The 54,828-nt window shown below is 47.3% G+C and overlaps 1 protein-coding gene across 2 annotated transcripts; it reads left to right on the top strand.

Moving 5' to 3' along the window:
* The first annotated feature begins 22,867 nt into the window (after nt 1-22,867).
* On the top strand, nt 22,868-54,324 carry COLGALT1 (collagen beta(1-O)galactosyltransferase 1). Of its 2 annotated transcripts, none has more exons than XM_084836410.1 (12): nt 22,868-23,112; nt 28,748-28,858; nt 30,916-31,033; nt 34,317-34,451; nt 36,261-36,465; nt 38,142-38,261; nt 41,829-41,905; nt 43,927-44,033; nt 45,171-45,303; nt 47,889-48,016; nt 49,344-49,550; nt 50,993-54,324. In XM_084836410.1, the coding sequence occupies exons 1-12, from the start codon at nt 22,892-22,894 to the stop codon at nt 51,258-51,260; spliced, it is 1,830 nt and encodes a 609-aa protein (XP_084692536.1). In that variant the 5' UTR covers nt 22,868-22,891; the 3' UTR covers nt 51,261-54,324. The 2 variants fall into 2 exon arrangements, with proteins under 2 accessions (XP_084692536.1, XP_084692538.1); XM_084836412.1 differs by lacking the exon at nt 50,993-54,324 and adding an exon at nt 49,923-50,027.
* The last annotated feature ends 504 nt before the right edge of the window (nt 54,325-54,828 follow it).

Below are 54,828 nucleotides of genomic sequence, written 5' to 3'. Positions count from 1 at the left end.
TTGACAGCTTTCAGGGACTTTTACAAAATGGAGTTAATTAGGATGGGAAGAGTGCAGGAAGACGGCCGGAGATGCCTTTTGTCTACTCAGCGGGTTGCCGGGGTTCTGTTTTAATTGGTCTTTGACGTGGAACGTCTTTGCGCTTCAACAGGGACTGTTGAGCAAGAGGGTGTTAATAAGCTCTATCTAGCTCACTGAGCCTTGTCTTCATGGAGGCAGGGTTTCCAGGCCAAAACCAAGGTCAAGTTATTTATTGCTCATGCAATGCCTTTATCTTATGATGGAGGGCTTGTGTCTTGACGGTGTTCTTGGTAGGGATGGTTGGGCACCTGCTGAGGGCCTACAACCCAGCAGGGGCCCACTGACAAGAGCCCCTGGACTTGCTGCTCCTTTTCATCATTTCATTCATTACATTTCTATACCGCCCAACAGCCAAAGCTCTCTGGGAGGTTTACAAAGATTAAACCCCTTTAAAATACAGTATAATACATACTGCCATTGCAATCTGCTTGTTCACCTGCCTCTCGCGCTGGCCCAGACCATGGCGGTGAGAAGGAGAAGCAGTAGATGCCATGGCCTCCTTGCTCCCTGGCTCTCTGCCTGTCAAGCAAGCAAGTGGTAGCAATGATGAGGAAGAAGAGGAGGAGCAAGAGCTGCTGGTGACCATGGTGGTGAGAAGGTGGACTCACTGAGGGAAGGGGCCCACTGAGGCTGTCTTGCCCAAGGGACATCAAAATTCTGGAGCTGGTCCTGGTGGCAGGCCAGAGAGATGCATTGCCCCCTCCTCCTGTGAGTCCCTGCGGGGGGAGGCTGGGCAAACTGAAGTCAGGGGAAGGTTGTGGTGGGGCAGATGGTTTCCCCTCAGTGCAGCATTGAGAGCCAGAGTGGTGGTGTGGTTTAATGTTGGATTCTGACTGGGGAGACCCAGGTTCAAATCCCCACTCAGCCATGAGGCTCACTTGAGGTGATTTTGGGCCTCCAGTCTCAACCTAACCTACTTGGCGGGGGGTGTGTGGGAGTAAAATGGGGGACGAGGGAAAGAAAAATGAATAACTCATCAGCTCCTTGGATGAAGGGTGGGATAAAAATGTAATAAATAGCTGTCATCATTTATATGGAAGCATGTAAAGAGGTGCACTCAAAAGGACACCATTATGGTGGGGGCAACCTTCTGTCTTCCTCAAAATAAAGAGGTAAACCTCACGAAGTGCTGAAGAAAATTGTAAAATCCATATAGTGTAATACTTAGTTTTGTTTACAAATGCTCCAGTTGTTATTATGCCCAACACATTTTGAGCATGGAAACTCTTGGTCAGTGGTAATGGTCACTTCTTTTCTCCTACAGTCAGGGCCAGAAATATTGGAACAAGGATAACTGTTTGGGCAGTTGGCCTCTGTACACCACCACATTGAAGTTGAAAGGAAACACACCCAGATGGGAGCGAAGTCAGGAGTTTCAGCTGTAATTCAAGGGGTTTGATAAAAGTGGGGCACTATCCATTCAGGAAGGACAGCCAGTGGCATGCACACACCCCCATCGTTGGTGGCTCATAAGTAATGGAACAAACCAACATCATCTCAAACTTAAGGATCGCCTTTAATACCTGGATGAAAATCCTTTGCAGTCAATGACTGCCTGTGAAGTCTGGAACCCATGGACATGACCAAATGCTGAGTTTCCTCCCTCGAGATGCTTTGCCAGGCCTTGACTGCAGCTGCCTTCAGCTGCTGCTTGTTTGGGGTCTTTCTGCCTTCAGTCTTGTCTTCAGTAAGTGAAAAGCATGCTCTGTTGGGTTGAGATCAGGTGACGGACTTGGCCATTGAAAAACATCCCACTTCTTTGCCTTGCGAAACTCTTGGGTAGCTTTTGCTGTATGTTTTGGGTCATTATCCATCTGCAATATGAAGCGGCGTCCTATCAGTTTGGCAGCATTCAGCTGAATCTGAGCAGAATGTATAGCCCTATACACTTCAGAATTCATTCTGCTGCTTTTATCAGCAGTCAGGTCATCAATAAACACCAGTGACCCGGTTCCATTGGCAGCCATACATGCCCATGCCATAACACTGCCTCCACCATGTTCAACAGATGATGTGGTATGCTTTGGATCATGAGCTGTTCCTTTCCTTCTCCATACTTTTCTCTTCCCATCATTCTGGTACAAGTTAATCTTGGTCTCATCAGTCCAAAGAATCTTATTCCAGAACTGGACAGGCTTTTTTAAGTGTTTGCTGGCAAAGGCTAATCTGTCCTGTCTGTTCTTGAGTGTTGCCAGTGGTTTGCACCTTGTTATGAAGCCTCTGTATTTACATTCATAATGCCATCTCTTGACTGTAGATGTTGACAATGACATGCCTACCTCCGCAAGAACATTCTTGACCTGGCTAGATGTGGTGAAAGGGTTCCTCTTCACCATGAGCAAAATTCTGCGGTCATCCACTTTAGTTGTCTTCCATGGTCTGCCAGGCCTTTTGCTGTTGCTGAGCTTGCCAGTTAATTCCTTCTTTTTCAGGATGTTCCAAACTGTTGTGTTGGCCACTCCCACTGTTTTTGCTATCTCTCTGATGGGTTTATTTTGTTTCCTCAGCCTAATGATGGCCTCCTTCACTGGCATGGACATCTCTTTGGACCTCATGTTGGGAGTTCCAGTGAACAGCTACTAAATGCAGATGTAACACTCAGAACCACCTCCAGGCCTTTCATCTGCTTGATTGGTCATGGGGTACCCAGGAAACAGGCCACACCTGGCCATGCAGCTGCTTGTCAGCCATTCGTTCCATTACTTATGAGCCACCAATGATGGGTGTGTGTGCATGCCACTGGCTGTCCTTCCTGAATGGTTAGTGCCCCACTTTTGTCAAACCCCTTGAATTATAGCTGAAAGTCCTGACTTCGCTCCCATCTGTGTGTGTTTCCTTTCAACTTCAATGTGGTGGTGTACAGAGGCCAACTGCCCAGACAGTTATCCTTGTTCCAATATTTCTGGCCCTGACTGTATGTGAGATATTGATTGTATGCAGCGGCTCTGGGAGTGTTTTCAGCAGAAGAGTAGGATAAAAGAGGCTTTACATTAGGAAATTCTTTTGTCCTTTGGGAGAACAAATGTCCTCAGTCTGGGTGTGCCATCCTGACCAGAATGATGCATGCCCAGAACATTAAATCATGCAGAGATGCAACAAGCAACCTCCTTTGTGGGTGGATAATTCTTTTTGCTACATCTCTGCATTATTTATTATTGTGCTATTGTTATAATTACTGTTACTTGTTTTTTCTTTGTAATTGAGAATTTTATATCATTATGGGGAGTGTTGAGGGGAGAACAGAAAGGGAAATTTTTCTGCATGTTCAGGTGAAAAGGATGAAGCAAAATTATATGAACACTGGGCAGAAGCAATCCTCCATTTGTGTTCTAGTTGTGCTTCAGATGTTGGTAATGGATGAAGCCTTGGTTGCTATCCTGAAACAGCCTCAATTCCTCCTGTGAGAAATCTTAGGAGGCAGTGTTGTTCAGTTTTTCCAACTTGTTGACACAAGCCTGCCTCAAAATTAGCTGCTGAAGTTGGCTGGGTGCTTTCAACTGAATTCTCAATTACTGCTTCTCATTCCTGCAGACTTCCATCCATAAATTGCTTTGTAATTCAAAGCTCATTAGGCCTCCCAGACAAATTCTCAGAATAGGAGGCTAATGAAGAATGTGGACTTCTTTTGGATCTGCAGGAAGAACTGAAGAAACACCCCCATTTTCAATTGGTCAGTTTTATTTTCTTTCTCCCTTAGATTCTTCTTTCTGCCTGGCTTGTTCCAGATTTACAGGTTTTGGTGGTGTGGAGTATTCCAGGGATTCAGAATTGCGTAGTTGCTTTTTCCTTTGTGTATAACAGAGTTGGGCAACTTGTGGTTCTCCAGATGTTTTGGCCTCCAACTCCCATCAGCCCTAGCCAGCATAGCCAATGGTGAGGAATGATGGGAGTTGTAGACCAAAACATCTGGAGGGCCACAAGTTGCCCATCTATAAGAAGGGTTGTGAATAGTCTGTACAGCACTATTATGGAAGGTTTAGAGGACCCACCACTCATGAAGCTAGACAAGAACTTCATTTTCTGTCTCTTCAGCAAGAACAGAACAGCAGCAGGAAAATTCTGATTCGCCCAGATACAACTAAGTCCAGGGTGACCTAGTGATTAAACTGTGGCCTGGTTTGGAGGTCGCAAACAACCCACAGTTTGTGAACTATGGGTGCTTGATAATGGAGTGGGAGCGAGTGAGTACGTTGCTTCCTTCCTGCTGGCTCCTACTGAGTCAAACAACCCAGGGATCCTCTATACCTGTGTTGTTTATCGGGACGTCTGAACCTGGAATTGTAGGTTGTGGGGGGAGAAAAAAATTAGATTTGTAACCCAAGAACAAACCATGGGTTACAAGTCTGGGTTGCTCTTTCCCCAACAACCTCCAATTCCAGATTAGGACGTCACAATACACAACCGAGGGATACACTCCCTGCCTTTGGGCCATACTGTACAGAGCTAATGGGAATTGGAGTGCAACAACAACTGGAAGCCCACAGGCTGCTCACCCCCGAGAGGAAACTGATTCTGGGCCAAAGCAGCTGTGATGTTAAAACACACAATAGAGTTAGACCCATTTATTTAAAGTTTAAACCCAATTCTGTCCAAATCACATGTATAGTGTATGTGTGCGCATGCGCGCAAACATGGAGGTTGATAAGCTGCAAGTAGGAAGTAGGTTTTTAGCACCACAGACGTGTGTCCATTTTGCTCTAAACATCAGACCTCCTCCCCCAAACACACTTTAGACATAATTGGTGTCATGCCCCACTGGGGGGATCCTTCTTCTCTAGATCTCCCTGGGACAGATAAAGCCATGGAGGCACCTCTGTCAGGAGACATAGGGGAGCCTGGGCCCTTAAGGGAGAAGACCACTGGTCTGTCCCTGCCAGAAGAAGGGAGTTGGGTTTCAGAGGCTGAGCATCCACCCAGTCCCTGAGAGTGCCATTGCCGTAAGAGGCAGACAAGTAAGGATCCTTTAAGGTGAAATACCTGACTCCAAGGAAGAACTCCTCAGGAGAAGAATTGTAATATACAGCAGCTGAGCTGGGGGTGGGGCTCAAGAGGCCCTGGGAGTATAAGCCTGCACTTTCCATCTGGACTTTGCTGAAACACCAGTCCTCAGCTCCAGCTTCTTGTAGCCTGACCCTCACTCACGTTTGGACCTCCATAGTATTGACCTTGGACTTCTGCCTGATGCTGCCTCTGGATTCTAATTCTACTTGCCTGCTGTCCTGTGTGCTTGACCTTGGCTATGTCCCTGATGGATCTCTGAAAAATCCTTGTTTGCTGGTAAAAACTCTGCTTCACTCTGGCCCGCTTAATTGACTCCTCCAGTGCAATTAAGTGTGTGTGTGTGTGTGTGTTTGCATAGTAAGGAGCTGAACAGGGCAATTGTGGTCAACCTAGGTTTAAACAAATGGGCTTGTCAGTCTAGTTTTTCCCAGAATCTGAGTTCCCGCAGAACTTGTTTTGCAAGGGCTTTATATAATATTAATAGCTCTTTTCATATTTTCAAATGAAGAAAAACTCAGCGTTGTATCCAATGCTAGTCCTATTTATAGAAGACCTGCTGAAGTGAATGGGGCTTAAGTTAGACTGACATGGTATACAATTCACAGCTATGTAAGTGTTTCTCCCAACAGAAATCTGTAAAGTTTCTTGTGAGCCTGAAGTACGTTCCTTTGCCAGAGAATGCTGTGTGTCTGAATTATTTGCTCTGACCTAGTTCTCTGCATTTAATCAGCCTCTGTAGAGGGCAGGTAAGCCTGCCACATCTCTGCATTGATTCTGATTGGATTGGAACATTCAACCACTCTCATTGTGGAGGTGTGGCAGGATTACCTGCTCGCAGAGGAAGCATGACAGAACTGTGACTCATGCAGAAACACAGAACTGCACTCGGCTAGTTCTTACACAGTCTAAAAGTAATCTCCATCTTGAGTGTAAGAACGTGGGTGCCTCTAATTTTAATTCAGAAAAAAGTGAGCTCCTGAAGCTTGGGTATCACTCAGCTGTTGTCACTGAAAAGAGCCCTTATGGGAGTACCATGCGAAGGCTTACACACAGCGTGCACTTGGATGGACCACATACAAAGAACTGATGCTCTGTCCTATTTGGACCGAAAGGAGACACATAAATTTAGAAATAAAGTAAAAATAAGGTTTTGTAACAGCCAGAAATATACTGGTTCCTGAAGAATAATTATAAGTAGTTAACAATAAATGGTGTGTGTGTGTGTGCGTGCACGCGCGCGGGGGGCTACCTGCTACTGCTAGCCTTTCTGAATGGTGCCCCTGCCAATAGCTGTTGACACTCATGTATTTCCAAGGATTTGTCTTGGACTGGTTGGGGACACCTTTACCTTTTTATTTGTCCTTTCAGCTATGCTGTTGGTCGTTTACATGGCAATCTCCTAGGCTACCACTCCTATTACAGAAGGCCAGCATTGCGAAGTCAGCTGTGAGGTCAGGCTTAGCATCTGAATGGGAGATGAACCTTTTAAGGGCGGCGGGGGGGGGGTGTGTGTGATCAAGTCCAAGATGTCTGAATGGCTGCAAGTTCTCCACTGCTGCCCTAGGGTTGTTTTGCGGGAGGCAAATGTCATCATCACTTCCATTTTCTGGTGATTGTGAGTGAACCTGGACCTGGGGGCAGGGATGAAGACAGTGATAGAAAGATGAGCTGGAAGTGATGTGGTGATCAGCGCAAGGGTGCCGGAAAGCTTGTTAAAATGTAGGTGTTGCGAGTCTGAATCGCAGAGATAGTATCTATCCGTAGTTTACAGCAGGTCTTAAAACGCCGATGTTTTAATATAGGGCTTTTCCTCAGACTAGATGTTCCGGAGGGGGCAGGGAAAGGGGTTACTGCTCCCAGACCATCTCTGCATTCTTTTGATACCAAGCAGTGGAGGCTGGTGGCTCCAATTTCGGTGGTGGTGTAACTCTATTCTGGCTTTCAGTCAGAGCCAGCCAGAACTCTAAAAGAGCTATCCAAGATGCTGAACCTATTTGGAGGAGAAAGTGTAGCACCATGGGTAGCTCCTTTAAAGTTCTGGCAGTTTCTGGCTGAAACCCGGAATGGCTACGTAACCCCACTGAAATCGGAGCCACCAGCTGCCCCTCATTCCGCGAGACTAGCTCCATAGCCAGATCAATACTTTGCAAGAGCTCCAGGGCGTTCTGTACTCCCAGGTACAAGATCTGCTGTGTCTCTCCCCTCCCCGCTGCCCCGCAAGAGCCTGATGGGTGCTCCCTTGCTCTAATCTTCCAAGCAAGCAGCAGGGCTCTTGCAGCTGTACAAGTCCACTTCCCTTCATGCCCTATTTTCTGTGATTCTCAGTCTACCCTCCTAGCTGTCAAGTGTGGATTATGGATTAGGGTTGGGGGCTGCTGGGTGAGTCAGAGAACTCTATGGGCCCAGGCTGAGACAGCCTAGCTGGCTCCTTGCGAGAATCATAGAATAGTAGGGTTGGAAGGGGCCTACAAGGCCATCGAGTCCAACCCCCTGCTCAGTGCAGGAATCCAAGTCAGAGCATCCCTGACAGATGGCTGTCCAGCCTCGTCTTGAACGCCTCCAGTGTGGGAGAGCCCACCACCTCCCTAGAAGGCAACATGAATATCTCACCAGCAGAGCGGCATTGTTTTCCTGAACGTCCCACTTGAGAAAGCCTGCTGAAAGCCTGCTTCCCACATTTTAAGCGCTAGCTGGTCCGAATGCAGATTTTGTTTCACCTGCTTTGTGTGTGTGTGTGTGGAATACTAATCTGTGTTCATTTTGAAGCTGTGCTTGGACTCCAAACGGGTGCTGTGTTTCCACCATTGGCCAGGAGGCGACCCTCTTGGGTTATCAGCACTTCGTTACCCACCACGTGGAGTCTGTTGTGACTTGGCACCAGCGGCCTTTGCTGCATTTCATTCATTTTCTGCCTCAGTACTAGTCTTCTCACATTCTCTTTAGAATGTAGATGCGGGTTCATCCTCCCCTTTAAAGAACACCGAATCCATGCAACTGTGCTTTCACACCTCCCCTGACTTTTGATACAGTGTGGTTGGGTTGCCATCTTCTCTCCCCCTGGCCTTGATCCTATGCCTTTAACAGCAATCTTGACGTGCGGAAATGTAGCAGACAAGACTTCCTCTGCCACTTTATCTCCATGCCATGAAAAGTTTCAGGAGCTTAATTTTGACATGGCGAGCTGGGGCTGCTATTAAAGCCACAGGAGCATGTGCGGGGGCGGCGGGGGGGGGGGGAGGGAGGGAGGGACAGAGGCAATTTTTGCAGCATGCCCTTAAATGGTGGTGAGACCTTTAGATCAGCCTTCCCCAACCTGGTGCCCTCCAGATGTGTTGGACTGGGGCATGCTGGGAGTTGTAGTCCAACACATCTAGAGGGCACCAGGTTGGGAAAGGCTGCTTTGGATGGATCATTGTGAAGGGAATCAGTTTTGTGTACAGTCTGGAAAAACGACAACATAAAAGTTAATTATTTTTTAGCAAGGTGTCTGTGATGAACGGTTGGATGCACTAGGGCAAAATAAGAAAGAAAGGCATTCCAGTCATGAAAGACCAGGGGCAGGACGACAGTCATGGAGACATCTGCTCATGCTAAGTGTGGAAAGCTTTGTACCTCTCGACGGGATGCTAACTGTCATATAAAACAACACAAAAACTAAACAGGAAGCAGTATTTACTCGGAGGGCGAACAGGAACAGGAAATGGAGTGACACACAGCCTGCCTGCACTATTTTCAATGTCCGCTTGCATTAAAATGAGTGGGTGCATGTAACCCTGGACTCTCCGGGCAGGATCCTGCCTTAATGCCACTGCATGCATTACACAGAAGCACACCTGGGCTTGCCACTGGGGTGCACCCAACAGGAAGCTGCAGCCAATTGTTGCTCCTTGATGTGTGATATTGGATGATAAGCATGTTTGCTGCACACTTCTCCTCTTTAGGTGAGCAACAGGTGCCACCCTCTGGAGCCCTCTGGTTTAAAGGGGTTGAGCCATCTGAGGTTGAGGCTTCCCCCAAAGACGGGGCTGTGTTTCCCCACTAGTACTAAAGCAGCGTTGGGGCTTACAAAGGTTTTGACAGTTACAAATTGTTGAACTGTTCTGGAACCAGCACCTTGGCATTGTATAAATACAGCAAGATTGGATGAATTTTGTTTTTGTCCTGCCCGAGAGGAATTCTATGACCTGTACTTCCACCTTCCCCTCACCTGCCCAACAGGGCTCTGATGCCTCTAATGGCTTCATAACATGCAGAAAACCAGCAGGTGTATTCCCCCTTGCTCTGGCATTTGAGCGACTGAGGAAACTTCACATGCTGAATTTCTGCCTGTCACCCAGCTTTTAAAAACAGGTGTGCCCTCCCGCAAGTAGAACCATATAGACTGCATTAGAAATGACTTTATATAACTGCTGTATTTATTTCTGTAGAAGAGTTATTGTATTATGCTCATTTATGCCTATTATCTGGTTTATAAATTGGAAAGGCCTTATTTATTGTTTACTAGATTTCTTAGGGTGAGATCCTATGTATGTTTAGACAGAAAAAAGCCCTATAACTGTCAGCATGGCTGGCTGGGGCATGCTGGGAGCTGTAGGACTTCTTTCTATCTAAACATACATAGGAATTGCACCTTTAGGGAGTAATCCTATTGGGATAGGGGGCTGCCTCTGAACTTAGAGGCGACTGCCTATCCAAAGCACGGTGGGCGGAGCGTGGAGGGGATCTTCTCCTCCACGCTCTGGCTGCCCTGCATTTGCAACTAGACGGCTGATTTCAGCTGTCTAGCCACGGGACTTCAGACCAGGGTGGGGGGGAGGCCGGAGGATGCATAGGAAGCATCGTACCGGCACTTCTGTGCTCCCTACCCCTCTCCGCCCCCAGGAATGCCCCCTTTTGCCCTGCTCCACGCTGCTCATCCGAGCATGGAACCTGGGGACAATCCACGCCAGGTACAAGGGGGCGGGGGGGGGGCGGTTTTCTGGGAACCAACCTCAGAGTGCGGGCTCCAAGGTCGGATCCCAGAAACCGAACAATCCTATGGCTGTCTAGCAGACATAGGATTGCGCCCTTAGTCACCTTTCTCTTGATAATAAAAAAAAAGACTGAAGGCAATTTACAAGAGTAAAACATACAAAATTTGAAACCGCTAAAAAACAATTTCCACTAAAATGCCACGACCACATAAACAATATTGTTTTAATGCAGCTGTTTTCAGTGATATTATATTCTGCCCAAAATGTTGGAATCTTACAGTTGGCATTTAAAAGCCCCCACTTAGAATGATCCTCCTTGTTTATTTTTGCCATTAAAATTTACACATAAGACATATAAAAAGTATAAAAAGTGCATAGGAATTTGCCTACCACCCTCTCCTCCCAGCCCCCCTTTTCCTGCTAAAAGACAGTACAGGATGTTCTGCCTAGAAATACTATTTACTCTCTGCAGCTGGTAGGCCTGCTCGATGGATAAAATGAAAAACAGAGTATACATATTGTGGTTTCCACTCTAAAGTCACTTCCAGACGTGGATACTTGGTTAAAGAGGATTTCTGCATTAAAACAACTTCCTTCTGCCAGACTCACTCTTGTCTTCATTTTTCTTTCCTCCTTGGTGCTAAAATTTCCACTGGTTGATGGTCATCAAAGTCAGTTTCTATAGCCATTAAATGTCACACTGCAAAACTAAAAAGGGGCCTTTTGAGACTTTGGGAGAGATATTTTATGTTAGTGGCCAAGAAGTACAATAATGTCTTTTTAAGGCCTTGGCAAACCTTCCCCTGCAGTTTAGATGAGTTCCCAAGTGAGCCAAGCAGCATTGTCCTATTTTAAAACGCTTGTAAAACATATTCCCTTTGGGAACTTGGCCTTTTAAAATATATTTTAATCTATTACAGCAGTGGCCAAAATATTGATAGGTTTCCAAAACATTGTAGACTGGCATTATAGCAGTAGGCTAGATAGTAATAGAAAATGGGAAGAGACAAGTTTTCACTGTGTGTAAGGAAAAATTGAGATGAGCTTCCCAGCTCATAAAACATCTTTGCCCCTGAGAATCCCCATATCACTTTTTAATAGGACAGGGAAATCATACATACACATTAGTCTATTGTGAACAGAGATAACTCTTGAGGGCTGGGCATATTGCCCATATTCTCAAACACATTGTACAGTTGGCATCTCGATTTTGATTTGATTTACAAAAAAAGTTTCTAGTCCTTACGGCTACTGAGATAATGAGCAGAGAGTGACTGATAAAAGCCAAGAAGCCTAAGTTTGAAAGGAGCTTGTTTTACCTCTTCTAGAATGCAGGTTTGGTCCACTCATCCCATGAGGGCAGCCTCTCCCTTGCAAGCGAGGTTGCAACAGCCATAATGTTCCTCTTACCTTGATTTGCACCTCGGAAGAAAACCGGGCTCATTAAACTGCTACAGAAATCTGCATACTAACCCTATAAGGCATTTGATTTTTGGTTCTGATTATTGTGTGCCTGTTGCTATTGGGTGGTTTTTATTTGTGCTCTGTTGCTTGAATATTGCAGGGGGTGGGGGGTTGCAGCTATTTTGCAATTGTTTAGTTGCTGGTTTTTTTTTTAATTATGTTTTATTTATTTGCCTGTTAGCCACTCTTAAGTTCTGTTCAAAAGAAAAGTGGGGTACAATTTTAAAAAGGAATGATACTAGAAGGAACAAAGTAATTAAGACTGAGCTGCTGATATTATCCCAGATGTAGAAACAGGAGTTAAAAAAGCAAATGTGACTGCAACCCCAAAGAGGCTGGATTTTGGCCTCAAGCACATATGGAAAGTAATAATCTACTATGAATCATCTGGTACCAGTAGCCTGGACATGTTTAGAAATGCTGAAAAATTAGAAAGCCGTCTGCATGAGCTCCACTTCCTGAAAACCACAAAATTATACCCTTTTAAAGTGGTTTATGTATGCAGCACTTTGAATCCTCAACACTGTTGTTGTGCAGCAAAGTGGTGAACCAGGTGTCTCTCTTACAAGATTTGGGGGGACGTGTGACATGATCTTGTAAAAGCTTGTTTGTACAAGACACGCTGACGTCGTGGCATCATGTGTCAATTTGGAAGGATTACGTGTTGAATGGTAAAGTGTCAGTTTGGAATAATCTTCTACGTTGAGTTCAGCTAAGGCCTAGTTCTCACAAACTGCAACGGAGGTAGGAAACCTGCGTCTGGATCTGAAACACTTCTTAGCTGGGGGCTCACGTACTGGAATGCTCCCCATAAAGGCGGGGGGACGACGACATGACATTTGTGTACCTAGAGAACGAATATGTCAGAGAACTATGCCTGTTTCACTGATGCCTACCTAGTTTTCTGTGCACAGGGATTTATATTTTTTACGTTTTGTACAGAGGAGCATTCAGTCATGTGAGCCCCTACTTGGATATGAAGCTTCCTTATAGTCAGATCATCTGTCTGTCTGTCTGTCTCGGTGTTGCCTTTTTGGTTGCACCTCCCTAAAGACATGGTCAGTACTGAGCATCTTCAACTAGAGATTCTGGAGAAGGAACCCGGGCGGCCTTCTGTGTGCAAAAGATGCACTACCACCGAGCAATGGGCTTTCCTCCGCTGTACCAAGGGGTAGAAGCCCCCGATCCATTAGCATCCATTCCAGCTGGCTGCATCAGAGGAAGTGAGGCAGCCCCTCCCACTGGCCTAGCTGGAACCACCTGCCCTTTGGCCCCTTTCCTCCTGGAACTGACTACATCAGCAGCCATTCCACCTGGCTGCTACAGCGGCAGGAGTGGGATGACAATTGCGAACACAGGAGCCATGGATACCATCTGTCCAGATACAGCAGCAGTCTTTGTATCTGGACTGAGAGAGAAAAATACCTGCCCCCCAGGACCTCTCTGTGCCACCACTGCCATTGAGAAAGCACAGAGCCAGGAGCCCTGGTGTTTGGACATGAGGTGGCCATGTGTCCTACTTTACAGAGGGACGATCTCTATTTGAAGATATGTCAGAGGACAGTCCTCTATTTGAAGGTGTTCTCTATTTCAGGGGTGGGCAGTTAGTAGATCTCCAGATGTTTTGGACTTCAGCTCCCAGCATTCCTGACCATTGCTCATGCTGGCCAGGGCTTCTGGGAGTTGAAGTCCCAAACATCTGGAAATGTACCTTAGGCCCACCCCTGATCTATTTGATAGGCTGTCCAGTTCAAGTCTGGTTTAAAGTCCATCTTAGGAAGGGAAAGCAGGGGCCTTGAAGATGACCATCAAAATTGAGTACCTGGACAGCAGACTGAGCAGGGAGGCACACAGGTCTTCCCCTCTATGGTGAGATGCATTTCTATTTAAGAGAGCAATCCTATGGTCTCTACACAGTGTCTGGGGGTCCATAGGATAGTGTGGATTCCTGGATCCAAGGTTGGAGAAAGCGGTCCAACTTCAGACCCAGGAGTCTGAGCTCCCCGCCCCCTTTCCCTCCCAGCTGGTGAAGAGAGAACCCTGCTGGCTGCCTGTCCAAGATCGTAAAGGCAACCTCAGGGAGGAGGGAAAGGGGGCAGTTCTGTGGGCAGGGAAGGGACTAGGAATCCTCCGGTCTCCCCAGCCACCTTCCTTCTTCTCCGCAGAGCCCCAGCTAGGCAGGCGAAAAAGTCTGTCTAGCTGAAATGCAGAACGGGAGGAACGCAGAGGCAATGATCGCCCCCGCAGTCCTCCGGTTCTGCATAGGATGCCCATCAGCCTCTAAGTTCGGGGGCTGATGGGAATCCCGGTAGGATTGCGCCCTAAATTACTGTAATTATTTCTAAATCTAAATTAGCATATGCAAATATTATGCAAATTGCTGTCCTCTTTTTGTGGGGTGCTACATTTCCTAATTTTGGTGATGTGTAAGTGGACACCCTAGCCCAGGATTGTTTGAAAGCACCTGCTATTCCAAAACTGGATAGCCTAAGGAAGAGGCTCGTTTCTCTTGCCTCAAGATCAGCAGGAGGATACCATGCAGAACGTACCTTCTCCACTGTGCCTAGTCACACTCTGTGCCAGCCTTGCCCAACCTCCAGATGTCTTTGACTACCATTCTCATCATCCCTAGCCCACATGGCCAATGATCGGGAATGCTGAGAGTTACAGCCCCAAACATCTGGAGGGCCCCAGGTAGGGGAAGGCTGCTCTGTGTCACAGAATATGGGATCCATCGGTGTGGTGACAGTATGGATTTTATTACAGTGAACCAGTTTGAGAATCGGCGTGGTTGAAAATTAGGTATAGGAATATTGCTAAATAAGTACTGTCCAGCATCCAGATAAAGATTTACCATCTCGTCTGCTGCTGTTTGCAAGAACTAACCTCAATATTGTCTAGCCATCACCATCACCACCACCATCAAAATAAATAAACTGCATTCAGGCCAAGTATGAGCGCAGCCAGGACTAAACTGGTAAAGAAAACGGAGAGAGCTACTGAGCCAAAGCATTCCTGGATGCAATGCCTTTTGATGTTTCCTAATCTCAGATGCATAAGGTCACCCTGCCCGACAATGCACAGAGGGAAACAGGGACGCTGTGTTATACTTATCCTTATTCTCCCACAGGAAGCAGGGCCTAATCCCCACCTGCCGCTTCTCACAACCCAAACATTGCCAATGGCTCTTCTCTGCTTGCCGTACTCATTTGCCTCGCAACAACTTTGCGCGGATTTAAAAATAGCAGCTGTGTGTCCTTTTGGCTGAACATAGATGAGGAAAAGAGAGTTGTTCTCTCATATGGTATCAATAGTTCAAACATCCGACTCGCCAATGGCAGTGTGCAAACTGTTGGGCTGTGTGCTGCATCATGCCTTAGGCCAAAGTGGATTGTTACACATCTACCGTTACTCCCAACAGCCCCTTTTAAACAAAACAACACTGGAAAGGCCATTTCCAGAGGGATCCTTTGGAGTTCTCCCTTCCCCCAGCTTCTCCGAACTTCACTGTGTTGCAGTAAGCAGCTTTCTTTATTTAAAAAGCATGGTGTGTGCGTGCGTGCGTGCGCGCACGCATAAAATGTTGTGTTAGATGCATCTGTGTGGAACATCTAGTATGGCTCTTACTGTTCACACGTATATTTCTCTACAGGAATGCTAGAACCCAGATACATTTGACACACTTTCCAGTGTTTCACGAAGGAACTGAAATTAAGAGGGGATGATTTGGGGGGTGGGGTAGAGAACCCCAGGCAAATATAGGATCAGGGTGTATGACAGCATAGGAAAAAAGAAGTAAAATGGGTCACAATCGTTACCATTTTATTAGAGTTAATGGGCTGTACCAGGGGTGGCTTTGCCTTAGTGGAAAGTGCTTTCATTTGCTTAAGGCAGGGCACCCACATTTCTGCAATCCCCTGTGACCCACATGTCCCCTGTCCCCCCCAAAACTGCTTCTGGGGGTTGGGGGACCCTCTGGATCAGAATGGGATATGGGATGGAGGGCTGAAGTAGGTAAGTGGAGGGCTGGTGAAAACTGGGTGCGCCGACATCGAGCTGACCATCGAAGCCCTGGCCACTAAGGCAAAGCCACCACTGGATACAGGTGCATCACGCCAATTGATGTTAGCTACATGTATCTACAACAAATCTGCATATGCTAATGTATATGTATATATGCAAATTTAGATATTATATTTTAAATATAAATACAGTTAATCTCAGCATAGTGTGGAAGACGATAACCTAGGTGCCTGCCTGTTCACGTGCTGTCGATGGGCAACGCGCCTTACGGTTCTTTATCTTTCAACCGGAATTGGACTGGGCAGCCCTTCAAATAGAGGACGGCCCTCTGTAACAGGAGGTACATGGCCACCCTATGTCTGGGATGGGTTCTATACTAGAACATCTAGAACAGCTTTCTCCAACCTGGCCGTGTTGGACTACAGCTCCCATAATTCGCAGCCAATGTATGGGAGATGCAGTCCAACACACTGGGAGGGCACCAGGTTGAGGAAAGCTGTCCTAGAAATCTCCCTATCCCGTCAAAGATTCTAGTGTCATTTTAAAGAAAACAAAAAATCTTTGCTCGAAAGTTTTCAAGAAATGGAACCATGCATTCAGACCCTTGTGATAAGATTGAATTTTCAGTGTGTGGTGTATTTTTTCCTGCCCTTGCTCTTGTGCCTTGGTGTAAACACTACCTGACATACATGCAGCCGAAGCCTTGTTTTCCTCCCATAGCCGTATCTCTGTGCCAAGGAGGAGCCCCCACAACTTTCACCTGTATCTCCGCCCACCCCCGCCTCCAGCTCCAGCCACGCGGAGATATGCAGAACTCATTTTGCCAGGAGGTGTGCATGTGCATTTGGATGTTCATGCCGGGGAGGAGTGGAGCCCGGGCTGCCAGGGATGCAGTGGCTGCCCTTTATTATTAGAAGGGACGCGGAGGCCAACTGCCACCCCCCTTACACTTCACTGTGCCCTCTTACCGTAGCTGCAGGGCCGGCCTCCCATGATGCAAGGTGAAGCGTCCACATCAGGTGGCGGAGTGGGAGGAGTGGTGAACGGTGCCACATCCCACCCGTCCCCACCAGAGGCGAGAGCCACTTGCTGTCCCGCCATGACATTCGCTGCCGTGAGAGGGCGGCTGTTGGGGCAGCTACCTGCCTTTACTTTTGCCGCCACTGCAACAGCTCTGTGGAGAGCCCTATGGACTGAAGAAGCTTCATGGCTGAAATGCTTAAAATAATTGTTTTGTTTTAGCTGAGAAATGTTTTGACTTGGGCTGTGATCCTAAGTAGGCTTATGGGGGAGGAAGTCTCATTGAACTCAGTGGAACAGACTTCTGAGTAAACGTGCTTATTCTTTGTTGTTGTCCTTCTGTACTGTCTTTCTGGGACCAGTCAAGGAGGGTTACAAAAAGTTCCAAACCTAGAACCCACAGTCAAACATAGTAAAACATTTTTTTTTAATAATGATTTTAAAAAGCCAAGTTAAAAAGATGTGTCCTAACCCGCTTCCTGAATGTAGAGGGAGTGGAAACCGTTGCAATGCCACAGGGAGTGTATTCCACAATTTGGGAGCAACACAGGGAAAAAGCCCTTTCCCACCTGCCCGACAAGCGGGCCTCTGCAAACAAGGGTGTCTTCAGAAGAGGCTTGCTTAGGTCTGCTCTGTATGGCTGCAACTCGGTGTACACTTATCTGGGAGTAAGCCTTATTGGGGCTCAATGGAACTTCTGAGTAGCCCAATCCTAAGCAGACTTACTTGGGAGTAATGCCCACTGAACTATTGTTAATTTGTTATTTAATTCAATTGATTGCCAGTTGAATCAAACAAAGTCATACAGCAAAAGCATAAACAGCAGTAATTAAACTACCAATAAGGAAGGAGCAACAACACATTGGCTGCAATCCTGTTCATACTTCCCTGGGAGTAAGTCCTATTAAACTCAGTGGGGCTTACTTCTGAGTAGACATGTATGGGTTAAAAGTTACTTAAAGTTGAGTAGCACTTTTTAAATAACATGCAAGGGATTGGGCTACAAGATTGCAATTTCTCTCTGTCTACTCCTTTCACGCTAATAAGACAGCTGGAAACAAACAGCAGGGTACAGCTGTCGGCACTTGTGAGCTTTTAAACACATCTGGTTGGCCACTGCGAAAGATTTGTGCTGGATGAGATATAGGCCTTCAGCTTGTTCTAGCAAGGAAACTGTTATGATCTTAGGTCCTGCCCAGGAACTGAAAAGAGATATATCTATGGATGTACTCTGTGCCGGAGCATGGGGTGTTTGGATCACAGCCTTTTTCTGATACAACTCCAGATGTTCTAGTGGGATTGCCTGCGACTCTGTTTCTCACATAGCTTTATGGGCAGATGCCTTGGCTACATACCTGGCCAGATGGGGCGAAGTTATCATGGGACACTTGTCGAGGGGCTGAAGCTGCGCTTTCTGCCACCAAGTAATTCCAAGAAATGAACCGAGATGTTGCAAGTGTCCAGCTGGCAAGCCCAAACAAGCCAAATGTTGGAGGAAGCCCAAATATTATAAGAACACAAGAGTATAATGAAGCAGTTCTCCAGCTTGCTACATCTTAAAAAACAAAACAAAAATCCAGGTCTCAGTTCTGGAGAGCGCCAGCTACAAATGATTCACCCTGCACCCCTCATCCTGCCCTTTTGCAAGGCTGCTGACATCTGCTTACGTATGTTATAGCATGGGGAATACCATTCTGAATTCCAAACATGGAGGCCAAACACTTGCTGGATTGGAGTGTGTTAGCATGTATGTAGAATGTAATGGATGCTGGGAGATGGGGCTGTGGCCCAGGGTGGTTAAGTGGCAGATCTATACCAACCCATCACAAAAAAATAGTAATTATTATTAATCATTACTCAAGGGACTATCACTAAATGGTACAGCCCATGCTTTGCATGCAGGAAGTCCCAGGTTCAGTTCCTGGTGTCTCCAGTCAAAAGGATCAGGTAGCAGTGATGCCTTCTCAGCTTGAGACCCTAGAGACTCATTGCCAGTCAGAATAGACAATACTGGACTAGTAGTGGCAAGAGTGTTGGACTAGGAGCTGGGAGATCCGGGTTCTAGTCCCCACTTGGCCATGGAAGCTCACTGGGTGACTTTGGGCCATTCACAGACTCTCAGCCCAACCCACCTCACAGGGTTGTTGTTGTGAGGATAAAATGGAGAGGAGGAGGATAATGTAAGCCGCCTTGGGTTCCTTGCAAGAGGAAAAAAGGCGGGGTATAAATGCAATAAATAAATAAATAAAATAAATAAGATGGACAAACAGGGAAGCTGCTATGTTGCTATTACTAGCCACCTTGCGTCTTTCTAACCCAGTATCAAAGCAGGCAAATCTGTACACGCATACATAATATAACGCATGCAGATAAGTAATGGTTGCTCAGGTGCCTATGAGCTCCTCTGTGGGGCCACATGCCCAACCACATCTTTGTACTCTATGTTAATCTGGAATAACTATTTGTACTCTATGTTAATCTGGAATAACTATCACCCCACTGCTTCTGTGGTCAACCTCGCGAATACTGAAAGATCATAGAGTTGGTGGGTCAACTAGGCCAGCAAGTCCAGCTCCTTTCTCAGTACAAGAAATCCAGAGCTCGAGGATCCCCAAAAGATGGCTGTCCAGCCTGTTTGAAGGATGTGAGAGGCAAAAACCCCCTCCCACAGGTAACTGGTTCCATGGTTGAACTCCTGTTAACCACTTAGTAGTTTTTCAGTTTGTTCAATTGAAATCTACCCTTGTGTAACTTAAACCCATTCGATCTAGTCCTGTTCTCCAGGGCAGCAGACAAGTCTTTGCTTTCTTTTCTGAGAAAGTATTTGAGGAATACTAGCATGTCACCCCCTCAGTCTTCATTTCCCCAGGCTAAACGTAAGAACATAAGACAAGCTGTGCTGGATCAGACCAAGGGTCCATCTAGTCCAGCGTTCTTGTTTGCACAGTGGCCAACCAGCTGCCTGTGGGAAAACCACAAGCAACAGCATCCTCCCACCCATGTTCCCCAGCACCTGGCATACATAGGCACATTGCCTCTGATATTGGAGATGGCATATAGCCATCAGGACTAGTAGCCACTGATAGCTTTATCCTCCATATCCAGTTCCAGCCTTTCCTCGTAGGACTCCTTTTCCATACTCTTGATCATCTTCATTGTCCACTCTGAATCCGTTCCAGTTTATCTATATCTTTCTTCAAGTGTGGTGCCCAGAACTGGACACAGTACTCCAGATGAGGTCCGACTAGTGCAGAATGAAGTGAAACTATTACTTTTTCCTAACTAGGAAATTAATTTCTATTAATGTAGCCTAAAATTACATTAACACCCACCTGGGGGTGGGGTGGGGTGGGAAGAAATCCATATTTATTCTGCTGTGTCTAGTTCTCACTGAGGTAGTAAACCTGTGACTGGGCTTTACCCAGACTACAGATGCGGGCTCATATGACTGAATGATCCTTAATACAAATAAATAAATAAATAAATAAATAAATTCATATTTAAAACTAAATGTCTGGAAGAATGCTTCTTGCAGACAACTAGTTTTCTATGTGCAACAGCATTCAAGTGTGTGAGCTCTCAGTGGCAGCAGTAAAAACCACAGACTTTTCTTCCAGAACTAGTTGGTTCATTGTGAACTGTGTTGAAGTGATCTTGGGTGTACATCTTGAAAAAGTTGACATACCCACTCTTGCTTAAGAGCTTTTCTACAGGAGGCTGTTAATCCACTGTATCTACTTTCAGTTTTGTTGTAGAATTGAGATCTGAGCACTATATGAAGGGCATTTCCTTTCCTGCTTTTCTGCTACATAACCTCTAGGTGGCACTGTGCTGTAGCAGAATAGCACAATTATGCACATAGAAGGAGCAATTTCTTTAGTTTCAGCTTTCTTTAAATAATACAGCATTTTCCCTGCTCTACACCAAAAGTGCTGCTTAAAAACAGAAGCGAAACCTCCACAGTAATATATACTGTGGTATACCAGAAAAGCACAAATACACAGGTAAAATATATATATTTCACTTTTACAATTAAGCACCATGCTTTCCCTGCAGAAAGTGCTCTTTAGACCCAGAAGCAAAACTGGAGGGTCATGACACCGTCTAAAGAACCCATAAACAACTGTGAGTAGAGAATGACAAGCGCACAATAGAAAAAGTTTATGCCCACCTTGCTTATGACAAAACAATTTCCGTACTGCCAAATAGAATAGTATAAAACAAGTAGGCTACTTTTAAGTTCTTGGTCTTTATTTCTTATTTCTAATAGCTAAATAGAAGATGAAAAAGAAGAGAGTGCCCTTGTTTTTTAGTTCTTTTTAAGCCAACTTTCTTGTCGGAGTGGAAGGAATGGCTGCATGAACGTGTGCGTGTGTATAGGAATTCCTAAATGGGAAGAAGGCACAATAACCTTGCTCTTCCGGCGAATGACAGTTTCTCATTTGAGTCCAATATACCATTATGCTGAGCTCACCCCACTTCTCCAAGCGGTGAAAACTTCCAGGGGCATGACTTTTTAGCTCATGCCTCCTTCTGCACCTCAAACAAACCTCAGCCAGCCTTTCAACTAAGCTTCTTGGTGTGGGCAAAGATGTGCAGGGGATAGAAGAGGAAGAAGAAAGAGGAATAAGGGAGAAAACAGACTGAGCAGGCACTCCTCTACCTTCTTGCTGATGGAGGAGATTCATGCGGTGCAAGGGGTGATTGGCATCCGTCCCAAATGCTCCCTCATCATAGGGAGGTGTCCCCCCACTAAACACTCCTTTTCTTTCAAGACTGGCTGTTTAATATAGGCATTTTCAGTGTGGCGTAGTGGTAAGAGTGACAGACTGGGAGCCGGGAGATCCGGGTTCTAGTCCTCACTTGGCCATGGAAGCTCACTGGGTGACTTTGGGCCTGTCACAGACTCTCAGCCCAACCTACCTCACAGGGTTGTTGTTGTGAGGATACGACGGAGAGGAGTCATAGAATAGTAGGGTTGGAAGGGGCCTACAAGGCCATCGTAGGAGGATGTTGGAGGATAATGTAAGCTGCCTTGGGTTCCTTGCAAGAGCAAAAAGGCGGGATATAAATGCAATAATAAAAATAAAGTTTAGCTACCGAGCCATGTTCAAGGTGTTACTGCTGGTTTTCAAGGCCCTAAAAAGCTCAGGCCCAGGTAATCTGAGAGACCACCTTCCCCTGTATAGGTCACCCCAGTTTCTACGTTCTGAGGGGGAGGCCTTGCTTTCCATACTATGGAGTACTGATGTTTGTCTGGTCATGATACGGAGGAGGGATGTCTCTATTCTGGAGCCCATAATGTGGAATGATCTCCCTGGTGTGGAGTGTTTCCACAGACAACATAAGACACATTTGTTTGGGCATGTCCCTGACCATTAACATTGCCAGCTATCCCTGGTTATTCTAATGAATTACTTTATTGTTTTATTACTGTTTTATTGTTCTACTGATTGGTTCTGTGGTGTTTTATCATGGTTTTATCTTGTGAACTGCTTTTCCCCCTTCCAACAATGAAAAATGCTATAGGAATTCTCTGAAATTTCTCTGAACAGCGTGCTGTAGTGGTTGGAGTACTGGATTTAGACCAGGGAGATCTGGGATCATATATTTTTAGATATGTTCAATGGTATATTATTTTATTTATTACATGTCTATACCGCCCAAAAGCCAAAGCTCTATATAAACTATTATTATTATTATTAATATCCTTGTTCAGCCACAAAGGAGTGTTTGCGTGTGAGAGAGCCACGTATGCCGCCCCGCGCTCCAGAGGAAGGATGGGATGAAAATGACATGGGCTTCAGCCTCGGGCAGCTGCTCTGGGAAGTTCCGAGGCTTGAGTGCGTGACTGCACTTCTTCTTCTGGAGGGAGGGCGAGGCGATTGCAATCCGCTTGCAACGTCAAAATAGCGTGACGGGCCCTGGACAGCCCGCAACGCCATGGGAGGGGCGGGGAGGGGGCGCCGCTTACGGCGATGCACGCAGCAGAGGGGCTTGGGCCGGCCTCGCGTATCGCAGCGCCGACGCATTTCTTCAGCCCGCGGCGGCAAAGACGCGCCGAGCCCGCTCGCGGCCGAGCCTGCAGACGCGTGGCGCGGCGTCGAGGGGAGGCCGCGGGGCACCCCGGCGGGCGAGGCGAGCTCTGGCGGCGACAGCCCGCTCGTCCGTCGGCCAGCAAAAGCTCCCCCTTAAGGGGGGGGCTGCCCAGGCCCGCGCGCCCCGCCCCGGGTTTCCGGGGCGGGCAGGCGTCCTGCAAGGGGCTCGGCCTCCGCCCCTCCAGGGCGGCGCTTCCTGTCGGCGGCAGGCGAGGCGGCGGCGGCTCGGCCATGGAGCCCCGCTGGCTCTGGCTGCCTCTGCTGGCGCTGGCGGCGTGGGGCCCCCGCCGGGCGGGCGCCTACTTCCCGGAGGAGCGCTGGCTGCCCGAAACCCCGCTGCGGCCGCCCCGCGTCCTGCTGGCGCTGCTGGCCCGCAACGCCGCTCACTCGCTGCCGGCGGCGCTCGGCTGCGTCGAGAGGCTGCGGCACCCGAAGGACCGCATCGCGCTCTGGTGAGTGGCGGGCGGGGAAGGGGGCGGCCCTCGCCGGGCTGCTTCCGCCGGCGCTCCGCGGCAGCTGCCGCAGCCGCCCCCGCTTCTCCGCGCAGGCAGCCGAGCCCCGCGGCGCGGAGTAGGGGGCGCCTTGCAGCGCGGGAGGAAGCCCCGCTCAGCGCCCGGCGCAGTGCTGAACGTGTCTACTCCGGAGTAGACCCCGTTGAGTTCGGGGGAAGTTGTTCCCGGGCAAGAGCGTGCGGAGTGCTCTCCAGAGGTTTTGGACGACAACTCCCAAGATTCCTGATTATTGGCTGTGCAGGGTCAGGTTGATGGGAGTTGTAGTCAAAAACCTCTGGAGGGCACCAGCTTGGTGAAGGCAGAGCAAGTTCCGAGAGTTACGGGGCACCACTGCGGATTAATATCACTACTTTCCCCCTGTGTGTGCGTAGGGGTGTGTTTGTGTGGATTTCTTGCCTTGATCTTCAGCCTTCCCCAACTTGGTGCCCTCCAGATGTTTTGGACTACAGCTCCCGGCATTCCTGACCATTGGCCATGCTTCCTGCGGCTGATGGGAGTTGTAGTCCAAGCCATTTGGAGGGCACCGGGTTCGGGAAGGCTGCGTCGTCTTTTCCAGAAGATAGGTGTGTGCTGTATGCCTCCTTTTTAAAACTTGGTTTTTATTATGCAACGAAAAAGAAAGTGGGAAAAACAGAAACAAAAGAGAGAAAAGAGGTTTTTATGTCATGTTCTTATCTGCTCACAACACCATTAATAAAAAGGCAGGAAAGAAAAGGATTCAGCACTTCTGTTTCAAATGCACAGTAATATAAGCAGTTCATATATCTGAATAAGCATCCACACGAAACTGACAACTGTCAATTTGCCTTGCTACTGCTTCTTCGAGTCCTGCCCTCTCCCTTCCCATGTAGATTTGTAACAGTGCATCCCTGGGGATTTTGTTTCTGAGCGAGCCATTTCTTTTGCGAGCCCAGCATTAAAGCCTGGGGTGTCGCAGAATGCTGAACAGTGCACGGGGAAGTAGTTTGCCATTGACCGAGGGAGGCTTGTCTGTGAGGTTTGATGACAACAAATTGGAGCAGTGACAACTCCCAAAAGACCTGTCAATAAAGAGCAGCCTGCTCTTTCTCTGCTCCTGAATCCCTCACCCCTTCAGACGCTGTACACACACGACGTCTGGCAGGTCGGCCTGGATAAGTGCAGAGCAGGGTGGGCTGAGAAGCCTGAGCCAATTGGATGCCTGCTGGGAGGAAAAAGGCACCTTTTTCCCCAGGATGTTCCAGCACAGGCCGTTCCTTAAGCCATCTAGGGAAAGAGTGTCGCTTCCTGTGCAGCATCCAGTCAGGCCTAGCATTAGACGTGTTACAATCCTGAGAGAAATTTTCTAATGCATCCCTCTTCTTGCCTAGCGGATCCTGGCGCTTCTTGGGACGTGCATCTGCGCTCTAGCAACTCTGGCAGCACAGGGTCAGGATTCTCAGCTGACACCCAGCAGTTCCTACTGCCTGCTGTGCTCCCCCATCTTGTCTTTGCCTTGCCCTCTCCTGGACATGCCTTTCTGAGCCTTGGCCTCCACATGCCAATAGATAGACTACTGTTGCTGTCCATGTGTCACCTCTTTAGATTTAGTCTTGGGCCCAGTGGCCTTTCTATCCACGCCGTCTTACACAGGATCCCATTCTGGTTATCTGGGCCTCCTTAGCTGCAAAGTGCACAATTCTAGCTGTCTTTCTGTGGCCTTTCCCCCCACTTCTGGAATAGGGCACAGTTCCCTTTCTGCTTTTTAAATGAGTAATCATTTCCCATTTGAAACCCCTGGAGCAGCAACATTCTTACACTCCTTCGTATTTAAACAGGCTGAGCTGCCATGGCCTCAGGCTAGCCGGTGCCCTCCAGATGCATTGGACTACAACTCCCATCCTGCTGGATGGGGAGGATGGGCATTGTAAGCCCATCTGGAGGGTCCCGGGCTGGGGGAGGCTGCGTCATCTGCCATCTCTCGGTTGCACCCCGCCCCCCACCAATATGGGGATAAAAATTAGGGCTGTGACATAAATAAATCAAGACAATAAATGTCTTGTCAATAAATCCAGCAGACTAAGCGATTGGTTAAGAAGGTGCTGCTGATTAAAAGGATAGGAGAAACACAAGTATTCACAAAAAGCATGAGTAGAGATTGCCATTTTAGAAGAGACTTTCCCCTTTCTCTCTCTCAGACTGGAGGGAATGCCACCTCCAGATTTTTTGGCCTACTTCCATCAGCCCTAGCCAGCGTAGCCAATAGTGAGGGATCGTGGGAGTTGTAGGCCACAAAAACAATCTGGAGGGCCATAAGTTTCTCACTCCTGACTTAGAAGATGGTGCGTGCTGCAATGCTTGTGTGCATTAGCTAAAAACAGATAATGGATGCTTTTGTTCAACATTGTTTTAGCCATATACAGATGTATGAGGGGTTTAATTACTTAATTGAAACTCATATAATTTACTAAGATTTAATAGGGTGACCACCGTAATAACAGCCCTGGCCTACCTTGCAAGGTTTTGTAAGGAATGTTGAGATAACATATATGAAGTGTTTTGAACATTCTGTGGCTCGAATCCAGTGGCGTTGTTCCACCAACGGAACAGATACCATCCCCTGCAGCTCCCAAAAATCTGCTCTGTGGGGTTGGGGGACCCTCTTGAGCAGATTTGGGGGGCATGCAGGGGCTCCAGGGGAGGAGGGGAGCATGAGGATGTCCCAGTGTGCGTTGTGTCCCATCTGCTCATGCGACACTGGATTTAAGTCTAAATTATTATTTGTTGCCCATTCAGCATTTTTTTCATGTGAAAATCACAGCCCTCGAGAGAATAGGGTTGCCAGTTGTCCTTGAGGACAGTCCTTATTCCATAGCACAGTAGTGTCTCGGCATGGCTTATCTGGGGTTATCGGATGGTCTCATATTGCATATCCAACCCCAGCTAGGCACGTACACCAGGAGCTATGGCCCATGTTGGGCCGATGGCAAAGTGATTGCAGAGCTGGAGCTGTGGTGTTGCAGCGGGCCTCTATCTATTCCAGGAATGCATATCTATTCCAGGGATGTTGAGTATGCTTTTGGGTGCACAACGAAAGCAGCTGTCATGTGTCTGGCCCACAGTCCCACGGAACATAACAGATGGCTCGTGTGTCGAGTGTCCTGGCTACAATCTGTCGAATTAAAAAAATACAGTCCTACCAATCAAATAGCAATCCTCATTCAGAACCAGGACTAGACATTCGAAGTCAATAGCATCATGCTAAAAAATAAAAGTCTCTCTAAAATAAAGATATTAGCCAAATAACACCTGTTATTACACCGTTTTATTATCTTCCTTCCCCAGCTTGTAATTTACAATGCATATGTTCCCCCTCCCCTCCCTACACAGATGCAAAAGTGAACCTGGTATCTGCCTAAACTGTACACATTGCCCTATATGTATCAGCTCTCAGTCACCATTATGATGAGCCCCCCCCCCCATCAAATAATGCCCTTTGGGTTTGCCCACTGGCCAGAATTTTAGTGGCCTAGAGAGAATTTCATCTCCCTGGCCATTTGACAGAACAGGAGAGTGGAAAAACAGAGGGGCAAGATAAAGACAAGCAAAAATGTGGTTAGTGTTTTCATTTTCTCAACTTTGTACATGTGCTCTAAAGACAAGTTGCTACCCTTCGGGGTGTGTGTGTGTTTGTAATCCTCTGTACCTGCCCAGAGGCACTTTCCTTTTAGTTTATATCTGATTCTTATTTAAGTTGCCATTCTCTTAAGACATACGAGAGAAAATGGGAACCAACATGTATATGACTGTCAAAAGCCTTGTAAACATATTCCGCAGTGACCAATTATATCAGCAGTTTGAAGTAGGGATGTCAGAGAATTCCGCCACAGATCTCGGTGAGGCCGATTGCCAGTGCGTTCGGCCCCCCGAAATCTGTGGCGGAACGGCCTGCCACCCCCCCGCGGATCCCCCCCGGGACGAGACTTACCTGGGGCAGATCTTCTGGGCGGCGGCGGCCAGTCTTCTGACTGGCTGCCGCCACCGCCGCCATTTCCAGGTTCGTGGGGGGAAAAAAAAAAGACGTGATAGGCTACATAAAGATTTACGTAGCCTATCATGGCTAGGTTTTAAAAAAAAGAAAAAAAAGACGTGATAGGCTACGTAAATCTTTATGTAGCCTATCATGGTTGGGGGTGGGTTTTTTTAAAAAAATGCGCGTATGCAAATGGCGGCGGCTATGGCCGCTGCCATCTGCGTTCCTTCTTTTTACCATGTTAGTCTACGTAAATATTTACGTAGACTATGACGGCGAAAATCAAGGGGAACGCAAATAGCGTAGCGAGAGCTATTTGCATCCCCTTTTGAGTCGCCGTTTTAGCCTACGTAAAGATTTACGTAGGCTAAAACGGTGAATGAAAAAGGGACGCAAATAGCGCCCGCTACGCTATTTGCGTTCCCCTTGATTTTCGCCGTCATAGTCTACGTAAATATTTACATAGACTAACATGGTAAAAAGAAGGAACGCAAATGGCGGCGGCCATAGCCGCCGCCATTTGCCTACGTGGTTGCTCTTGTTTGTTTGTTTGTTTGTTTTTTACCCAGAGCCCTCTGTGGCCGGAAATCCGGCTGCGGATGGCTCTGGCCTGGCCGGGCCGGGCCTGGCTGGCTGCTCCGCGGAGCTGCCGCGGAGCACAGCCGGCCGTTCGAGGATTCCCGGGGGAGGAACGGAACGCCCCCCCCCGGCCAGGATTCCAGGGGGAGGGACGGAACGCCTCCCCCCCCCATCAACATAATCCGCGAAAGGTAAGTCACTTTCGTACATCCCTAGTTTGAAGATAGGAAAACAGGGCACATCTTCAAAATCACACAAAACGAATGTGACATTAAATTTGTCTTTGTATTTAAAGTGCAGTTTTTAAAATATACAAATAGCATCAGCTGAGGTGGGGTGGGGGGTGATGATGGGATCAGAGCAAGTTTGGAGGGAGGATTTTAACCCTGTCCTTTACTATAGGGCAGTCCGGAGGAAAATGCCTTCCAAAGTAAATACCATTTTCAGAAGAGGGTTTTTCCCTCAGGATTGAAGAATAGGAGGAAAAGGTTAAATTCCAAAAAGATCCCCCTCCATACCTGCCCTAATCCCATTAACTTTCACCAACCCCCCAGGTGAAACGATTTGCATTTTTAAAAACCTGCACTTTAAATTAAAATACACATTTGTCCTGTTACGTTACTTTAATACCAGCCATTTGCCCATAATGGGAAGAGTCAACCCTGGACAACCAGGCAGGCAAACTTTTGTAAACTGGAAGTACTGATATTTTCTCACCAGTCTGTCTGTGTGCCACAATGGCTAGTATACTTATACACAGGCAGATTAGTCCTTTTTGGGGTGAGTGGGGAGTCTAGTAACTTTAAAACCAGCACATATATTAATGATCCAATAAGAAGCCCTTGCAGATGCTGAAACACTGGTGTCATGTGTTCTGTGTGACCCTAATGAATGGCTGTTTACAGCAGGAGTGGGCAACTTGTGACCCTCCAGATGGTTTGGCCTACAACTCCCATCAGCCCTAGCCAGCATAGGACCTTGTTTCATTGTCCAATGTCTCTGTAGGGTGGCAACCGATCACAATGTGGACAACACGACAGCTGTGCTCCGGGAATGGCTGACGAATGTTCAGCGCATGTATCACTCAGTGGAGTGGCGGCCCATGGATCAGCCCAGGTGAGCAAGCAAGCATTGTGGGGAAGGGTGTGGGGAGGGGCGGGGGGGATATGGCCTACATTTGAGTAGGTGAGGAGGAAAAAAGAAAACGGAAGCTAGATTGGAAGAGGGGGCCAATTCTTGAGTGAGGACACAGAGGCTGCTCTGTAGCTGCAGCTCTGTTCCACAAACTTGCTTCCTGTCTTACATTTTTCAGACAAAGGCTGGTTGACAGACAGCCTGCCTCCCCCCCCACCCCGCCAAAGCGGGCAGATTGCATAAGTGAGTCGATTTGAACAGAGCCCAGGCGCAGTGAGGGAGGGCATATAAACCTGAGATGTATTCACAGCCCACCACATCTAAAATGTTGGGGCCATGGATGACCTGGGCTAGACTGACACACACTTCTAAGTGTACCTGTCCTGCTTACATGTGTATGTGTGTGTTGATCCAGACTGGAGGAGGACCTTATGCAGAGTCAGAGGCAGTCCAGGGTCAAGCCAACATGTTTAAAGGGTCCTCTTTATTCATGAGGACCCTTCTTCTGCAGCCGGGCACTTCCTTTTACAGTGGGCTGGTTCGCGTGACATGACAGCTTGCCGTGGCTAAATTCAGTCGTGGGGGCTGTTGCGTGGATGCCTGGCTTCTCGTGTGGTGCGAAGCCGGGCGGCCTGGCTTGTTGGGAGTGGGGAGCAACCGAACAACCGCCCATGGGTTGTTTCAGGGTTGCTGCCCACTCTGACAAGCCACGCCACCCAGGTTCACACAGCATGAAAAGCCACGGTAGCAAGGCCAGTTACGTAAATTGCACTGGCACGTGGCTTATTTCCCCCTCTGTGATGGTGCAAACCTGGCCAGTGATTGTTCTGACGTGCCTCTTGAGACATTGCTGTTCTCTGGGGCTGGGTCTCAGAGGCAGAACTCCCCTCTTGTAGTGGGAGTGGGCTTGCAGCCATTTTCCCCAGGCCCTTCCTGGCCCGCCTCTCAGTCCAGCATGGGCTGCTCCTTGATGCGGTTTGTTTCCAGGATCTCTGGCTCTTCCCCTGAAGATGATTCCTCCAGCACAGGCATGACAATACCATATGGAAATGGTATGGTATTTACCTTGGCTAAGTGGTATGGTATTTACCTTGGTATTTACACTTGGCTAAGGCTGTGCACACACACACACACATATAATCCGGGTAATCCAAATTCTGCACCTTGTATAATTTATGCTGCTTCTGCTAGTCATACGGGCAGGAGGCCTTGCAAGGTGTTGGAAGTCCCACCCTGTTGACTGCTGAAAATCCTGCTCAGGTCCTTCCTGGTTGGCTTCTGAGATCTTCCTACATGCTTTCAAGCCTGTCTTGGTTGTCATGAGGAGTAGATGACTGCTTTACAATGTATTTTTAAAAAGGAAGCTGAGATTCTCAGGATGTTGAATTCTGTGGCCAGTGCCAAAGTTGGTACAGTGGCCCTGGAGAAAAGACACTGCTTTTCTGAAAAAGTCTGGCCGTATAAAAAATTGCCCCAAGCTGTACTATGAATCTTCCAGCTTGGACTCATGGCCTGGAATAGTTACTTACTGAAAATTATTTTTAGGCCATCTTTAAGGGTGGAAGCCTCCCAAGATGGTGCATGTAATAAAAGAAACAATACAAAGCAGTAAAAAAAAAATCCAGAACAACAGCAATTACCAATAAAACCAGCCGCCCAAAAGTAGACCTGGCAAAGCCCTGTGAAGTTGAAGTACAGCTGCCTCAGTCACACTGCTGTTTGGAGTATGTTGCAAAGGACCGTTCTTCCTCCAGCTCCTTCCTAAACCTTTGGATACTTGAGCATCGCCGAGCAGAGATCCTGTTGGTTTCTGTGATCCATGTTCCAAGTCCAAGCACAGAACCGTGCTAGTACTTGGCAGGAAATGCATCCCCTTCCCTTCGCCATAGGCGCCAACTAGCAGTCTGCCTTAGAAACACTTGGCATGTAATGCCGGTCACATCTGTCTCCTGCATGGTTTCCGTATGTTGGGGCAGGTTGGTGGAGAACAGGGTTATTCCTTTCCGAGGCCTGAGCCTCCACCTCATTATCCCCGGCAGGTCCTATCCAGACGAGGAAGGCCCAAAGCACTGGTCCAATTCCCGTTATGAGCATGTCATGAAGCTCCGTCAGGCGGCTTTGCAGTCTGCCCGGGACATCTGGGCTGATTATATCCTGGTAAGGAAAGGTTTGGGAAGGAAGCTTGGTGGGAGGTAGTGGATTGTTCAGGTTTGATTGCTCTCTTCCATGGACCTTGTCCTTGGGAGTTCCCTTCTGCCACACTGCAGCCTCCCAAGTCTGCCCACCCTATATGTTTGGCCTGTGCTGGTCCCTTGCTCAGCCACATGGTTTGCTGAAGGTGGTCCAGAGACCAGAGCAAGCTGTGCAGTTTTACTTCCCATGGCTGGTACAAGGGCATCTGGGGAGTGGAGCAGTGGCTGGGGTGGGAAGGTACCTGAATTTTCCAGGGATATTGTTGCAGGTGGCTTTGATGCTGTTTAATGCTGCTTAAGTGAGAGAGCTGGGAATTCTCTGGTTCAAACAGCCACTCTCTTAGCCTCACTTAGAGATTACCCTGGCAACCCCATTCATAAAAAGAAAAGAAAAAAAAAGACACTTCTATTTCAAACGTATAAATTATTGTAAGCAATCCATATATCTAAACCAATGCTTATTGTGAATGGATATACTCTTTGTCATGTTTCTTTTTTCTTTTTCTGTTGCTTTCCCTCCCTCCTTCCCCTCCTTCCCTCCTTCTTTTTGTTTCTGTTATAATTACAGATAAATAGATTTAGGGGGCGGGGAGAGAGAGAGAGAGAAAAAGAAAGGACCCTGGCTAGTTGAGGTTTGGATATGAGATGTCCTTACGGGATGGCAGAGTGAGAGACAGACAGATCTGACTTAAGGGGCGCAATCTTTACTGGGAAGTTCTGGGAATTGTTTCAAAGTTCTCCTGCACAGGCCCCACTGAAATCAACTAGAGCTGGGCAGGAGCACAGTAATTCTCTTCCCTGTGGGGGCCAGCCAATCAATATTGTGCACAGCCAGTTTCTGCTGCAACCTTGCGAACCATTTCCCCTTCCCCAGATGTTGACGCTGGAGAGGAATAAGGGATGTTATGTTTTGGATTGAATGCAGTAAGGGCACTTTGAAATCAGGCCCACCGCTTCATAAAATACTACATCAGTCTTCTCTCCTTGAGCATGAAACAAATCCCATCCATTAAATCTTCCAAAAGTTACTGGGATGCAAGTTCATCCCACCTGCTATCTTTAGAAGAGGGAAAAACCTGACGTGTGTGTGCGCGTGTGCATGAGCGAGACAGAGGCCAGAATAAAAATAATCAAATATACTGTCTCTTTCTCATGGTTTCCGGCCATGTTGTCTCTCCCACCCCCTTCCCTGTGTATACTTTTACTTCTCCATCCCTTTCTTTCTGCCAATATGCTCTTTACTGAAATACTGTCCAATCTCCCCAAAAGGAAAATATCAGGTGTAGAGTCAAACTGGTGCATGCATTGTATTGCCTTACGTAATTTTTACAGTGCGGAATTGGATATTCTTTGGTGCAAATAGGTTGGGATGATTCCCCCGCCCCCACCCCGCCCTTTGCCCTAACAGCTCATCCTCTGTAAACCCGGCTCATCTGTAACCCTCCATCGTAGTCCTGCCAACAGATCTGGTCTCACTTTGAATGCAGCTGATGTTCCTAGGCATATCCAGCATGGGCCCCCCTTCTCTCGTGTTTCTCATTCCGAAGCTAGAACAGCTGTGGCGGGATTTCAGGGCAAATCGGGAGCCAGCAGAGCAGCTGTTCTCTCTGGGAGCCCGCTCCTTGGCTTGCCATGCCTCGTACTTCCGTTCTGGAATTAGGTGCTGGCCTCCAGCCCATAAATGCTGGAAGGGAACGATGGGTGCATATCCATATCTCTCGCTAGGGCTTGGCAAGGTGGATCGTGCCTTTCTGCCCTGCTCATGAAAAGCAGCAGCATCTGTTTGTATATGGGGTCTGCGGGCATGTTTCTTTTAAGTCCTGGCAGGACCGTGGCTCTCTGCCTATCACTCACAATGGGCATGTAGGACCCGAGTTCCTGGAAGCGGCACGAGGCTCTTCTTACCGAGGGCTTTAAAGCCTGCTGTATTTGAATGAGCCCACCAATTGCCTGTCCTGCGCCATGTTGCAAAAGCACAGCAGCTCATTGTCCTTTCGGTTAAAAAAAGAAAGAAACGAAGCATGACTAAACAGGCCCTGCGTATCGCAGGTGGCAATGCATCTCCAGCTGCAGTGTGCGAAGTGGCAGGCTGCATCTTACGGGGTGCTTTAGCTTTCGCGCGCTCCCATGTGATGTTCGCACTCCAACCAGATGACTAGAAGTCTGGGAACCAGTCTAGCAAGTTACACTAGAGCAACATTTTAAATTCTAAGTGAGCGTTCCCTGACCTGGTGCCCATGCTGGCTGGGGACGATGGGAGCTGCAGTCCAACACATCTGGAGGGCACCGGGTTGGGGAAGGTTGTTCTAAGTGATTAGCGCCCCCCAAATCTTCCCAACAAGCAAAATAGGGACAGTGATTTAGCGGGAATAGATACTAGAATATCGAACCTGTCCCTGGTAAAATAGCAATTATTGCAGCGTATGCAGAGAAAGTGCCTTGGAATAGCGGGCGCAGCTGCCCCAAGAGATGGGGATGCCTTCCTTCCAGTGTGCTTGGCTTTGAGAGGGGATTGGGACGGCAGAAGCCTTTGCTTCCCAAAACAGCTGGCTGGCTTACTCCCCGTGCTCCATATCTCCCTGTTGCTGACACCACAGCTGCGGAGTTCCTCCTCTCCTTTCATACTCCTCCGGACTTCCTGAAATGTCTGTTTCTGGGAAAGGGATCTTGAGGATGCGTCTGCTATGCCAGCAACTCTCGGAGGGTCAGATGTGACCTCATGGCACCGGTTTCTTATCTGTACACCAGATATGATTCGGACTGCCTTTTGGTGTCTCGAGTCCAACTTCGAAATATCCGCAATTTTAGTGCATTGTCTGAATGTATGCGCTGTATCATTAGACAATTATAACCTATCATGAGTGCAGACTTGAAACTGAGATTTACAAATGTGAAACACAGTAATGGCTTAGCTGAAGTTTCATGCTGACCAACTACTAGAGCAGTCACACCCTGGAGCTTGGGGGTTCATGACTTTTTAAGCTTGGGGGTTCATGACTTTTTAAGCTTGGGGGTTCATGACTTTTTAAGCTTGGGGGTTCATGACTTTTTAAGCTTGGGGGTTCATGACTTTTTAAGCTTGGGGGTTCATGACTTTTTAAGCTTGGGGGTTCATGACTTGAGCTTAGCTAAAGTTTCATGCTGACCAACTACTAAGAGCAGTCACACCCTGGAGCTTGGGGGTTTATGACTTTTTAAATTGTTGTAGAATTAACTTTGCTTTTTTTTTTAACTGTGCACCTCTGCAGTTTGTGGACACAGACAATCTCCTGACGAATCCTGACACCTTGAGCCTTTTGATAGCTGAGAACAAGACTGTGGTGGCACCCATGCTGGACTCGCGAGCGGCCTATTCAAATTTTTGGTGTGGAATGACCTCACAGGTAGGGATGTCTGTTGCTGGGAAATCCAGGTTTTTTTTGGCTTGACAGAGTTCTGTGGTATATGTGACTTGATATGTGTCTGCGAGCTGAGCTGTGGGTTTCCCCCCAAACTCTGGGATCCTTTTTGTGCATTTTTGAAGGTTCTACAATTTGCACAATTTACGGCCAAATTTGTGCAAATTGTGGCGAATTTGGCAGTAATTTGCATAATTTGTGCAAATTCCGAAATTTGTGCAAATTCCAGAACCTTAAAAAAATATGCAAAATTTCCAGAAAATCCATGAACTGGCCCAACTTGCTGCAGATTGAGCAGTGGGAACTGACACAGAGTCTGGCGGGCTGAGCCTAGGAAACCGGTCGAATTCTACCCCTCAAATAGATTTCTCCAGCATCCCTACTCACAGTTATGCAGGTCACAGAATCTCTGGTGTAACTGTATTCCTGACTTCCATGTATTCATGCCAGTTGAGGGCACAGCCAGCAGCACATGATGTGTGAAGGTGTGTAGGGTGGAGATAGGAATGCAGGGCATTGTATATCTAGTGCCTAGCACATTGTCAGTCTAGCTGTCCTCACCCCCCCTTCAAATTCAAAATGGAGAAATCTCTACCAGATACATTCCCACCTATTTCCTAGCGTCATAGCCAGAAGAGTTCCCTCTCTTTCGTCATCAGACGAAAGGCGTTGCTCACTCATACAGCTGCCCTGCTATTGTGAGGTGAACCTCTTTCAATTTTTATTTATTTTAAAAGCTTATATCCCGCCTATTTCCCAGAGAGGAAAATCATGCTGGCGACAAGACAAAATACTTGAAAGAGGAGCTTCCAACCCCTTAGTCGCACAGCAAACATTTAAAAACTCAGATTCATGAGCAATAACAGTTTGTAGGAATGGCAGTTAACCTTAAGGGCTAAAAAAGCCCACACCCAGGGTTTATTAAGGGCACAATCTTATACAAGTTTAGACAGAAAAAAAGGCCTACAACTCCCAGCATGCCCCAGCCAGCCTTGCTGGCTAGGGCATGCTGGGGGTTGTAGGCCTTTTTCTGTCTAAACTTGGATAGGATTGCACTTTAAAACTTTTATAACCAAATGCCTTCTTAAAGAGCCAGGTTTTTACATACTGCCTAAAACCGTACAGTGCGAGGGCCTGGCAAATCTCTGATAGAAAAACATTCCTCAAGGTGGGTGCAACTACAGGGAAGACTTTAGCCTTTACGGCTGCCTGCCTAGTTTCATGAGGCTGTGGGATCTGACAAGACTCCTGGAAAAGGCAATGATACCTTGATAGGCAATGGCAGCTCCCTTCCTGCCTGTTGGGTCCTTCCTGCTGTGTCTCTGAATAACATGGCAGACACATTTGTGTCAGATAAATCTCACCACCATCATCTGTCCAGGTCACAGGGATACATGCCAGGTCAGCATGCTGTTCCAGAATTAAATAATGAATCGCAGCAGATTTCCCTTTCACTAACCTGGCATTAGAGTGCAAGATGTTAAGACCCAATGGGAAACCAGTATGGCAATCTGGGAAACCTCCACCGTAGGGAAGAGCAGATGAAGGAATCAGCCTTGGATATCTATAACCCAGTCCCCTCATCTGGCTTCTCCAATGCTCACCGCCATTTCTTCCCCTCCCCCGAATGCTCTGGATGGCAAACTCTTGGGGCGATTATGGTGAGCCTCTGCTGGTCTTTCGCACATGGTTTTGAAGTGTTGCGGGGTTGCTCTGTGTGTGTTGCAGCGTCCATACTTGCTTTCCTCTTTGCAGAGAATCTCATACGGAATTTCTCTTTCGCTTCTCTCTCAGGGCTATTATAAGCGCACCCCTGCTTACATCCCCATCAGGAAACGTGACCGGCAGGGCTGCTTTGCAGTACCCATGGTGCACTCCACTTTTCTCATCAACCTGCAGAAAGAGGCCAGCCAGAACGTCGTGTTCTACCCACCCCACCCAGATTACACTTGGGCATTTGATGACATCATTGTCTTTGCCTTTGCCTGCAGGCAGGCAGGTGAGTCAAAATGCGGCCTTCTCTTACGAAGAACGGTGGCGGCTCTGCTTGTACGTCCACTGAACAACTGGCCTCCTTGTTCGGCCGACCTGGAAACAACTGTTTGTGACAACCATCAAGATAAGCTGAAAGCTATAGGGCTCCCTTGCAGATGATTCTTCGGTACAGCCTTCTGTATTTCCCTGCTTTCATTGCCAGCCCAACATGTTGCCTGCTAACCCTTCCACTTACCACTGCTGTTCTTTAAAGTCAGGAGAGGCAGGTCAGTCCTATGCTGCTCCCTCCAGCTAGGAAACAGCAGCACTATATGGCAACTGTGCGTTCCCACGTTCCTGGCCCTAGACTCTAAGGCTTAGAGGACGCGCTTCACTAAGGCAGGGGTGCACACGTTCAGTTGGCTCAAAGGATGGAGGCCACACATGCACGTGTGCTCACACACGCATCTCCCGTGCATGTACACGCCGGTGATTCTGATGCAGATCGCGGCTGCTATCAGCGAGGAAAAAGCGATCTGGGTCACTAAAGGAGGAGGTGGAGAGCAGGTTAGGAACCAATGGTGGCAGAAGTGGCAGTGGTGACCACAGTTACAGTGGTACAATGGGGGAATGCAGTGTAGGGAATGGATGGGTCAGGGCACCCTGGGGTAAGGAGGGCGCAGTTAAAGCCTGCAGGGTGGGGCTGCGGGTTGTGCACCCCTGCTGGTAAGGAGTGGCAAGAGAGAGAAAACACAGCTGCTGTAACACTTGGCTGCTTTTTCTCAGCAGAGGTGCTGGTGAGTCTCTCTTGGCTCTAAGTGGGTCAGGTTATGCCCCTGGGAGAGTGCTGCAGTGGAGTGGCAGCTGGTGGCAGCATGGACAAGGAGAAGCAGACCTCCTTTGCCACCTGGCTGCTTGTGTGGGACTAGTTCAAGTCAGCTGAAGTGAGTGGTTTCTGAACAAAAAACCCGATGAATCCACGCTGGTATTCTTGGGATTTTGCCTACACAACAGAACTCCATCTTAGAGGACATAATATTCACTCTGCGTCACACGATAAAATAATAATAACGAAAGGCAGAATCCTGCATTCTGTATAAATTACATATATAATTTACATATAATACATATATAATATCTTATCTTGCATAGTTTCTTCTTCTTCTTTTGATATTTTGAATCTTTTAATGTGGTTTTGCTGGTCATGAAGCCCTGCCCCAACGACTGTTCAGTCACTTCTCTCGCTTCTCTGAAATTCTGTGAAAATCCTATTCAGTCACTTCTCTCACTTCTGTGAATTAACATTGCAAGCATACCTCTGCAGACATAAGGGCTAGAAGCTTGCTTTCAAAAGAGCAGAAGAGAAAGCTGGGAGTCCAGGAAAGCTACTTTCTACACCCCACATCTTGTGCTCCTTTGGAATTGTGTCTTGCACATAGCCCTGACAATACAGGCTTCATGGTGGTTTAATTGGTCACCCACCTAAACCTGTGAGCAGGATGTGGGACCATCGCATGACCAGCTGCATGCACTTTAATCTCTAGTCAAGAGTGTGCCCATGTTCACTTGCATGGAGGTGAAACATCATATTGGCCGAGGCTCTCTGGCCTGGCAAGGAGAGGGACAGAGGGATCTGTTGTTGCCCAGTACCATTCTGTTCTTGTGTGCTCACTCTGTGTGTGTCCCTCCTTGTTTGTTTAGAAGTTCAGATGTACGTGTGCAACAAAGAGGTGTATGGCTTCCTACCTGTGCCTCTGCGATCCCACAGCACCCTGCGCGACGAAGTGGAGAGTTTCATGCATGTGCAGCTGGAGGTCATGGGTGAGTGCGCTAAGCGATGCGTGGTCAGAAGGGAGTGAGGCTGTTGCACGCTTTTTAAAAAACCTCTGAGCTAAAATAAAGATTTGGCATCTGAACAATTCAGATTCTGCACCAATAAAAGCTGCGTTGTGTGACCCATATCTATGTATGCCAATCTTCCCCAACGTGGCGCCCACCAGATATGTTGGACTACAACTCCCATCGCCCCTGCCAATGTGGTCAAGTGGCTGAGGATGATGGGAGTTGTAGTTAAACACATTGGGGGGGCGCCAGATTTGGGAAGGCTGATGTATGCAAACTGAGCAAGATTTCATGATTTATCTTACTGTGCTAGGCAAGGAAAGAGAGAGAGCTATACACTCCACCAGCTACTACTGGAAATCTGACTCTGCCACTCCTTTGGCATGTGAGATTTCAATAGACGCTTCAAATGTGCCTGTGAATCAATGGTCTGACTCAGGATAAGGCAGCTTCCTATGTTCTTATGCTCTGTGGCTAGCGAGTTGGAAGTTATTTGGGTGGTCTCCTCTTTGGCTGGGTTTGCATGACACAACAAGCCACGTTTTGGGTTGAGCATGGGTTGTCGTTGAATTGTGGGTTGTGTGAACCCAGCTGTGCGAACAAACCATGGTTTGTTAACTATGAACAACCCACGAAAAGAAGCCATGGTTCGTTGTTTGGTTGTGAACTGTGGGTTGTTTGTGGCTAACGAGCCATGGTTTTTTAGCACGGCTGGGTTTACACAAACACAACAACCCACAATTCAATGACAATCCATACTCAGCTTGTACTCTGGCTTGTCGTGTCGTGTGATTCGAGCCTTTCTGTTGTTATGCTATGGTGGGTTCAGACACAGTATGCTTCCGAATACTAGTTGCAGGGGGGGGTGCTGCTGTTCTGTTTATGCTTGGCTTGTGGCTGCCCAGAAGCATCTATCTGGCCACTGCTGGAAACAAATTACTAGGAGTCCTGGGCTAGATGGACCCTAGTCTGATCCAGCAGGACTATTTTTCTGTTCTCCCCTGCCTCAGAATCACTGTGCCAGCTTGGGCAAATCTCCATCTCTTGACCTCAGTTCCCTGTCTCTAAAGTGGAAATATGCATGACCTACCTCCTAGGGGGCAGTACATATAGATATCAAAGGTCTTTGTAAATTTAGGAGAGCCAGTCTGGTGTAGTGTTGAAAGGGTTGGGCTAAGGACTGGGGAGAGCTGGATTCTAGTCCCCACTTTGCCATGAAGCTCACTGTGTGACTTTGGGCCAGTTGCTGAATGTCAGCCTAACCTACCTCACAGGGTTGTTGTGAGGATAAAATGGAGGATTGTGTACACTCCTTGGAGGAAAGGGAGGGTATCAATGTAACAAATAAACTAAACAAATAAATTGGCTGCACTCCTATGCCCACCTACCTGGGAGTAAGCCTCACTGAAATCAATAGGACCTACTTCTGAGTAGACATGTATAGGGGTGCTCTGTAAGAGGGCCATTGAAATCGCAGAACAGTCAGCAGCGTTGTAAGGGTGGCCAGAGCTGTTTTTCCCTGGTTTCCCAATTCAGGGCGACTGGATCAGTCTCATGTGCACTGTGCTGAACCTTTCGGAATGGCCCCTGTATCAAAGGGGCCTGTGTGGGCGTCCAGCCTCCTTCGGGCTCTGAAGGAGTTTGCTGGACTCTGTCTCTTGGGCATGCTTCACAGCCGCTCTTTGTCTGGATCGCAGCTGCACAAAGATCCTTTTACTAAATCCAACTGCCCTTAAAGGGGAAACGGTCACTGCTTTGAAAATGTAGCCAACATGGAAGGTAGGAGAGCTCAGTGAGAGTGCAACCAGCTTTCGTCAACAACTGCCTTGTTTTTCAGACTGAAAGATGTGTTCCATGTGGCAAGCCATTTACTGTCCCCGCCTCTTTGTTATTTTTTTTTAGAATGCATAGTGTCTGGAAATAGCAGGTGGCTTTTCAGCATAGTAAGCTCGAGAGCCAAGAGCCCATTCAAGTATGCTGTTTCTGAAGTGGTACAGTTCTTGCATGGGACTGTACCATCTCAGAATGCCCCTAGGGTTGGCTGTATGAAAGCTTCCCCATGTGCAAATCTTTCTGTATCAGGACTACTAACGTATTAGGGAGAAAATGTTTATCCCTTTAAACGTTTGAATCTCTTCTTGAGACAAATGCCTTTGGAAAACAAAACTTGTTTTTTTCTGCTCTCCATCACAGCAGACCACATTTATTTGTTTCAGGCATTATTGAGCCTAAATGTATGGCACTAGGAAACAACTGGGTTCTCTTTTTAAAAATTGCAGCCTCTCTGAATGGAAAAAAGTGGGTGGGTGATGATGATTGACAGAACACAGCATTAGCCTTGGGCAAAGTAGCACCACCTAGTGACTGAGTACATTAGCGCTCAAAAACAAGAGATAACACGGTGTGGTGAATCCCCTACCCCACCCCACCCCCCTTCAGGTCTTTCTTCAAACCTCTCTGTTTGGTAGGGCGAAATAAGCATCTCTACTTCCATGCATCTATTGAATGCAAATACTCAGCAGAGCATTCACACAAAAGGAGAATCTTAAATTTGCTGTTGGACAGATTATTGCCCACGCAGATTTGAATGAAAATTGTCCCAAGCCCCTCATAGAATATAGCTATGAGGAACGGGGACAAAAGAGCCATGTGGTGAAAGTAATAGGTAAGGGGGGAAAGCCTGAGTGAAGGGAGTACTTTTTTGAAACAGGCAAACCCAAAGCTTGAGGGAGGTATTTTGCTAAAAAGCATTGGACAATGTACTTTTTAAAATACTCCAGCCGGCAGCAGTTTGAGGTCTGCCTCTTTGCTTTGGGGGGTGGTGGTGGTGGTGCAGGGAACATTTTTGATACTGCATGCTTTTTTCTTTTTGTGAAAGTAATGTGCCTTGCAGAAAAAGTCCATGGAAGTTTCTACCTCATATTGAAAGCCAGCCTGGTGTAGAGATCAAAGTTCGAATTTCCATTTGGCCATGCATCTCTGGGAGATCTGGGGCCAATCCCTGTCTCTAATCTGAGAGGGGGGAAATTGGGCAGGTGACAGGGGAGAGGAGACTGTAAATCATTGGAGGATGGATGGGTTAAAACTGAAATAAAATAATTTTTAAAATATACTAGTCCACAGACACCTATGTTAGTCATTTGTGGTTAAAAAGGAAGAAAGAAAAGAGTCAACTTTTGTAAAGCTTCTCTGCAGTGGTTGCCTGGAGATGCTATTTAGTCACTACAGACAACCAGGCAAGTGTCTTTTTACAAGCCTATTATAAAACCAAAGGTAGTGAACTTCATTCCTGGGTTCCAAATAGTTAAAAGTACATTTTGCTAAGGAAAAAAACCCATTTTCAAATCCATCTGATGATATGGCTCAGGGACTGCTTGATGTAGTTGTTATTTATGGGGAATGATTAACATTTTTGTCTGCTCGCATTATGTCTGATGCTAAGCAAAGAACGTGGGAGCAGCTGATCATAAAGTGTGCCTGTTCTTTAAAAAACCTGGAAGAGGTCATGTGTCTCACCATACAACTCCATGTTGTCTTTCTCTACAGTTAAGAACCCTCCAGTAAAACCTTCCCGATACCTCTCTGTGCCTCCCAAAGTCCCAGACAAGATGGGATTTGATGAGGTGAGGAATAAAGGCTTATGATAAATAATGAAAAATAAGCAAATGCATGCACATTGTGCTGCATTTACATAGTCTAGGCCACAAAATCAGCTCTGAGAACACTGAGTTTGGATTACCTTGATGCAAAATATTATTGTGGTGAAATAGGGGAAACGTTTTTTCTGAAGGTTCAGCAGGTTATAGTCATTGCTGGGATTAGCTGTACTGGTAGTAGAAGTCTGTGGTGATTGGGCTTCTTTGCTGAGTTGGGATTGGTCGGTGGGGTTCCGAGATCAGTTATGACAGTTGGAATCTCGGGAGCGAGAGAGAGAGGAGTTAGAGGTCTTTGTGCTGGAAGAGGTCTTATTATCTTCCTTGGCTCTTCAAGAGAGTGAATTGCTATTACTAGATAAGAAAATAAACCCAGGGGCAGCATCCAATCCATCCCTTGCACTAGCGGTACCCACCACTACCAATACGGGAAATTAGTGGTTCCAGGAGCAGCCGGAAACAAGCAGAAATGCTTGTTTCCAAGCCAGGGCAGGTCAGCGGAGCTTGCAGAAGGAAACTCCGCTGACCTGTCATGATCCGGAAATGAGCATTTCCCCTTGTTTCCAGGGCTGCTTTTTGAACCGCTTCTTTCTGTTGTGCGAGTAGCAGGTCCCGCTTGCGCAACAAAATGAGCGGGAGTGTGGTGGCAGCATTGGCTGCCGCCCATGGATGCTTATCCAGTGGGGCTTTGTGGAGCTCAACACCCACCTGAGCTGGAGCTGGCATTTTACAGAGCAGCAGCATAGGTGCCCTGGTATTCTTGAGGGCGCAGGGCGACAGGAGGAAAATTCTTCCAGTGGTGACAGTGGGCTGGTAATAAATACCAGAATTAGACCTCTCACTTCCACAGGGCGAGGCATCATAATTATTATTAGCTGCAGATGCTTCCCTGGATATTAGTTACATGACCGTCCAGTCCATTTCCCTTCTGTCAAGGTTGGTGGAGTGCTCCTTTGAGCACTTGTCACTATTTGAGCTCTGAGGAGGCTTTGTTCAATAGCTCTGAAAATGGAGGTGCCGGCTGCCCCAGTTCTTTGGCCTTAGGAGCCCCTGCCTTGTGCTGTCCTGCTGCCTAAAATCTATGCAGATGGTTCTCCTGGCATGGGATGCCTTTGGGAACTGTCTAAATATGAGCCCCGGTCTACCCAGGCCACAGAATGAGATGGTAGAGTGGACTGGACTCTACCAAAGGAGGGACAGGAAGCAGCAGCCCTTCCCTTGTGTTTAGATCGCACTCCACGAATGCAACTGAGAATCTAGTGCCTGAATTTTCTTTTTTCCTCTTCCCTCTTAATGCCCTTTCCTTTTGTGCTGTGTCTTTTAGACTGGTAAGCCTGCGGGCAGGGGCTGTCTTATTTCTGATCTTTGCAAGCTGCTCTGGGAGCCTTGGCTGAAGATATAAATACTTTGATGGTGGTGATGACTACCACCACTTTTGACTGCAGTTGTGGGGGGCGGGGGAGATCTCATTTTTGAAAGGTTGCTGCGTAGAAGAAACTCCCAGTGTGCCAGGAAGGCTCCAGTCCAGCCTACTAACATCTGACTGTTCCTTTTATTGTTACTGTATTGGGATGGTTTGTAATAGTCTAATATAAATGTGATTTGTATTGTTACTGCAGCTGAACTTGTTTTTCATAGCCTATTTAAATGTGACTTTTAATATTTATATGTGAACTGCTTAGAGAGTTTATTATATTCAGTGGTATGTTAAGTATTACTAATGCATAAATAAATAACGCCTGCCCGCTTTGCTAGTTTTCTATCTGCAGGGCTCTTTGCAAGTTTTCTACTTGCATGGGAGTATTCAGAAACAAGTACCTCCCGCCCGCAGTCTGAAGTGATAGGAGTCCATTCCCTTGTCTCAGGGCTGTACCACCTCATCCTGCTGCGAGTATAGGCGAGGCCTGGCATTGGCAATGTAGGGCTGCATTCGTGCCCCACACAGGCCTTCCCTGTGATATTTCTGGCTGCCACATTCCTTCCTTTTTCAGGTCTTCATGATCAACCTGAAGCGCCGGGTGGATCGCCGAGAGCGGATGCTGCAGGCCCTGTATGAGCAGGAGATTGACTGCAAAGTCATTGAGGCTGTGGATGGGAAGTGAGTCTCACCAAGGCAATGCTGCCCCTGGATAGGGGATAGTGCCCGAGGAAGGGAAGCAGCTGTCTGGGGCCATGCACCCTCAGAGTGCAAGAGGGGCCGTGGGCCTTGGTCATTCCGATAGGGAGTATCAGCCAGGCTTGTGGCCCGAACCCTGTTTTAATGGACTGCGCACACTCTTAACCTTCGCCGTATCTATGAGGAGGGGCTGTAGTTTAGGGGGTAAGTGCATGCTTTGGTTCAGCCTTTGGCATCTCTGGAGAAAAGGATCTTGGGTAGCAGAAGATGTGACAGACCTCTCTCTGCCTAAGCCCTTGGAGAGCTGCCCCTGATCAGAGGAGACAAATTCTGGGTTAGATGGACAAATTGTTTGATCTGGTATAACGCAACTTTCTCTGTTCCTGTCTTGGGTGATTGAATCTTTCCTTACAGACAGCAGAAGATGAATTGACCTGCTGTAGGCCAGGGATGCAGAACCTCTGGCCTGTGGGCCTAACTTGGCTTGTGGAGGTTCCACGTCTGGCCCGTGGAGCCTCCTTGGGTTCCTCCAGCCAGGCTCCGCCCCCTGGAGGAATCTCTGCTGTTAGGAATCCACGTCTAGGCTGTGTACAAACAGCAGTTGCCAAATTGGTCACAGAAAGGAAGAAAAAGGTGAAGTAAAATCTTGGACCAATTCCAGTTGGTGTAGAGATACACAGGCTTTCGAGTTGCACAGAGCTTTGCTCTGAGATCTAGTTGCATTTTCATTCTGCTCAGAACCTCCCCACCACCCTTCTATGCTGGCTGGAAGCTTCTGCAGCAGTTGAAGTTGAATTATACAAGGATAACTGCTTTGTCTCTTTTAAAAAAATACATTATTTGGCACCCTAGCTCGCACTGCTTGTCTTTGGCAAAGGTGGGAATTGAGCTAGATCAGACTTCCCCAACCTGGTGCTCTCCAGATATTTAGGACTATGTGTCCTATCATCCCTTGGCCATGCTGTTTGGTGCTGATGGGAATTGTAGTCCAAAACTTCTGAAGGGTGCCAGTTTGGGGATGGCTGAGTTAGACGGTGTCCCTCTCACCCCCCGCGCTCCCGAATAACATGCCTCCTCCTGGCTATCCTCCCTCACTTTTTTCATTCTGTTTGTTCTCAGAGCAATGAACAGCAGCCAAGTGGAAGCCATGGGCATCAAGATGTTGCCAGGTTACAAAGACCCGTACCATGGGCGTCCACTCACCAAGGGTGAATTGGGTTGTTTCCTCAGCCACTATAAAGTTTGGCAAGAGGTAAGTGATGGTCATCATGTTAAAGAAAGATACAGGCTGTCTTTTCATATGTTCAGTTACCCTAAAACTCTACCCAAATAGTGTTGTGTGTGTAAGCTGTGGTTCTGCCCAAGCACAGTTAAAACAGTAGGATGTTGTAGTGGGCGCATAATTCAGCTTCCTAAGAATCTCCGCTTTCATTTACAAAGAAAGAAAGTTTCTAGTCCTCATGGTTCGGTGTACAACTATATAGCCAATGCCTGGTGAAATCTCAAAACCTAGGGGTGGGAGTTCTCACTAGGATTTCCATTAAGAGGGTGGGGTTTCAGTGCCATGCCTCATTCCTTGCCTCTCCCCATGTCTAGTGGAAGCAGAATAATTATGTAAAATAAGGGACTCACGCAAAGGTGCTTAAATTACATAATTCATACAGTTTGCAGAATTTAGCTTCTCCTGTTTCAGAATGCAGGTTAGCAAGCTTCAGAATTTTGATTGATGGGTTTTTTAAAATGCAGAGTACATGTAGTCCTGTCTCTAATCTGCACAGTTTCACGTATCTCCCACCCCCGCTGCCCCCAGGAGTAGACCATTCACATGAACTCTGAGATATATCCAGGAGAGGCAGAGAATGTAATGCATGAACTTAGCTGTATCTTGCTTTAGAGTCTGACTTGCAAGTGTTTAAAAGAGCCTCTGGATAATTTGGGGCTCAGTTTTTTCCTGGAATGGGTGAAAATTGCTCAGTATGGGTAACAGTTGTCCTGTCAGTCCAAGAGATGAAAAAAAAAAAAATATAAAAGGAGGTGAAGCAGTACCATTTATTGGGCTTTTTTCAATCAGTGCAGAAACATGGGAGCTTTAGTGTTACACAGAATTCCTTGTTTCCAGAGGTGGCCCTGATGTACTGGCACTACTGAGATGTTGGCTTTATTTGGCAAGAGAGCCAGACTTCGGGTCTACTGTGTGGTCATTCTTACTTGCAGTCTGCCAAAACAGCGTGAAGGATAAATGAATGCACAGGAGCTACTCCCCAGGGCCTGGCTGGCTTTAGGGATGTACGAAAGTCACTTAGCTGGTCTCGCAGCTTGCTTCGCGGTGGGGGGGAGGTGCTTCGCTTCTCCCCCCGAAGTTCAGGCGAGAGGGGGAGGCTTCCCGCCTCGCCCGGCCGAAATTCAGGCTGGGGAGAAGCGCCCCGTCTCCCTGGCCGCGAACTACGAAAGTAAAAAAAAAAGAAAGACCCCATGATAGGCTACGTAATGATTTACGCAGCCTATCACGGGTGACTTTGGAAAAAAAAAAAAGCGCGTACGCAAATGGCGGCCCCCATGGGGGCCGCCATTTGCATACACGCTTTATTTTTTTTCCAAAGTCACCCGTGATAGGCTACGTAATGATTAACGTAGCCTATCACGGCTGACTTTGCAAGTCTAGCCGTGATAGGCTGCGTAAATCGTTACGTAGCCTATCACGGGGTTTTTTTTTTTTTACTTCAGTTGTAATGGCGGCGGCAGCAGCCGGTCGAAAGACCAGCTCCCGCCCCCGCTGAAAGCCCGCCGAACCACCGCTGGGACCCGCCGCCGGGAGGGACATTCGGCTATGGTATGTCCCATCCCGGGGGGGTGGCGTGGGGGGTGGCGGAGAATTTCACCGCTGATTTCGGGGGGCCGAATGTGTTGGCGCTCAGCCCCCCGAAGATTCGGGGAGAAATTCTCCGCCTTCCCTAGCTGGCTTTCCTTACATTTCATAGTGTGTGCTGCCATCTGTTGGGCATGCCCAATTATTACATCGGCTACAAGATGGAAATCGTTGTTCATGGTGTGGAGACATACAAATGAAAGGAAAAGGGCCTTTAGGGGATATTTACCACTCAAATCTGAATGCCACTTTTGCTCATCTGCTCCACAAGCAAACAGAGCTGCACGTAGTTCACACTGGCACCTTTCACCCTCAGCATTAAAGGATGATATAGGATAAGATTGTGTGGATGCTGCAAGAATGCAGACAGTAGCACAGAAAGTGACATTGGGCACAGTATTCTGCTTCCTGAGAATCCTAGTTTTTCTTTTCTCTTTTAAAAGTTTTGAGCCATTTTGGGTGCAAGTTGTTGGGGGTCTCTCTTCAGCATGGCTTTTTGCCCCTCTCCATGACTAGCAAACTCTGACTAAGGTATGCAAAAGAGTAGAAAGTGCAGGATAAAAATGTGCAAAATAAGAGGAATTGGGGAAATATATTCAATCTGCACAATTTATAAAGGTCACAGAATTCCGCTTCTCTTAGATTGTGCAACGTGGAGCTTTAGTTTTTGTTTTGTGCAGAGTGCACACTATCTGGGTCTAGGAATTGATGAGTTACAGAGGCCAGCCTGTTGGGCAACTTGGTAGTGTGAGTTGCAACAGAAAGGGGGCTTTGGGGTGGGTGGGGTTTAAAATGGCCAGACATCAGGAGCAACACGGTGATGTTGGAAAATGGAAAAGGGGAATAAGGAGAAGGTGAAAGAGCAGCTGATTGGATTAAGCTACTTGGGGGTCTTGGAGGAAAGGCAGCATCAAAATATTGATATTCTTTAAAGAGAAAACTGGTGAGTGATGTGTTTGCTTTTTTACCAGGTTGTTGAGAGAGGCCTGGAGATGTCGGTGGTGTTTGAGGATGACCTGCGCTTTGAGATCTTTTTTAAACGGCGCATGATGAACCTTATGTACGACTTGGAAGAGGAGGGCCTGGACTGGGATTTGATGTGAGTGAGGAAAGTGTTGGCATTGCAGTTAGCTGGGAACTCTTGGCAGAAACATCCCCCAGTGGAAAATGAATCTTGATTTGGGATTTCCCAAACAGCAGCACATCAGGCAGACACACACACACACACACACACACACACATGAATATACATGCAAATCTGTAATATGGGTGGTGGGGGGAATGAGTAAGCTGGCGAAAAGCATGTGTGGGGGAAATTGCAGCTGGTTCCTTATGGCGAAGGCATGTATATTAGTGATTAAAAGCACCAGCTGGTAGAGAGAAACCAAATCCACTGCTCAGATCTAAGATCTAAGCCATGAACTCGCTGAGTGGCCCAAGCAAGCTTATAATCTCAGTCACACATGGGGACTGTGGGGTTGTTGTAAGTATTGGTGAGATCATGGATGTGAAATGTTCTGACCCTTCAGAAAAAAAGTGCTGTGTATACGTAGGTGACAGCCTGGGCATACTTAATTGGCATTGAGTCTCATTGAAATAAATGGGATTTATTGAAATAAAATGGGACTTCTTTACTTATGACATTTATAACCCACTTTTCATGCAATGACCACTCGCAGTGGCTGACTGTCTGATGATAAAACAAATTACATCAGTGAAATTTAAAAAAATTACTTTATGCATAAAATAATAAGATCACCAGGACTGGTTTCTCATTAGGGGTGTGGTGGTAGTGATGGCCCATAATGTCATTATGGGGTGTATGAATTTCATTTATTAAGTGGATTACAAAGTATATTAAATCATATAAAACACAGGGACAGTAGTAGGAAATTACCATTTAAGAATTATTAAAGTATAAAATAAAATTAGGGAGGAATAACAACCAAAGATCACTTGAGAGCCAGTGTGGTGTAGTGGCGAGAGTGTTGGAGATCCGGGTTCTAGTCCCCACTTGGCCATGGAAGCTCATTGGGTGGCTTTGGGCTGGTCACAGACTCTCAACCCAACCTACTCCAAGGGTTGTTGTTGTGAGGATAAAATGGAGAGGAGGAGGATTATGTCCGCCTCCTTCAGTTCCTTAAGGAGGAAAAACAGTAGGATATAAATGTAATAAATAAATAAATAAATAAATAAATATGGTTCTCACATTATCAAACACAATATAGTCAGACTATATGCTCACAAGTGATCCTCAGGAAGAACTTAAGATGGGCTCACAGGAATTTCACATAAGCAGGTCAAGCGATCTCTCAAAAGGAGCTTCATGTTGCTGCTGCGTAGTATCTGGTTGTCTCTTTAAACACAACTGTGTTGGAGCTCCTCTAAGGAGTGCCCATTGCTCTTTCCTCTCTGTCTCCCTCTAGCTACATTGGCCGAAAGCGCATGCAGGTGGAGCATCCCGAGAAAGCCGTGCCCCATGTCCGCAACCTGGTGGAAGCCGACTACTCCTACTGGACGTTGGCCTACGTCATCTCCCTCCAGGGTGCAAAGAAGCTCTTGGAGGCCAAGCCGCTCTCCAAGATGTTGCCTGTGGATGAGTTCCTGCCTGTCATGTTCAACAAACACCCTGTGTAAGGCTGGCCTTTGCGACTCCTGGGAGGGCAAGAGGAAAGGGGACATGTTGCCACAGCCAGGAAGGCTTGCAGGGGGGCTTTCGTTATTAGTGTATCTTTGGCACATGAGATGTGGCTTCCTAAAGCAAAGAAAACGGGAAATTCCCTCCCCGCTATGTTCCCTCAGGTTGAAGTTGTAGGCCGTTCTCATTTGCAGGCAGGTAGGGAGGTGCAGCTTCGTGGGTTGAGCTGGCCAGAAGGGTGGTAGGTTCAGAGGGACCGCTTCCATCACCTTGTTAAGCAAATCTAGTTTCAAAACCTCCGGTGTTCATGTGCACCTCCATTTTAGTTTGGGCATTAACTAATGCTCTGCTTTTGTCTCATCTGCAGATGCTGTTCTTAGAGTGATTTAGCTCTTTCTGTTTTTCCTGCTTTGCCCCCAGTCTGGGGAAATAATTTCTGCTCTCTTGTGTTCCCTTACATTATGTCATACTGGTGAGCTTTTCTGCGTTCTCTGGCTACACCATTTCTCTGCAGCCAAGAATAATGGCCAGTTGTGGTGGATTTCCCTGTGTGTGGTTAGACTGCTGTATTGTTTGAGAAATTAGAAATCAGTGTAGAATCTTGTGTAACTTTTGACTGGGTGGCCTTAAACATAGGGTATGCTCTCACTCCTAACGTTTTAATGCTGGAAGAATCTAGCTGTTTCAAGAACACGGCACCTGCCCAAGGAGCAGCGTAGAAAATTCCAGATTCCCTTAACAGGAAAATAATGTGAGAAACTACCTACACACTGGGGAAACTTGCCCCTTGTAGCAGTAGCAGGGAACATGTGGCCCTCCAGATGTTGTTGGACTGCAGTTTCCATCAGCGCTAGCCAACATAGCCAGTGGTGAGGGATGACTGAAGTTGCAGTCCAACAAGATCTGGAGGGCTGCATTTTCCCCATCATTGCCTTATAGGCGAGATGGGAGTGGAGAAAGTTGTAGCAGCAGACAAGATCATTGTACAGGAGCTCCTAAATCAGCTTTCCCTAATGTGGTACTTTCCAGATGCTTTGGATTGCAAATCCCTCACTACTGTTGTGCTGGCTGGGGCTGATAGGAGTTGTAGTCCTAGACATATGAAGGGTACCATGTTGGGCAAGGCTGTCTGAAAGGAAAAGGTACCATCTCTAAATGTGGGGATGGGGAATGTATCCCACATTTAAAAGAATGTGTATTCATTGTAATTGACCCTCCTCCACAAATTATGAGGTTTCATCTTCGTAGCCCATCTGAAACATAATTAGAATTTAGATATAAAGGAGAGGCCAGGAGGTTCAGCCATGGCCTCCTCCATTGAATCTTGAGAATTGTAGTTGTCTGCAGTTAAATTTAAACTAATTTCCATGGTATAGCATAGACCTTTCCTAGGAAGCCGCTCTTCTCATGTGGCCTTTGTTCCCCTTCCCACCACAGTTCCGAGTATATGGAGCAATTTGATGACCGGAACTTGCTGGCTTTCTCAGTGGAGCCCCTGCTGGTCTACCCAACGCACTACACGGGCGACGATGGGTACATCAGCGACACCGAGACCTCCGTGGTGTGGAACAACGAGAACGTCAAGACTGACTGGGACCGGGCCAAGTCCCAGAAGATGAAGGAGCAGCAGGAGCTGAGTAACAAGGCCAAGAACACTGACGTGCTCCAGTCCCCTCTTGACAGCACAGCCCGCGATGAGCTATGACCCATCAGGGGCACGGACGGAGGGGACTGAGGGAGAGGCATGGCGCGCGGGGAGGGCTTTTATCTTCCTCAGGGTTTATGGGCTGGTTATCTTGGATGCTAACTGTGGGGGTCCACTGTACGCCGCATCTTCCATCATAACTTTGTGGTGATGCAAAATGGTTGCCCCCACTCCTTCTGGCATGGGGGAACCTCATAAGGGGAGTTGCTGGGTTTGCTTAGTCCTGCCAGCCTCCATCACTCCCGTTCTCTTCCCCTGTTTTGAAAGAGGTGAGGCCTTACCCTAGTCATTTGTGTAAGAGAAGTTTTATTCTCTGAATAGTCGGTACTCTACAGGGAACCCTGCAGCTGCTAGGAGGAGGGGGCGGTGGGTAGTCCTTAAGAAAGGGGCTAAGATGCAGCCCGGACTAGCAGGCCCTAGCACCACAGTGCCCTGTGTCAGACAAAACCATCTCTCTCAGTGTACAGTTGAGGCCTTTTTGGATATTTTTATATAATTTTTTTTTACCAAGGACAGCTTCATATCTCCTTTCTGGGGAATCTGGGTTTTACTCTCATTGGTGCCTTGGCAACATTGAAGTTGTGCTTTGATTATGGAAAGACAAAAATGTCTCATCTTCCTACGGGGTGGCAAACTTTTTTTCTGAGCGTGTGTGTCTTGCCTTGCCCAGTAAGAACAAATAAGTGCCCTAGTTTGTTGTACTTCACAATAATCTGTGATGTATGGTGGGAGACGTAGTCCGCCACGGAAAGCAGGGCTGGAAGTATATCTCCCCTGATACATTACGACAAGCTCATCTATAGCATTGGTCTTCAGCTGGTGGGTTGGAACCTTGATTTATGTTGTACCTGCAACAGCACCACCACCACCACCATGATTATTTTGGCTAAGCAGTTTATTTTTTAAGCAAAAAGAAAAAGATGGGTGGGGGAGGTGGGAGGAAGACAGATAGTTAAAAACAAAAATGTATCTTGTATCGCAGGTTAGGGTTAAAAAGATGGGTCCCAGATCTGAAAAGATTTAAGACCACTTGTAGACTCCTGAAGTACGGCAAATTCTGCTGCCATCACCATCACCACCTTTGATTTATAATGTCATTCGAGTTTAATGTTTCCTTATCGATTAAAAAATAATAATGGAATAATAGTCTTTAGGTCACCGGGATTAGTGAGGAGAGGCTTCTTTCCACAGTCAGGAGGAGGGAAAGCGTTGCAAGGTACTGGCAGAGATCTGAGGAGGAATGCAAGCATACACTGGAGAGTTTTAGAGGAGACGCCGCTGTAGTTTTCATCCATGCTGGAAGGACATGATAGCATCACGATGCACACCGTGGATTGGACTTCTCATGACACTTGGTAGGGATGCCACAGAACGTGTGGTTGTGCTTGCTTTTGTCAGCAAGCACCACCCAGCTCTCATGAGGCAGGGTGTGTGTGTGTGTGTGTGTGTGTGTGTGTTAGAGAGAGGGGGAGAGGGAGAGAGAGAGAGAGAGAAACATGACATAACTGTGTCCATTTTTGCCACAAGCTTTGCTCATGGTGTGTGATGCATAACACCACTGTGTGGATGGGGTTGCGGCTGGATGGGCCTGGAGACAAACTGATCAGACATGACATTCACATGCCAATCTGTAGCGGAAGATCACCATCCATGGAGGTCTTCCATCACCGGTTTTTCTTGACTCGTATGAATCCAGCTAGCAGGTGCCACATCAGAATAGCAGGATTGTGACACTTCTGCCCCCAGGACTCTGACTGTACTCATTCACAAAATGCAGACAAAGCAGGAGCCTAGCTGCATCCTTCTGCTTATGCCACATATACATTTCCTGCATAACCCTGTAGAGTTAACCACATTATCTCGCTTGTCTCCTTTCCCCTTCCTGCTGTGAAGGATTTGAAGGAACATGCATCTTCTCAGGGCTGTGGGCAGAAATAGTTCACTGCGCACTCTCAAAAGCATTTATTCTTCAGCACATCTGCGGGTACATGGCACGAGTGTGTGATCTGCAAGCACCTATTTGGAACAGCCTTGCATTACGTTGCTTCGGGTGATTACAGTGGCATAGCCAGAAGAAGCAACTTGGCCATGACTTGAGCAGCTTTAACCCATTATCCGGAGACCGGATTTAGGTTTGTGATTTTGATGATACGGTAATTTTTTTATGCTGCTTTGTAATTTTAAGATGGGCTGCAATGTTTCCTTTGAAAAATACAAGGAAAGCTACAAGAAAATGGGGGCATGACAGATTGGAGAAGAACTTCTCACTGATATTACGTCTCTGGTCATTTTGGACAGGGGAGTCTGTGCTAACCTCACTCTTTTTCCTGCTGTACAGACAGGCCAAGGACCAGAGCTGGCTCGCTTTGGCTATATGGCTTGTGGGAATTCGATGCAGTGAGGAAGCATATCTCGCCACCAAGCCCTGCTTCATGCGTTATTGGGGCATTCCGCACAAACTTTTGTGTGGCTCTCATTAATTTTGGTAGGGCTTGCAGTCTATTACACCCTAAATTTCTTACAAAACTTCAAAGGGATGGGGCACTATTAATTTACCACAGCAGAAATCAAGCTGAATCATAATGAGAGTCCATGGCTGAGCAGAGATTTGAGCCCAGTTCCCATAGGGCCAAAACTAGCCAGAGGTGACCAGCATTTGAGCCATGTCCATGCACTCCCTGGAGCAGTTTGTGCAGCAGGTTCGGACTTGGCACTTGTGAGTACTACCTTTCAATGGGGGAGGGGCTTAAGTTTCTAGTCCACATGATGGTTTGCAAATTTGTTAATAAAAAGATACTAACGGATTAGAAATATGGAGGCAAGTAAAGAAAAGGCCAAATGCATTTTATTCAGTTTTAATAATGGGATCTGTATACTGGTGCTTTTAAAGGGCTATGTCATGTTTGAGGTGAAGCATCTTGAAACAAGAGAACCAAATAAATGCATCCGTTTCTTCTGTGATCATGAAAGTGATATGCAAGTCGTGTTAATACAACTAAAATGCTCCTGTATGTTTTTCTGTTTCTTCCTTTTTGAGCAATCAAATACACTAAAATCATCTGGCTGTCCTGTGTAGTATGTCTGCCTTTTCTCCATAATATCAGATTTTGGTGGTCATTATAGTGCTATATTGACTATCTTGGAAACCCCATATAACTGCATATTTATAGTAGGGGTGGACGAAAATCACTTACCTGTCCTCAAAGCTTGTTCGCGGTGGGGGGGAGGCGCTTCGCTGCTCCCTCCGCGAAGTTCAGGCTGGGGGGGGGGAGGCTTCCCGCCTCACCCGGCTGAAATTCAGGCCGGGGGGGAGGCTTCCCGCCTCGCCCGGCCGAAATTCAGGCCAGGGGGGAGGCTTCCCGCCTCACCCGGCCGCGAACTCAAAAGTTTTTTTTTTTTAAAAAAAACGCCCCTGTGATAGGCTACGTGACGATTAACGTAGCCTATCACGACTAGATCTGCAAAGTCAGCCGTGATAGGCTACGTTAATCGTCACGTAGCCTATCACGGGTGACTTAAAAAAAGAAAAGCGCGTACGCTAATGGCGGCCCCCATAGGGAGCCGCCAT

This window comes from Heloderma suspectum, chromosome 2 (genome assembly GCF_057233095.1).
Source record: "Heloderma suspectum isolate Gila_16-S chromosome 2, 16-S_ref, whole genome shotgun sequence".
In the NCBI taxonomy this organism is placed as follows: Eukaryota; Metazoa; Chordata; class Lepidosauria; order Squamata; family Helodermatidae; genus Heloderma; species Heloderma suspectum.
This window is presented reverse-complemented; position numbering and strand designations above follow the sequence as displayed.

Coding starts and splice junctions, on each gene's coding strand:
- COLGALT1 (XM_084836410.1), top strand. CDS start 22,892: ATGGAGCCCCGCTGGCTCTGGCTGCCTCTGCTGGCGCTGGCGGCGTGG. Junction 31,034..34,316: donor TCTGGGCTGATTATATCCTG/GTAAGGAAAGGT, acceptor GCACCTCTGCAG/TTTGTGGACACAGACAATCT. Junction 34,452..36,260: donor GGTGTGGAATGACCTCACAG/GTAGGGATGTCT, acceptor CTTCTCTCTCAG/GGCTATTATAAGCGCACCCC.